At 33.6% G+C, this 52,188-nt stretch overlaps 4 protein-coding genes across 4 annotated transcripts; 2 read left to right on the top strand and 2 right to left on the bottom strand.

The window, feature by feature from the left end:
* Positions 1-4,502: 4,502 nt before the first annotated feature.
* On the top strand, positions 4,503-21,978 carry LOC134235859 (uncharacterized). Its single transcript, XM_062718024.1, has 3 exons — positions 4,503-4,588; positions 10,976-11,244; positions 20,446-21,978. Exons 2-3 carry the CDS (start codon positions 10,998-11,000, stop codon positions 20,871-20,873), a joined length of 675 nt encoding a protein of 224 aa, XP_062574008.1. The 5' UTR covers positions 4,503-4,588; positions 10,976-10,997; the 3' UTR covers positions 20,874-21,978.
* Positions 21,979-24,716: 2,738 nt separating this feature from the next.
* Positions 24,717-35,658, bottom strand: LOC134235858 (THUMP domain-containing protein 2-like). The gene is made up of 10 exons (XM_062718023.1): positions 35,564-35,658; positions 31,039-31,165; positions 29,942-30,189; positions 28,127-28,204; positions 27,917-27,969; positions 27,554-27,641; positions 27,319-27,390; positions 26,771-26,885; positions 26,386-26,506; positions 24,717-25,302 (listed from the first exon to the last, which is right to left on the bottom strand). Exons 1-10 carry the CDS (start codon positions 35,648-35,650, stop codon positions 24,717-24,719), a joined length of 1,575 nt encoding a protein of 524 aa, XP_062574007.1. The 5' UTR covers positions 35,651-35,658.
* Positions 35,659-36,398: 740 nt separating this feature from the next.
* LOC134235860 (uncharacterized) lies at positions 36,399-39,696 on the top strand. The gene is made up of 4 exons (XM_062718025.1): positions 36,399-36,505; positions 37,306-37,769; positions 38,156-38,355; positions 38,709-39,696. Exons 2-4 carry the CDS (start codon positions 37,316-37,318, stop codon positions 39,252-39,254), a joined length of 1,200 nt encoding a protein of 399 aa, XP_062574009.1. The 5' UTR covers positions 36,399-36,505; positions 37,306-37,315; the 3' UTR covers positions 39,255-39,696.
* Positions 39,697-42,184: 2,488 nt separating this feature from the next.
* Positions 42,185-49,070, bottom strand: LOC134235857 (actin maturation protease-like). Its single transcript, XM_062718022.1, has 7 exons — positions 49,014-49,070; positions 47,086-47,311; positions 45,837-45,920; positions 45,517-45,635; positions 44,430-44,556; positions 43,948-44,018; positions 42,185-43,672 (listed from the first exon to the last, which is right to left on the bottom strand). The coding sequence occupies exons 2-7, from the start codon at positions 47,247-47,249 to the stop codon at positions 43,329-43,331; spliced, it is 909 nt and encodes a 302-aa protein (XP_062574006.1). The 5' UTR covers positions 47,250-47,311; positions 49,014-49,070; the 3' UTR covers positions 42,185-43,328.
* Between the last annotated feature and the right edge of the window lie 3,118 nt (positions 49,071-52,188).

Here is a 52,188-nt window from a genome sequence, read left to right on the forward strand (position 1 = left end):
ATCAGTTTCCATGGAAAGGTGAGCATCCCCTGCCGACCGGTCACACCCGCCGTATGCTTCTTGTCATGATAGGGATATGATGGGGAAAAAATCCTTGTTTATATAATAGTTAAACAATAGTATGAAAAAGGTCAGTTAGCATTTGACATGATAAATTTTATTTGCTGTAGAGCATGCCCTTGCGTATCGAATCAACTGAGAGATATAAATAACGTATGTGGGTTATGAAGGAATATTACTGCATAAGTAAGGGAAGTTGACCATTGAAAAGTTCATAATGTTTATCATATCTGCCTGGTCCCTTATTTTTTGTTGCTGTAAGGCTTCGCACTGGCAAATTCCCGAATTTGGACAGTGAATAAGGTTCTTTTTTTTTTTTTTGCTTGTTCGATTTATTTTGGAACACCCCTTCCCCCGCCAAGGCCCAAAAGAAATGCAACTGAAAAGTTGATTGCTTGTTTAGTTTAAAAACAAGTATCAGCGTACCAGAAGCTTAAAATGTTATTGTTTCATTACATGTAGATCGATTTAAGCACTAAATTCATTTTTTGGATGTCTTCGGTTCTGTGACACACCTGGTCTTGTCAACAAATTAAATACCGGATGTTAGGACCGACGACATCCCAAAATATGAATTCAATGCTCATATTAACATTCTCTTATTTAAAGTCTTCATATTTGTTTATTTTGTTAATCTTTAATGTGAATTTAGCGACCTTAAAACGGTGTGCTTAAAAGCCGTTTGTGACGTTGCAAAGTTTAATAAAATGCAAACGAACATTGCGAGGAAAAAAATTGAAAAAATTAATTTCAAACGTATGTTTGTTAAATAAATTTCAAACGCATATTTGTTGTATTATTACGTTAATTCATCAGGGTTTTATTTTCCATAAAATTGAAATAAAGCATTCTACATTTAGGTGTTCCTAGAGTTTTGAAAATGCATTTAGTTCCTACTGTGTATTCTAACGCGATGTGACAAGGTTTGGCATGTGTTAAACTAGCCTGGTTCTCTGTCCCTCTTATGCTTCGTATACTCCGCGTCACTAGGCAAGGTTGAGACAGGGGACCAGGTTAGGCGTGTGTTAAAGAGATTTGAACGTCAGCTTTCTAATGGATTTCATTAGAAAATAACACTGAATGTAAATATATATTTTTAAGATGGCATGGTGATTTCTTTCTTTTTTTTTTAGAACAAAATGTGTTGCGAGTACTACCTTTGGCACACGAGTACCAGTCTCCTCTTGTAACTGATTGTGAGAAGTTTATGGCAAGCATGTGCAAACCGGGAACACGTCTGACAGTGACAACACTACTGGATTACATTATAGCAGCCGAAAAATATGACTTGAATACGTTCCTGGATACCGCAGTAGAATTTTGTGGCCATGTCGAATTTGATCTTCTCAATGGAAGGACATTCGAACGAAAAGAAGTAAAAATAGAGAGTCCTGCTTGGCCAATTTGTCCTATATCGGTATGGATTTATGATGTGCAGGAGATGAAAGATATTTCTTAAAAATTTTTAGAGATTGATTCAAAAACACAGCATGCAATATCTGTCAGAAGACTTCACGTTCTTGAAATGAATGAAAGAAAAAGAAAAATCTTGACGATATTGAAGAGGATTATGTTATTAAATTATCATAGTCTAATCAGATGAATGTTGATTGATTGATTGATTGATCGTATGTAGTTTAACGTCTCTTTCGAGAAATTTTCAATATGTGAAGTCGCCACCACCTGCCAATGGAGAGCTACAATTTTGTCCTTTAATCGGCACTCAGAGCCTATGAGAAATGGGGAATCTTTTTCGGGCCAGCACCTATTGCACAACGGGTTCTCGGTTTATAAATACGGTCTCATCCGAAGAACCGGTTTCCACTTCCCACTGTGGAATTCGAACCCGCGACGTAAGGATCGACTCCTTACTTCGCAACGCTAGATCAGACGCTCTGACCACTGCACCACGCGAGTATGGAATGTAAAACGTTGCTTTATTCGATAATGTTGTGATGTTTATTCTAAATCTTGTGATGTATGTACAAAATCTTGTGATGTATATCCAAAATCTTGTGATGTATATTCAAAATTTTGTGATGTATATTCAAAATTTTGTGTTGTATGTTCAATATCTTGTGATGTATATTCGAAATATTGTGATGTATGTTCTATAATCTGGTGATGTATGTTCAATATCTTGTTATGTATATTTAAAATTTAAAGGGACCGTCTCAAAATCTCAAAATTAAGGTAGATTTACTTTAGGATTACAGAAAAGTGCCAATATTTTGCTTTTTTAAACCAAATTTTACAAAAACTTTAATACGTTGTTTGTTAATTAATAAAAAATGATGGGCAATGTTAAATTGTACATACTCAAAATTACGTAAAATACTCAAAATTCTATCGTCTTGTCTCCAGAAGGGCATCTGAAAATGTCAAAATTTAACGAATTTTCCTGTTTTTATGGAGTATTACAAAACATGACGAGTGCAAAGGATTTAACCAAGAAAATACATATGTAATGAAATGACTGAATGCTTTTACATTCTTGAGAAATTTATCTAAACCTATCTAATATTGGATTCTTGGCACAATTAAGTAGTGAATTAACAGCGCGGGTAAGTAAAAACTTTCTCTACATTTATATAGCATTTTGCATTTGTATGTTTTTTGTGTTCCACTCGAAATAAATGAAAATTACATGGAAATATCTGAGAAACTTTCTTGTAAATCCTGATCTTTTTGTGGGGAATTCATTACATATGAATGTTCATTGTATAGTTTATCTTCATGTGTATATCTAGTTTTGAAAATTTTCATAAGATATTAAAAATAGTTCTCTATATTTCTTTTCTCTTCATTACATAGCATTTCTTGCATTGTTTTCGTTAGACGAGTTTTGATGAATTTGTTCAATACAATGTATTTTATAGATTTACTGGGTTGTACAATTTGAAAAATATGGTGCATTGAAAGAAAAATTTTAATTGGTAAAGAAAAGTTTCGATTTTATTTTAGTATATATTGAGCAATTTAAAATTGCAAAGAGAGTCCTGGAGAAAAATAAAATTAATACAGTAATCGATGATCACAGTTCGAAAACATGCCAAGGTAAACTGCAATACGAGGCTCGTTCATTAAATAATGCAAACTGTTATATACAAATAGGTTAAATACGAGATACATATTCTTACTACATGTAGTTTCAATCTCTCAAGGCATCCCCGGTTACTGTAATACCCTTTTCACATGTCATAGGTCTTTTTATCCATGAACAGAAAACTTCATCATTCTCATGTTAAAGAATGCCCCAAAGACACTGGTGAATATCATTTTGCATGACATATATGATATTGTAACATCCTTTGGTTGTTTTAATGTGTTCTGGGGAGTAAAAGGAAACAGTTTAAGAATAAAAGGGCTGAGATCTAGCAATTATGGATGATTGAAAAGTTTTGTATGCTTTCTTTTCCTCAAATTCTTCTTTATTTCTCTTAGCTTATTATATTCCGCGCTTGAAAATCGGGAGGGTATTATAGTAATCGGGATATCCGTCTGTTACGCTTTGGGTACCCATCTCTTATCCGCAACTCCTCTTTTACCACTGAATGAAATTATATGATGCTTTCACAAAATCTTTATTACATATTGCTATTTTGAAACCTGTTATTCATTTCTTCATAGAACACATATTTTGGGTTTTCAAGAGCAAAGTATGGATATGGTCATTCTTTCTATAATATTAAAAGGTACCCATCCCTTTCTATATCTGCAACTCCTCTCAAACCATTGAATAAAATTTAATGATACTTTCACAGATTCTTTATAAAATAATGCAGTTGTGTACCTCCTACTTTACTTTTTGATATGGTACTTATTTTGGGTCTCTCTGAGCATCATGGACTTCGTCATTATTATAACCATATGGGAGACGGGCCGGGTATCATTTTGCGACTCATTTTTCACAGTGCCTGTAGATATTTTTCTTATTAAACCCCTTTTCACTCAGTCAATTGTTTTTTAACACTCTTGGGCACATACATATATTTTCATGTCAGTGTAGGATATTCTTGATCTTTTGAGGGATTCATTGCGTTGAATCTATGATAAATTAAATTGACAACTATTCTATATACAATGGTAAATTGTAACAATTGTATATAAATAAAAAAATGAAGTAGAAAATTTGAAAAAAAAAAAATGATCCCGTGTCAGATGGGCCTTCGCACAATTAAAAAAAATCATTATGCTTCTAAATGGCCCTGAGTGCCACGTATAGATCTTAAATCCTTATGTTTATAGTATACTTGTGTGGTGTCACTTTTATAAGCGAAAGAATTATTTAATGAGATGTTCAACAAATATTCAATCGATATTTAAGACATTTTCATTTGTTCAAAGTTTCACTGTTTGCGCCCCGTTCTTGTTGAGCGATTTCAAATTGCAAATCACGTCTTTCAAAAAATAAAACTAATCGATAATCATTTTTTGAAAACGGGTATGATAGACTTTAAAATCGGTCAGAAGAAGTGACAGATCGATTATTATTTTCAAAAAATCCATCCAGGAAGCCAATCCAACGGTAAGTGATAAAATTTTGTTTTTCATATATCTGTACTACACTCCTTTACTTTTAAATTGAGTTTGGAAAAAATGTAATATAAAGGAAAATTTTTATTTATCTAATAACACACGACAAGTTGTATCATGTAAATTTTACCATGGTGTTTCGTAATTATTCGGAATTATTCCTTTAATTCAAGATCATGAATCAACATTTGGATTTTTTCTAAATCAAAAACAGTTGTATTGACCTGATGTTATTTCAATTGTTAGCTCACTTGAGCCTACGATCTAAAATTTGTCTGTTGTCTCTCGTCATCGTTGTTGTCGTTGTAAATTTTTCACATTTTAATCTTCTTCTCAAGAAGCAATTTCAACCAAACTTGTCACAAATTATCCTTGGGTAACTAAAGGGGATTCAAGTTTGTTCAAATGAAGGGCCATGCCCTCTTTCAAGGGGAGATAATTATGAATTAGCAAAAAATTAAAGGCATCTTTTAAAAATCTTCTCAAGAGTCACTTGGCCAGGAAAATTGAAACTCTAGTGGAAACATCCTCAGGTAGTGCAGATTAAAGTTTGTTCATATCATGACCCCTGGGGTAGGGCGGGGCCACAATGGCTGATCAAAGTTCCACATAGGAATATATAGGTAAAATCTAAAAAAAAATCTTCTTCTACCACCTTTCAGATGATAATTAAATTTTTGTATTCCTTTATCACAAAATTATCGAATATCTAAATACCCACAGACATAAATGGTTTCCCTCTTAGTTGTTTCTGTAATGGTCCACATTTTCACATTTTAAACACTTTTGAAGTAAATATGAAATATTGTGAAATCAAAAATTTTCGTGGGGTTTTAATTTTCGTTGTTTTTTTTTTTTTTTGGTGTATAATGAAAACCACGAATTAATGTCAACCATGAAATGTAAAATGTTACAATATATTTACTCAACAATTCTTCATTAATGAAAACAAACCCCAACGAACCAAGAGTTTTTCTGCAAACCACAAAAATTTGAATCCACGAAAGTATGTGGTTTAACAGTACACATACTGGGAAATACAACTGTAGGTTGTGAATAAAGATTATGTTATCGCGTAATTTAATCATGATAAAATACTTTTTGCATTTTTTTTTTTCAATTTGACTTTCAACGAGACTGCTGATATTCTTGTTTCTTGTCTCATCAACTTGTTGGTCAATAATTTATCTCGTTTTAAGAAATTGTTCATACGTGAAGCATGCTCTTACGTATCGAATCAACTGAGATATATAAACTCCGTATGAAGGTGATGAACATGCACTGCATAAGTAAGGGAAGTTGACGTTATAAAAGTCATCACGTTTATTATAGAGCTTGGTTGTTAGATTACCATTAATGTCTTTTTAAAGTATAATGTAAAATGAAACAGATGTGTCAGACTCTGTGGTATCTTTTATCTCAAGCTCCCCGGGATCGTATCGACATAGGAATAGAAATTATCATTGTTAATTGACAGTCCATCATCGATATATCTATATATTGAGTTGAAGACCACAACAAGTTTTTTCTTCTTTTCACATATAAAATTTTTTTGTACAAATTCTGCTTCATATGAATACTAAAATAGGTCTGCTAATAACAAAGCGAAATTTGTACCCATGGGGATTTTAATAGATTGTTGGAAGACCTGGTCTCTAAAAACAACATAGATATTGTTAATCAGAAATTCATCTTTTTGAAATCTATTTCAGAGTACTTATGTGTGCAATCAAAAAGTGTTTTAACAAAATAATTTTGCAAATGACCATTGACAAGGTAAGTAAATTTACGAGTTCCATTTTCATTGAAAAAGCAGCTGTCGATGATATCAAAAAGCCTGGACTTTAATTTATCAGGTGGATGGGTTGTATATAAAGTTGCAAAGTTGTAAGTTTTTAAGCTGTTGGTTTTGGTTAAGTCTTGTTATTTCAAATTGTCCAAAATCACTTTGGAATTTTTGAGTATCCACATCTGATTCACACCACTTCTTGAATATATTGTTACACAGCATTCTTGAAATTTTTCCTATACTACTGTCAATATCTTAGTGAGGAGTAAAGAAAGAGGCTTGGTTGAACATTTACTGGAACCCGGAATGTATCTTTGTTTGAAAGGATTCTTATGAAGTTTCGGACTCCATATATATATATATATATATATATATATATATATATATATATATATATATATATATATATATATATATATATATATATATATATGGTTTATGTAGTTCAAAATCATTTTGGTTCTTAGGGATATTAAAAATATTCAAAACTGACACATGATTTTGAAGAATTTCTTCCTTAGAAAAAGAAATATGAGTTTAAGTTGCATTACTACTTGTAGAATTAAATCCAAGTTCTCCTAATTATAAAATACAATTTTTAGTCGGGCTTATTGCTCAAAGAGCAATTGCCGCTTATGTCATCCTGCTCAAGGCAGGAAGTCAACCCTATAGTCGCCATTTTAAAGTTACGTGAAAAAATATAGTTCTTACTCTCAACCACTTTTGGGATAATACAAACACTAAATAAAGCAACAAAAATAAAAAGTTTTATCCATAAAAATAAACATTAGTAGTAATGACTTTGAAAACTTCAGTCCTAAGTCAAAGAACATAGTTCATTAGCGTAAGGGTTTTCGATAAATCAGTGTTATCGTAGTTTTCTACACATGCGAGGAAAAGCAGGAGAGGGAACCAGACTGGCCTGTTTGTTTACATTCAGCTGCGGTACCAGATTAATTCTGATTCTGACAAAATCAGACCATGGTATTAGGATTGAAAAACTCACTGTCAGTGTCTTATCATTTATATTGACAGTTTTAAACGAATTTTTTCATCAGAATATAAACGTGATTCATGTAAGAAATTCATTCTACTCTGTAAATGAGCCCGGTGTAAAGACGAATAATGACTCCCATCGAATAATGACCGGGGGTCATTTTTCAACAACAAAAAATGACCCCCAAACCGTAGGAAAAAATCATTTTTTGTAGAAAAAGAGTCCTAGGGGTCATTATTTTATATGTTAATCCTATAAAAAATTGACCCCCATTGAAAAATGACCCCCTTTAATTAATTAAAGTGATATAAAATTTATAACAGGTGAAAGGGAAAAATATGCTGTATATTATAATTTTTCTTCCTTCGAGTAATTCATGCATTTGTTCGAATATAGATTTGATCATTGTTTTTCTTAGGCTAGCAAGTAGGGGTAATAAAGTTCCTCATTTCTCTCTGCTGAAATATTGACAAATCAGTTTTATGCAATTAACAATCAATCAATTAATCTTCATTTCTCCGATAAAGGAGCAAACCTAGAAAATCAAAGATGGTACATGTAAGTGGATCAAACGCACGCTGGAGATGAAATTTATGAATATGATTTCTTTCTTTACTGACTCTGATACATTGTTTCAGAAAAAAAATATTTGTTGGGAAAAAGTAGAACTTTGTAGCAGACAATTTAATATCGGTGCGTACAAATAAGTACCGGTAATTTGTTCGAATTAATAAGGTTTCATTCAAACGAGTGAGTAAAAATAGAAATGGATGACAGGACGCCTCTATGCTGTATATTTTTTTACATATTCCATCCTATACATGCAGACTATCACTATATGATTAGAAATATTTTCAATCTTTGCAAATACATATTCTTTTCATACCCCCCTCGGTACAACAACCAGACTTGCAATGAACATTTTCAAGTGAGATATACTTGAAAGTATTGTGGCTAAGTAACAGTTGAAAATTAGTAGAATAGTAGATTTTTTTTAGTTCCTCCTTTTAGAAAAATAAAGGTAGGGTAGTTTTTTTTTGTCGCTTTTGTTGATAATCGGGTGGGTATAAAAATATGCTCTGTAAGGCTATGGGCTAGTGTAAAAAACACATTCTAATGCAAAAACTATACATGTAGACATAAACTTTTGATTTAGCACACAGTACTCATTACATTTCTTAATTTTTGTTTTACTCTACCCTTTTACTCAGTTCTGAGTATACTTTTCAGAGAATTTAATATGAAAATCAGAACAAACATTTTCATTTTTGTAACGTCTTCTTTATACTGTATCATAATATGAAAAGTTAATTGAAGACAGTTATTTTATTTTTATGTCCCCGTAATCGAAGATTCGGGGGTATATACTTTCATCGTGTCCGTCTGTATGTCTGTCTGTCTGGAGGTCTGTTTGTCCGCAAATCTTTAACCTTGAATATAACTTTTCATTTATTGGAGCTATGACATTCATATTTAATATGCGTATTCCTTGTGACAAGACTTTCCCTTGGGTACCACCAAATTTAACCTTTTGACCTTTACCTTGGAGTTTGTCCCATTTTACACAAAAATGCCAAATGTTTACTATGGCCATAACTTTTAAACGGTAGATAGTAGTACTCTCATACTTCACATATGTATTTTTTTTAGCATGACCTTTCATTGGATACTAAAATCTTTGACCTTGGAGATCTCCGTTCTAAGAAAAAACTTTTGAACGGTAAGGGCTAGGGTTTTCATACTTCATATACGTAATCCTTGTTACTTTAAACCTTTCTTAAGAAACCATCAGCTTTGACCCATTGACCTTTGAGTTTGACCTACCTTTCAAAAACTTATCCTTAGCCATTACGTTTGAACAAATGGTGCTAGGGCTTTCCTATTTTACAATTGTATTTCTTGTGAGAAGACCCTACTTTGGGTACCAATATATTTAAATTGCATTTAAGAAAAGTTTAATCTTCGCTATGTTGCCATACAGGGGCAAAGCTGTTTCACAAACAAATCTTTTTATATATAAGAGGAGTTGCGGATAAGAGATGGATACCCAAAAGCGTAACAGATGGACGGACGGACACCCAGATCACTATATACTGCTGATTTTTTCTGTCAGTGAGACCATCGAAAAACAATGTTTACCTAATCCTTTAGGCTCGATAAATCTTTTACTCCTTTAGATTCTGAATCATCGCATTGACCTTAAAATATAGCTATATTCCCAATTAGCTCAGGTGAGCATTTTGGCCAATATGCTTTTTTATCTATTTTTTTTTGCCCCCTAAAAATTTCAGCTTTAATCGACAGGGAGTTATTTTTCTACGGGGGTCATTTTTCGTCACGTGGGTTCTGCAAATTTTTAGGGTGGTGACACAATTTCTACGGGCAAACGGGTCATTTTTCGACGTCGAATAATGACCGGGGGTCATTTTTCGCCGTAGAATATTGACCGGGGGTCATTTTTCGCTGTCGAAAAATGACCCCCGGTCATTATTCGATGGGGGTCATTATTCGTCTTTACAACGGCTCTCTGTACTTCTGAGTACTTAGATTATAATGAGTCCTACAAACGAACACAATGTTATTACCTGCTTTGTCAGCAGGGACCAGTACATACTGATCTTGTGATCTATTTAGTTCTTTTTTCACTTCTGGATTATTGAACACAGAGGAAAGATGGTTTTCATATTGCACCTCAATCCTTTAATACGTGATTTCAACATGGATCGCACACATTTAATACATTCTGATAAAGTGAGAACGTCTTCTTTTTCATATCCGGTCCATCGCCTGGCGTAATCTTCAACGGAGTCCATAATTATGAGGGTGATGTTACAATATTGCCCATTGTGTCGGCAAGACCTTTTTGCGACGATTATGTTTAAACAACTTCACTTTCAAGTAATTATTGCCCTCCCAGGTCCAAACTTAAATGCATGGATTTCATATATGGATCCTCTATTCTATTTTATCCAGCTGCTTCAGCAGATTAAGTTTTTAAGCATGTTTCTTTCAATGGACTGACTCCTTATTTCGCGACTCTAGAACAGACCCTCTAACCACTGCGCCCAGCGTGCGGCGAGAATTTGAAATTCATGAGAAAGATGAGGTGTCATTCGTTAGTTTGTTTGTTTGTTTGTAACCCCTTTCGGTAATTTTTTTCACTAATATCGAGACGGCATCACTTGCCGGTTAAGGGCTGCAAAAGATCTATAATCGGGATTTAGAGCCATTGAATAGTGAGGGATCGTTTTGTGCCAACACCTATTGCGGCTAGGGACATTGGTTTATCTGTTCTCATCTGCAGGACCGGTCTCCTCGTCCCGCAGCGGGATTCGAACCAGCGAGGAATAGATCAACTCCTTACTTCGCGACGTTACCTAGCAAAACTCTAACGACTGCACCCCGACCGCGGGCTACTATAGCGATGTTAGCTTCAATGTAGGATGTCTTCCCATGATAAAGTGGAGCTCTTGACTTGTCGCTTGAGATCTAGGTGTGAAGAGGAAGACTCTCAAGAAGAACTACTGGAATCATATAAAAATAACAGCTTAACAGGGCTTTTATTGTCAGTTTATGATTTTTTTTTCTTTTAGATAGTAGACAGCAACATATAACATGGCAGAAGGAAAAAGCAAGGGTAACTTTGAATTTCCAGAAACAGATGTAACTTTGCTTGTAGAAGACCAGAAAATTCACGTAAACAAAGCTGTCCTGTCTCAACATTCGCCAGTATTTAATACCATGTTTTCTAGTAGCTTTAAAGAAAGCACTGCAAAAGAGATCACTCTTCACAACAAAAAGGCTAAAGATGTAATTGAGTTTCTTAGATGTTTTTATCCCAACATGGAGTATGCAATAACAGGTAGAGCTATTGTGAGCGTGAGTAAAGATGTGTGTGTTATTGTTTTGTGACTTTCTCTATAAAATATTTAATTTCATAGATAATACCCTTTATTGTTCCTTGTCATATTACATTGATTTTGAATCCTTGTCTATTAAATATTCAAACTTCCTAATATAGTGCAGATTTAATTTTTTTTCAAATCATGACCATTAGGGGTAGGGTGCTGTTCATATGGGTGATCAAAGTATATGGACGGATGATACAACCAAAAATGGATGTCTGGATTGGTACATGCATACATTTCTTGGCTTATTTTTGTTTCAAATGATGCAAATATTAAAGGTTTTAAATATTGAGAAATTGTAAACCTTCTACGATGTTCAAAATTTTAACTTTCTGCCACCATCTTCATTAATCTACACAAATATTTTTCACTTCAAATCCTTTTTTGTAAAATGTTGAACAAAATATTAAAATCTATACGATGAAACTTGTTTATTTTCTTTATTAAAACATGACACAAGTTGTTTCTTTCAATTCTAAGACAGAAGTTTGGTTGTATCATCTGTTCAATTTAGGAAAAATCTTTTAATTTATTTTCTTAAGAATAGGAAAATTATTAAGGTCTTCCGTTTCAGACGGAAGACCTTATAGTGATTCTACTGTTTCTTTTTATTATTATTATTAAGGTCTTCCGTCTTCAGCGGAAGACCTTCTTGTTATTCTTAGGTTTCTTTTCCACTATTTTTAAGGTCTTCCGTCTTCAGCGGAAGACCTTCTTGTTATTCTTAGGTTTCTTTTCCACTATTTTTAAGGTCTTCCGTCTTCAGCGGAAGACCTTCTTGTTATTCTTAGGTTTCTTTTCCACTATTTTTATTATTATTATTGTTTTTTTTTCTTACCGATTTTGTGCACGCGAGTTCTCGTAAACGGCTCGCTCGATTTTCATGAAACTTTCAGGACTGATAGAACATCAAACAAGCCTGATATATATTTTTTTGTTTTGATGACGTCACTTCCGGTTTTGAGATTTTCACGATTTAGTGATTTTCGGGGGGTCAGTTTGTCCGCGAGTTTTCTCAAAAACGGCTCAGGATAGAAACTTGAGTTTTTCAGCAATGATAGACCAGTGTTTGTAGATGTGACATATGCATTTCATTTTCACCGGAAGTTCTGCACGTCGACGCTCGCTATGGTCCGAAAAAGGGCATGTCGAGAATTTTAAAATTTCTAACATCTTTTCTTTTATATCTTTTTACCTACAAATATTTTGTTAAAACATATAGAACAAAAGTTGTTAAGAATGTCACGTTTTTTCAAAGCATATCAACAAAAAGGGGCTAGCCCCTATAATTAAGGGCCAAGAGGGGCCGAAAATTTTTCCTTAATATCTCAAAAAGTATTGAGAATTTGTAATACGTCAAAGAAGCAAAGTTGTTCAAAATTTCAAGCTAAATCTACTGGTGACGTCAAAATGTATCCACCGACGTCACTTCCGGTGAAACCGGAAGTAGTCAGAAAATGCATATTTTTGCCGTTCTTGATATGTTTTTGGATAACATATGTCACTGGAAGCATAAAATTTAATTTTTCGTCCGTCGACGTCACTTCCGGTCAAACCGGAAGTAGTAGAAAATAGCTTATTTTGAAGGTTTTGATGCAAAATTGAATTAATAAACTCACTGGAGACAACTTAGCTCATTGCTATCTTTTGTTGACGTCACTTCCGGCACTTCCGGTCAAAACCAGACGGAAGACCTACTCGTTGCTTTGCAACGAGCTTTGCTCTAGTTATTATTATTATTATTGTTTTTTTTCTTACCGATTTTGTGTACACGATTTCTCGGAAACGGCTCGCTCGATTTTCATGAAACTTTCAGGACTGATAGAACATCAAACAAACCTGATATATAATTTTTTGTTTTGATGACGTCACTTCCGGTTTTGAGATTTTCGCGATTTAGTGATATTCAAGGGGTCAGTTTGTCCGCGAGTTTTCTCAAAAACGGCTTTGGATAGAAACTTGAGTTTTTCAGCAAAGATAGAGCAATATATGTAGATGTGACACACGTATTTCATTTTCACCGGAAGTGCTGCACGCCGACGCTCGCTATGGTCCGAAAAAGGGCATATCGAGAATTTTAAAATTTCTAACACTTTTTCTTCGATATCTTTTTATCTACAAATATTTTGTTAAGATATATAGAACAAAAGTTGTAGAGAATGTGACGATCTTTCAAAAGATATCAACGATAAGGGGCTGGCCCCTATAATAAAGGGCCGATAGGGGCCGAAAGTTTTTTCTTAATATCTCAAAAAGTATTGAGAATTTGTTATACGACAAAGAAGCAAAGTTGTTCAAAATGTCAAGCTTCATCTACTAGAGTCGTCAAAATACGTCTGGCGTCGTCACTTCCGGTCAAACCGGAAGTAGTCGGAAAACGCGTATTTTTGCAGTTCTTGACAAGTTTTTGGATAACATATGTCTCTGGGAGCATAAAAATTAATTTTTCGTCCGTCGGCGTCACTTCCGGTCAAACCGGAAGTAGCCAAAAATAGCTTTTTTGAAGGTTTTTGACGCAAAATTGAAATTATAAAGTCAATGGAGATGACTTAGCTCATTGCTTTCTTTTTGGATGTCACTTCCGGCACTTCCGGTCAAAACCGGACGGAAGACCTACTCGTTGCTTTGCAACGAGCTTTGCTCTAGTTATTATTATTATTGTTTTTTTTTCTTACCAATTTTGTGCACACGATTTCTCGGAAACGGCTCGCTCGATTTTCATGAAACTTTCAGGACTGATAGAACATCAAACAAACCTGATATGTAATTTTTTGTTTTGATGACGTCACTTCCGGTTTTGAGATTTTCGCGATTTAGTGATTTTCAGAGGGTCAGTTTGTCCGCGAGTTTTCTCAAAAACGGCTTAGGATAGAAACTTGAGTTTTTCAGAAAAGATAAAGCAGTATATGTAGATGTGACATACGTATTTCATTTTCACCGGAAGTGCTGCACGCCGACGCTCGCTATGGTCCGAAAAAGGGCATGTCGAGAATTTTAAAATTTCTAACACTTTTTCTTCGATATCTTTTCACATACAAATATTTCGTTAAGATATATAGAACAAAAGAAGTGTAGAATCACTTGATCTTTCAAACGATATTTTTGAAAAAGGGCTGGCCCCTATAATTAAGGGCCGAGAGGGGCCAAAAGTTTTTCCTTTATATCTCAAAAAGTATTAAGAATTTGTAATACGTCAAAGAAGCAAAGTTGTTCAAAATGATAAGCTTAATCTATCTGGGTCGTCAAAATACATCCGGCGACGTCACTTCCGGTCAAACCGGAAGTAGTACGAAAATGCATATTTTTGTCGTTCTTGACATATTTTTGGGTAACACATGTCACTGGGAGCATTAAAACTTAATTTTCCGTCCGTCAACATCACTTCCGGTCAAACCGGAAGTAACCAAAAATAGCTTATTTTTTAAGTTTTTGACGCAAAATTGAAATTATAAAGTCAACGGAGACAACTTAGCTCATTGCTTTCTTTTGTTGACGTCACTTCTGGTCGAAACAGGACGGAAGACCTACTCGTTGCTTTGCAACGAGCTTTGCTCTAGTTATTATTATTATTATTATTTTATTTTCCCTTTTCTTTTTTGACGATTTCTCAGAGTTGACTGGACAGATTCTCATGAAATTTTCAGGGATGATAGAGAATCAAAATATCTTTCAAATGCAGTTTTCAGTTTTTCAAAATTCACTTCCGGTCGTCAAATATGTCCGATTTCCGTTTTTACAAAAGAGATCATGTCCGGACGATTTCTCAGGAACGGTAACAGATTACGACACGAAACTTTCAGGAATAATAGATCATGACAAGTAGATTTGTGCAATATGTTTAAGTCCGTCCTCCGTTACTTCCGGTCGTCACAGGAAGTGGTCAAAGAAATCGAAAATTTCAACTTTTTCTTTTTTGAAACTTTTTTGCATCACGTTATAGCATTTTATTTGTAGTTTTGAAATATATCAGTATCACCGGAAACAAAAACGACAACTTCCGGTTATGAGAGAAAAACTGCATATTTTCAGTATTTTTCTTTCCCATAAATATTTTTTATAGATAAAGTATTTATAATGATTTTTGGATATGTTATTCAGATTGCAAATGACTACAGTAACGTCAAATATCTTTGTAAAATTCACTTCCGGTCGCGTGATTTCCTGTCCTCAAAATGAGAAGTTATCATAGCGAGATCTCGTAAACGATAAGAGATTAAGACACCAAACTTATATAAGTGGTAGATCTTGATAAGTAAGCAAATTCAGTTGGGATAAGATCGTCAGCCGTCACTTCCGGTCTTCACAGGAAGTGATCCAAAAATCAAAATTTTTAACTTTTCTTGCATGAAACATTTTTTGCATCAAATTATAACATCTTATTTGTATTTTTGAAAAATATCAGTCCCACCGGAAACTAAAACGACAACTTCCGGTTATAAGAGAAAAACTATATAATTTGTGTATTTTTCTTTTCCATAAATATTTTTTATACATAAAGTATTTGTAGTGATTTTTAAATATGTTATATAGACTGCTTATGTCTACAGTAACCTCAAATATCTTTGTAAACTTCACTTCCGGTCGCGTGATTTTCTGTCCTCAATATGGGAAGTTATCACAAAGAGATCTCGGAAACGGTAAGAGATGGAGACGCCAAACTTGAATGAGTAATAGATCTTGATAAGTAGGCAAAACCATAAGGGCTAAGATCGTTCGCCGTCATTTCCGGTCGTCACAGGAAGTGATCAAACAAATCAGAAATTTCAGCTTTTCTTTTTGGAATACTTCTCGGCATCACATTATTGCATCTTATTGGTTGTTCTGATATATGTCCATCCCACCAGAAACAAAAACGGCAACTTCCGGTTATGAGAGAAAAACTGCATAATTTGAGTTTCATACTATCCCATAAATATCTTTTATAGAAAGAGTATTTGAAATGATTTTAGAACATCTAATTCAGACTGCAAATGTCTAGAGTAACTACAAATATCTGTTAAAAATTGATTTCCGGTCTCATGATTTCCTATCCTCAAACTGAGTTGTTAACATAGCTAGATCTTGGTTATGGTAAGACATCAAGACACTTAACTTATAAGAATAATAAACTTTGAAGAGTGAACAACAGATATAGGGATAAATGTCTCCGCCGTCACTTCCGGTCGTCACAGGATGTGATTTGAAAAATCGAAAATTCCAACTTTTTTCTTTCCATTTTTTTTTCCATTACTTTATTGCATCTAACTAGTAGTTTTGAAATATGTCAGCTCCACCAAAAATAAATAAAAAAAATAAAAACAACGAAAACTTCCAATTAAAAGAAATAAAACAACACCAAAGGTCAAAAGGTCAAGGTCATTGGAAAAGTATTTAAATTGCTTATATATGCCACATGACCTTGACCTTTGAGTTTGATGTTTGACCTTCATCTTTGATTTTGACCCTTACCCAAGAGTTATTTTTTTTTATATTTAGCTTGATATTTAGCTGGAGTTTAAAAGGTTTTTGAATGACCTTGACCTTTGACCTCGATAAATGACCTTGACCTTGCCCCATTGACCCAAAGGTCACAATCAAGCTTGAGTCCGTGGGGATGTTTACATCTCTCACTTTAACAAATGCTTATATACCCCCCCTTTTTTTTCTTTTTTTTCAAATCAATAGGAACCTAGAAAAATTTTCTACAGTTCAAACGACGACACAGATCGACATGAAATTTAAAGATTGCAGTAGAAGACACATCAAAGAAAGTGTCCTGAGTGTTTAACAGTGAGTCTCTGAAGTATATAATGAAATTCTAATGAGTATCGGCAACAACTACATTTTTTTCTGTCGGAAATGTAGGTGCTGATGAGCATGAAAACTAATCAAAGCTTGTATTGGGTATTTCTTCACTTTTTGTCAATAGCATTCGATTCTCCTGCTCAAATACGAAATTTTAATACCAAGTATTCTTGATCTCCTTTGTATGTAGAGTTTATTTCAATTTTATTTTACATTGAATATTAATTGAATTGATCTAAGAAATAGCGATTTTTCCCTACCAAATCAATTTCTACGCAATTTAGATAGCTTAGATAAATTGCAGTTACCTCCCTTTGAACGGCGTGGTGTAGAGAAAATGTCCATGATTCACAACTGCATCAGATGTTTTGACCTCTGACCTTGAAGAGTAGGTCAAGGTCATTGGAAAACTAGAGAAATTGTCGATTTATATTTGACCTTGACCTTTGACCTTGACCTTTGACCCCTTACTCAAAAAGTAATAAAGAAATATTCATTACCTTTATCTAGATTCAGCTTCAAGTGTTAATCTCAAGTTTATCTCTCTCTCTTTTTGGATAACCTTGACCTTGATAAATGACCCCCTATTGATCCAAAGGTAACAATCAAGTTTAATGTCGTTGAGGTATTTGCAACTCTTACTCTAACAAATGCTTATATCCTCCCCCCTCCTTTCTTGAAAAAAAAAATCAACAGCAGTATAGAGAAAATGTCTACAAGTCAAACGACAAGTATATCGACATAAGATTCAAAGTAAAAGCAAGAAAAGACCTTAAAGAAAGTGTCCTGAGAGTTTTAAGGTGAGTCTCTAAAATATAATGAAATTCTAGTGAAAATCGGCAAAATCTGCATTTTTTTTTCTGTCTGAAATTTTGTATTGCTGAGCATAAAAATTAATTAAAGCCCGTATTGGCTATTTCTCCAATTTTTGTTAATATCATTCGATTCTCCTGCTCTATTGCGACATTTTAATACCAAGTACTCTTGCTTTCTTTAGTGTATGGAATTTATTTCAATTTTATTTGGATTTGATATTAATAGAATGAATCTTGATTTCATTTGAAATTTGATTTTTTTTTCTAGAATAACACAATCCCAAGAAGTAGCGACTTTCAGCATATTAAAAAGAAATACACGTTTCTTCCCTGTGTTTCCCATCTAGAATTACATGTTTGGAAATTTATTTATGCTACTTACATTGAATTTCATGCAAATTTCGGTCAGGAATGTTAAAACCCGAACCCGATTCTCTGTTTTCCTTTTTCATAATTACAAACTGCCTTGCATCTCTCGCTCAGGTTTCTCACATGCTCTAAAATAATTTATCGCCATCCATTTCAAACATAAAACAACTCAAATAGGATATTTTCAAACATCTCTTTAATACATGTATAATGCACATATGATGCAGGTACACATGGGACATTTCACAACGTTTTCACTTACGCTTCCGTCTTGATGCGCAGATCAAATGCATGTTATTCATATTATTAGGTATATCGTAATTTTAATCAGACTCTACCCCTTACATCTTAACTCGAAAACAATCTCATTCAAGCTCATATATACACCTAGGAGCGTATTACAATGTTTTGAACGTGCTCTCTTTGCGTGATCAATGAATTCGTGGTTATCCCCGAGTCGACTCGTATAATCCAGGAAGTCTGTTTAGAGTATATTTATACCAACTGCGAGCCCGATCTAAAATCCTAGTTGAGAAATGAGAATTTTGCTGTTTGATTTATTTTCTTGCTTTTTTCTACTTCTTTCAGCCCAAATGAAATTGAAATGCTTAAAAAGGTAGAAAGGTCGATAATTGTTCACTGAACAATTAGTCTACTAGTTTATTATATGTCTGTCTTTTTTAAAATAGAAAAAAACATCCTGCATACAGATAAATAGAGGAGAACGGAAGACCTTCTTTGTTGCTGTAGCAACAAGAGTTTCTAGTTATTAATCTTATTTGTATGGAAGCACTCGTTGTGTGGATTCAAGTTTGTTCAAATCATGAATCCATAGAATACATGCAAGTTTTAAAAAAAAAAAAACATGATGATGAACAACAAAGTCATGATCAGTTATATTTACATTTAAGCATCCACAGGTAGTATATGATCAGATTTGTTCAAATCATGATTCTAGGGGGAAGTGAGGTACCACAATGGGCGAATTTTTTCATAAAACTGTACAGGAAAAAAAGTCTGTAAAAATCGTTTTCGGTATAATAGCCAAGCCATAATCAGTCATATTTAAATAGAAGCATCCACAGGTAGTGTAAATTCATCTTTATTCAAATCGTAAACCCTGCGGGAAGGATGTGTCCACAATCATTATGGATGATCAAAGATGTATGAGGAAAAAATCTTTAAAATTCATTTTACGATGAACAGCAAAGCCATAACTATAACATATAGTTAGGCCATTCCAAGTTTTTTCTCTGTTTAGCGTCCACCCATCTTTCAAATACCTACCTACCTATTCGCAAAAAGCACACAAGCCAAAACATAAAACACAGGCTTAAAGTCATAAAAATGACGCCCTTCAAATTATTTGATCTAACTAAACTGCTTTAATAGAAGATATATCTATTCTTCAGCAAATACAAGGGATTAAATGCTTAAAATACACCCAATTACTGTACTGTATTAACTTACTGTTCAGAATTATTTGGAGAAATAATTGACAAAAGTCAAAAATTTCGACTAAACTAATCAGTTTCAGGACTCCTGATGTTGTTTTTTTTTTTTCTTATATGGGGTGTCAAAAACCAAGGCGCACGCGGACGCTAAACATAGAAAAAACTTGGAATGGCCTTATAACTAGTATTTAACTCGCATTATCTGTAAGCACCAACAAATTTACTATATAGGGCTTGGAACAGCATGTTTTGAATTTTGATGAAATTTTCACCATATGTGTTATGAATATGATTCTTTGACTTTGTTTGAGTGTATTAGATACCGATAAATATGCATTGAAATTTCCCCAATTTTCATGTTTTCATTTAGTCAAAAAGGGTCAAAAATGGCCAAATTCAATGGATCTGTCTCCATGGCAACTGAGTGCACGTGTAGAATTACCGACATCATATGTACTAGTTTTGTACCAAGACACACCTATGGTAAAAATTTCATCAAAATACGAGACATGACGTTTCCAAGATTTTTCGGTGCTTACAGAGAATGCGTGTTTTAAAAAGTAGATAATGTAGATTATAGTTTGTTCAAATTGTAACATCCGAGAATAGGAATTCCCTGATACAAGAGCCACACTTACCCAAATGAGTGTTGTTACCCATGGGCCTCTTGTATTTGATTATTTTAACAGTTTACTAGTATTACAAAAAATAACGGTAGATAATTTTCTTTCAGGGCACAATGTTCTACAAGTACTACCATTGGCACATGAGTACCAGTCTCCTCTTGTTGCTGATTGTGAGAACTTTATGATAAGCAAATGTAATCCGGATACAGACATAACAGTTGAAACACTATTGGATTATATCCTAGCAGCCGAAAAATTTGACCTTCAGAAGTTTCTTGACACCGCAGTGGAATTTTGTTCTCGTGTAGATTTTGATCATCTCCAAGGGAAGACGATTGAAAGAAAACAGGTTTACAAAAAAGGTTGGGTCTATGAAGTGCGGGAGACGGAACACATTTCTTCAAAATTTGCAAAAATGAAAATTAAAACCCAGCTTGCAATTTCAGTCAAAAGACTTCAAGTTCTTGAAATAAATAAAAGAAAGGCAAAAAATAACGAAATAATTGAAGAAGACCATGTTTTAATGTTATCATAATTTACACAAATGTATATTGCATGTTGTGTTAAGGAATCACTGTCTAGTTAGTATAATATGTCAGGGCATAAACGATAGTGGGAAACATGAGATAATTTGCATAACGGGCGGAGCCCGTTATGCATGAATTATCCCATGTTTTCCACTATCGTTGATATCCCTGACATACTATACTAACTAGACAGTGATTCCTTATAACTCTATTTCATTGTGAAATAAATTGTAAATTTAGACTTTAAAAATGTAGACTTAGATTTAAATTACACGATGACTTCCAGATCAATTTCAATAGTCCTCGCTCAATGACGTCAAACACAAAGGCAGCTGCATGAGATTTGCATGCATATTTGGCCTCCTTAGCGTCAGAGACAGATGCGCACGAGATCGATTTACATGCATATCAGGCCTCCTTAGCTCCTGACCTATCAACCTGCTCAATTTACATTATGATAGAATTATCAAGGAATCAACTCCTCTAACTTTTAAAGAGTTATCACAGAGAAAAAAAAATAGAAATGGAACTACTTAAATGTATACCTGATTGAAACTTGGTAGTACATGAGGCTTTTTCTAATTAATACTTTCATATGTAAATGTGTACATCAACATTATATGAAATTATATAAATGACCTCTGGCAAATAAAAGCAGGGCTTTGCACCTTTTACGGTGACTGAAGAAAACTGCCAATTTTTAAGCACGTGAACAACATTACTTACCATTAAAATAAAAACAAGATGTGTTTGTGAAACACTCCTGCCTCAGAGGATTAAACTTTAATTTCTTAAATACAAATCAAATACGTTAGTACCCAATGTGTGGTCTTCTCACAAAAACTACAATTTTTGAACATGAAAGCCCAAGCAGCACCTGTTCAAAAGTTATTGCCAAGGTTAGTTTTTAAAAAGTTAAACTTCAGGGTCAAGGTCAAAGTTGTTGGATTCTTCAGAAAGGTCTTTCTCAAGGATAACATTTGTGAGGTATGAAAGCCCTAGCCCGTACAGTTAAAAAAGTTATGGTCAAGTTTTTAAGAAGTGGGTCAAACTCAAAGTTCAAGATCAAAGGTCAAAGTTGTTAGTATCCAATGAAAGTTCTTGTCACAAGGATTAAATTTGTGAAATATGAAAGTCCTAGTCCTAACTTTTCAAAAATTATGGTTAGTGTCTTTTAAAGTAGGTTAAACTCCAAGGTCAATGTCAAAAAGTAAAAAATGTTGGTATCAATGTTGGACTCCTCACAAGGATTACATCCATTGTACATATGTTAATTCCGAAATCCCTAGTCCTTATTGTTCAAACTTATGGCCAAGGTTAAAGTTTTTATGAAGAAAGTCAAACTCCAATGTAAAGGTCAAAGTTGTTTGTATCCAATGAAATGTCCTGTATTATGGAAGTTCTAGTAACTAAGTATAAAATGTTAGAGCCAGAGTAAAAGTTTGGATATATTTTTAGAAAAAATGTGTCAAACTCCAAGGGCAAAAATCTCTGATAATCATTAACAAGCATTACAGTTTATTTTCCAGTTGATTTTTATGTCCCTGTAATCGAAGATTCGTGGGGTATAGAGTTGCCAATTCCGTATGTCTGTTTGTCCGCAAAACCTTTAACCTAAAAGGCTTGCTTGTACCTTTTGATTTAGCGGAGCTATGACTTTCATAATTCACATGTGTATTTCTTGTGACAAAACCTTTCCTTGTGTACCACCAAATTTGACCTATTGACCTTGACCTTGGAGTTTGACACATTTTTACTTAAAAATTCCAAACTTTTTCTCTGGCTCTAACTTTTGCTCAGTAGATACTAGGATCTTCATACTTCACATATATATTCTTTGTGACAAGACCTTTCATTGGATACCGATATCTTTGACCTTTGACTTTGGAGATTTATTAACTTTCAAAAAAATCTTTATTAGCCATAACTTTTGACCAAAAAGGGCTAGGGCTTTCATACATGTACTTCACATATGTAATTCTTGTGAGAAGTTCTTTCATTGGATGCCAACATCTTTGACCTTGACGTTTGACCTACTTTTTAAAATCAAACGTTGACCATAACTTTCGAAGGGTTATGGTCAGGGCTTTCATACTTCACTTATTTAATCCTTGTGACAAGACCTTTCATTGGATACCAAGAACTTTGACCCATTGATCTTGACCTTGCAGTTTGACCCATGTTTTGAAAATTTAATCTAAGTCCTTGGCCATAACTTTTGAATTGTTAGGGCTATAGATTTGATACTACACATACATAATTCTTGAGACAAGACCTTTCTTTAGAAACCAACAACTTGGATCCTCTGACTCTTGAGTTTAACCTACCTTTCAAAAACTTATTAATAGTCATAACATTTGAACAGGTGGTACTAGGCTATCATATTCCATAATTGCATTTCTTGTTAGAAGACTTTACTTTGGTTACCAACATATTTAATTTGCATCTGAGAAAAGCTTTATCTTCGCCATGTTGCCATAAGGGGGCATCAGTGTTTCACATACACGCCTTTTTCACCACTAAATTTAACCCCACCCCCCTTCTTGTTGTCCATATATCACTGAGTCTGATCCTTGCAGCATGTTTCCTAGGTGATGGACTTTTAAAAAAAAAAAAAGATGTGTAAATGTATATTCAATTTATGACCAATGAAGCCCTCTTCGACCTTGGAAAAAGAATCAAAGGGTCTTGGATTTATATTTTGCATTATAAGATTTACTTTTAATTCACGATGTGGTTTTTCTTTGCAGAGAAAGTTTCACATGTTAATCATACCTTCCTTTGAAAGTACTGCAATGAAAATGGAAAAATGAAGATAGGCTTGAATGAAAGCCCTAGCACCAACTAAAAAGTTATAGTCAAGGTAAAAGTGGGGAATCTCCTCCATGGCACCTGATCCCACCTCTGATGTTTTGGAGGTCCATTTTTGCCCTGCTCCTATTTTGTATTGTTTTATGGACTTTTGATCTTGAATACTGTTCGTTATATCCAAATGATTCATTTGTAAAAGTGGCCAAACACCAATATCAAGATGTCAAGTTTGGTTGTACCCAAAGGAAAGTCTTGCTACAAGAGATACACCTGTGAAATATGAAAGCCACAGCCCCATCCACTTAAAAGTTATGGACAAAGTTGAAGTTTTTGTGGACAAACGTACAAACATAGACGGACAGAAAGAGCAAAAACTATATTACACCGAACTTTTGATTACAGGAGCATAAAATATATCTTTGAATATTACTGTTCGTTATCTCCATATCCTTCATCCTTGTTTACGTCTCTATACGAGTGAAAATTCTCAAATAGGACGTAAAACAACATACAATCAATCAAACATGGCCAGTTGGAATTATCACAAATAGTTTTTGTGCAATTTTATGTTTGGAACAAAGAGTAAGAAAACGTTTAATTAGCATGACATTGAAACCACAGGGTATCACAAAATGAAATAGTCATACATACAAGCACTGTTAAATTGAAACAAGATTAATCTGCATATTTAGTTTCAGTGATGTGGGGTTGTTAATGAAAATAGTTCTATTAATTTTCTATTTATGAATACCCAAAAAGTAATGCCATTATGATAATGGTTTTAAGGACCAGTCTTCACGTCCCACAGTTGGATTCAAACTGTGACATAAAGATCAACTCCTTACTTCACCATTCTAGAGCAAGCATTTTAACCACGGTTCAGGCAGGTGACTTATGGTAATGCATTAACTAAAGTACTAGTTATATAATGATAATTATACCCCCGCTTGAAAAGTGGGAGGGTATATAGTAATCGGTATGTCCGTCCGTCTAGCTGTACGTCCGTCCGTTCGTCTGTAACGCTTTGGGGTACCCATCTCTTATCCGCAACTCCTCAGTACAACAATATATGAGTTTGTTTCCCCCAATTTGATGTAGTGATCACTGACATGCTTGAATTGCTCTAGAGCAGAAGACAAATCTGTCACACCTCTCTCAAGGTCATCACACTTTACATCCTCACAATATCTGTTTACAGAGGAGGTTAACTCATCGCATTTATTCATCAATTTACTATCCTTTACTACTGAACTGCTTGTATCACTCTGTCTAGGTTTCTCAGTTGCATGAGCATGTAATTTCTTAGGTAATGGGGAACTTCTGTTTTGAGGTAGTAAGGGAAGTAAACTTTTTTCCCAGCTATTTTTAATATCACTCACAAGCGAGTCAGAGAAATTTATGTTTGTTGTATCTGTTTGTTTGCCTAAGGATTGTTTTGATTGGTCACTTGGATCTAAGCAATGTTTTTCTATATCTTTATTCAGCTGAATACAGTCCTCTTGACCCTGAATGATCTGATTTTGGCCGGACTGTACAAAAGGTTGATATATATTCCCTGCATTTTTGATAATGTGGTGCATTTCTTCACTAACTAGCAGAACAACTGTTCCATTCTTCTTAAGAACTCTAAAATAAGCATACAAAGAGAAATTAATGATAAATACAGTAAACCTTGTTTAGTACAAACACGGATATAGCGAATTCACGGATATAGTGAAGTTTTTCTTGGTCCCCGGCAAAATTCTTTACAAATCTACGGTTATTTATTTACGGTTATAACGAACTCTGATATAACTAATTTAAGGATATAGCAAACTGAATTTGAGTCCATGTTGAGGTTAGATATAATGAAATTTACATCTTTTATAATGAACTTTCAAAGATCTAAAACAAAATTGATAAATTGAACTGACTTGATTTCCTTTTTAAATTAGCATTTGTATATAAATTCAAGTCATAATAAAACCTAAGTTATCGAAGGTATGCTTTGTAATATTTGCTTTATTTGGAGGTAATACTTGAGGGAAAACATGCATATTGCAAATTCTTTATATATGGTTATACAAATTCGTTATACGGATATATTATACTTTCATGTAAATTAGTTGAATCTGATTGGTTGAAAAACATTTGCTAAAAACACTATTACCCGCTGAATAATGAAGCCACGCCTCCAGAGTAGCAACAGTCAACATTGCTTGACAACGGGTGATATTCCAAAAAATAGCGACTGTGCAGAATTTATGCACGCACGGTTCACTGTTATATGTATTTATATAAAACATTCAGTATAATATAATAAATATTGCATGTAGTTGAGTGTAACATTGAAATTTTCACCCCTCGAAAACCATTGTCAACCCCGGCTGCGCCTTAGTTGACAATTAATGGTTTTCTTGGGGGTGAAAATTTTCAATGTTACACTCAACTACATGCAATATTTATGTAATGAATTACAGATATAACAATTTAAATTCACAGGTCCCCAGGACTTCGCTATAACCGAGTTTTACTGTATGGATCTTGTAAGTTACATTAGATAATTTGTGAATATTTACTTTAAAATTATAAAATCTGCAGTCTGAGGAATTGCCATGTAAAATCTTTTATCTGGATCTGTTTGATATTAACATATATTTTTGGGGCAATATTTACATATACATGTATAATTATGTAATATATATTATATAATTATTTATGCTAGGATACCTGTACATTTCTTGGAGTAAAGATGCATGAAAGGTTGTCGATGACTCCTTTACACTGTACTTCTTTCCAAATGGGGTGTCACAGACTATACCATCTACACTCTCATTAGTCAAAGGCAATGCTGAAAAGTAGGATCTATCATATTAAATAATTTATTTTGGCTCACTTTCTTTTATATTTGGGGGTAGGTGTAGTGTTTGGAGACTGGTTCTTTTTTTTTTGGTAGTAGTAATGACAACCCCCCCCCCCCCTCCAAAAAATCACCTGGGTTCATTTTGAATATTTTTGAAGACTTTTGGATATCAAAACAAAGTCAAGTTTTTCCAAGACATATGAAAACCTTTGTCATAATGTAAAATTGCTGAAATAGAAATTCCTTTCGTACCTCTACAATCGGCCTTGATTAATTGTAGTCTGTCATGTACTTTTCCAAAGTAAATATTTTCCTGAGCCGATTTTAATTGATCATCACTGATGTCACAACCAATACAAAACACTCCCTGAAAATTACAGAAAATATACTATACAGAAAATTACAATTATGGTGAAATATACATTTTGAAATTAATTAATTAAGAGATATTGTAAGACACTTAGTTATGCCCCCCTCCCCCAAATTATTGGAATTTTTCAAATCCAAGGGGCATGACTTTATCCAAAATGGATCAATCGTACCCAAAACTAAAGATGACCTAGATATTCTTATGATAAATCTGTATACCAAATTTCATTACAGTATGTGCAACGTCTGTGAAGAAAATGAACGGAAACAGATGGTGGATTGACCGACCATTAACCAACAGACAGACAGCAGCAAAGCAATATGCCCTCCCTTTTTCAAAGGGGCTTAAAATGCACAATCACTCCATAAAAAGTTTGCTGTATGAATTTTTATAGGGGAAAAAATCAATAGAATAGTGGATTTTTGTTTACCTCAATGTGTTTTGCTGCCTCAAGAAGAATGGTGGCTTTTCCACACATGGGATCCAAAATTACACTTTGATTCTGAGGAGGGGAAAAACACTACAATTAATTACGCTGAATGAAGGTACAACTAAAGGAAAAACAAATGTGTCCTATATAAAGGAAAATTGTAACAACAAATGGGTATTCATTAAAATTAATGCATGTGAATCATTAATTAGGTTTTAAAATTTGTTAAAAATACCTTGGTCTCCAGTAAATTTGACATGATCCATGTGACAGGTCCCCTTAATCCATGACATTTCACATAATCTCTTTTGGACAATGGAACTCTAAACAACCAGAAGAAGAAGCTAGTCATACCGACATATTAATGCTTATATATTTGTGGATTTTTTTTAAAAATGTTAACTTTGCGTGAAAGTTATTGTATAGACATCATTCTTTATTTAAGGAGATTTTTTTGCAAAATCAGCATAACATTTTGTGAATGCTGAATGAAATTTATATAAAGGCATAGTGAAATTATTCCAATACATGAATTTTGATGCTATTCTTGCAAAATGGTGAAAATCATATGTAAATATGTAAAATATGTGATACATACCTGGTCAATGGAATGCCAACACTAACATGGACATCATTTACTTGTATGCAAATCTAGTAAAATACACAAATCAGTTTGAAAATTTTGAACAAATACCGGTATAATGAAATGAGAAAAAAATAAATTATCTTTCTGCATTACATTTTCTAGTGTGAATGTCAATTTCAATCCAATTTAACATGATTACTATGCAAACACTCTGTTACTCACTTCAATTTCAGGATCCTTGAAATTTACATTCCATCTCATCAGCTGACTAAGTTTGATTCCAATCTGTTTTGCCAGTAACTGAATGAAAACAATGTTTAAAGTAAATTATTTTGTTTTTGTATTTGTTTCCCTTAAACAATGACATTTCCACAGTATGTTATCCAAAGTTACGGAGTGTTATGGTATAATAATTTTAGCATCATTTATTCCAGTGGACACAGGGTTTCTATGGGCAGCGGAAAGGGCAAAAATTACCATAATGAGAATACAAACAGTTATTTTAATTTCAATGACCATAAAAACTTTACAAATGATATACAATGCATAATCAACAGACCTTTTCGCAGAACAAATATACATTAATGTAAAACCAACGACCACATACGTAACAAACATATATAAATGCAAAACCAATGATCATCTTTGCAGTACAAACGTACATAAAAACACGACAAACGAAAAAAAATTAACAAACGTGCACGCGGTAAAACTAGTCTTCCCGACTCCCGAGTGAGGGTGTTTGTGTGTGTGAGAGAGGTGGGGGGCGTGTGAGATTCAACTTCTTTCAGTACCAATTTTTTTCCTAATACATATGTATACATGTACTACATAACCCTTTTTTGACCTTACTCTTAGAATTTGGAAATGTTGCTACGTGCCTGTCATATATGTCACTGTAATGTGAAGTTATCATTATCATTTATAGATTCTTATAATATTTAAAGAATTGGGGAAAACCAATTTATGTAACAACAACAACAACAAAAACAAGAGGCCCAGGGGCCACAGCGCTCACCTGAGCACATCGGGCTTGAATTTACTCCCCCCCCCTCCAGGCATTCATCATTTGAACAAACTAGAATCTACACTACCTGAGGATGATTCCATATAAATATCACTAATCATAGCTTTGAAGTACATGAAAAGAAGATTTTAAAAGGTTTCCCTATATATCCCTATGTTAAACTTGGGTCGGACATTTTGGCCCCACCCTAGCCCCGGGGGTCATGATTTGAACAAACTTGAATCTACACTACCTGAGGATGATTCCACATGAGTTTCATCTTTCCTGGCCCAGCGGTTCTGGAGAAGAAGATTTTTTAAAAATGCCATTAATTTTTTAACAAATTCATGATTATCTCCCCTTGGAAAAGGGCGTGGCCCTTCATTTGTACAAACTTTAATCCCCTTCACCTAAGAATACTTTGTACCAAGTTTGGTTGAAATTGGCCCAGTGGTTCTTGAGAAGAAGATGAAAATGTGAAAAGTTTACGACGACAACAACGACAACGACAACAACGACGACAGACAACGGTCAAATTTTGATCAGAAAAGCTCACTTGAGCCTTCGGCTCAGGTGAGCTAAAAAGGGACCGTCGGGAGCCGGGTAGACTAGATTTACCGCGTGCACGTTTGTTAAGTTTTTTTCGTTTGTTGTGTTTTTATGTACGTTTGTACTGCAAAGATGATTGTTGGTTTTGCATTTATATATGTTTGTTACGTACGTGGTCGTTGGTTTTGCTTTAATGTATATTTGTTCTGCGAAAAGGTCTGTTGATTATGCTTTGTATATCATTTGTTAAGTTTTTATGGTCATTGAAATTCAAATAATTGTTTGTTTTCTCATAATGGTAATTTTTGCCCTTTCCGCTGCCCATAGGTTTCAACTCTTAGCAGAACACTAAGAAGAGTAATGAATATTTTAGTGATTAAAATTTTAGCAAGCTACTATCAAAATGCCAAAATAAGCCAAAATTATTACCCCTCTAAAATGACCCGCTATACGGTATGTTATCTCCAACTGCAAAGAAATACCTGAGCAGTGACTTTTCTTCCCAGTACACCAGAACATCTACAAGACACTCTGAAGCTGAGTTTCCTCTCCTGTTTGATTTTCTTGCAGGGAGGACCTTCCCCATTTACAGGAATTGCCTCCCTTTGTAAAGTGCTAGATTGTCTGGATTTCAGGTATTCTATTACACTTCTGAGGTCTCCATTCTTCCAGGAATCTTCATTTAGGATATCTGTCCTCAGATTGTTTAAAAATGTTGCTCTGTCTAATTCTGCTCATAATAAAATTTGAATAAATAGAGAAGAAAATGAAAAGCAATTCTTTGAATGTTGTCTTTCAATAAATTCCTGATTGTCCGTTTTTAGCCGGGCTTATTGCTCAAAGAGCAATTGCCGGCTTATGTGATCCTGTTCAAGACAGGATGTTAACCCCATAGTCGCCATTTAAAAGTTACGTGTAAAAATATAGTTCTTACTCTCAACCGGTTTTGAGATAATACAAACGCTAAATAAAGCAAAAAAAATAAAACGCAGTTTTATCTAAATAAATAAACATATTTAGTACCTTTGAAAACTTCAGTCTTAAGTCAAAGAACATAGTTCATTGGTGTAAGGAGTTTGGTTAATCAGTGTTACATGTATCTTAGTTCTCTACACATATGAAGAAAAGCAGGAGAGGGAACCAGACTGGCCTGTTTGTTTATTTTCAGTTGCGGTACCAGATTAATTCTGATTCTGACAAAATCGGACCGTGGTATTAGGATAAAAACTCACTGTTAGTGTCTTATCATTTATATTGATAGATTTAAAATGATTTTTTCATCAGAATTTTAAATCTGATATTCTTTTTTTTTTAAATCTGTTAATACAATATAAACGTATGATTCATGTAAGAAATTCATAATGATTCTACTCTGTAAATGAGCCCGGCTCTCTGTACTTCTGAGTACTTTGATTATTTCTTGCAAATCTTGAAATGTCTTTGTAATTTAACTTTAAAGGAAACAGTTGATAATGAAGTTAGTGCATATCAATCTTTAGTTTTGAAATAAAAGAAAATAGAAAACATTAAGGAGATTAATTTCTCAATCATACCTAGATTATCCTATAGAAAGATGTACCTTTGTATTTGTTTGAGTCTACATGCAAGACCAGTGCAAATGCCCTCTCAACAGTCTTCAATTGAAGAATTTTCTCTACTTGGTTCACATTGCCTTCAAAATACACTCTGCCTTCAGATTTGGGAACCTGCATATAAATGCATTTCTTACAATTAAAGCCTTAAAGGATGTTGCTAATAGTTGACGTAGTATATGGCCTTTATAACTGTATGATATACAGTGATCGACCATATGGATCATGTGGATTGGCCTTACTGAATTTTATCTCAATATGAGATGATCAGAGGGGCTTGTGTAGAGAAAATAAAGCAGTTAGAAAATAAGTATTTTTTCTCTGGGATACTTTTTTTCTAACTGCTTTATAATTTCTCTACAAAAGCCCCTGTGATGAGATCTTTAATTTTTCAACATATAAAGGATATCCAATCCTCAGCTAGGATGGATAACTCCAAAAATTAACATTTAATTTGATTCAGAAATACATCAAAATAAAGCTTGAAAATTAATTTTTTTCATGCAACAATTTTCATTTTATTCATCTTTATAAGATTCAAGGTTTTTGGAAGTCTTAGAAAAGGTCTTATAAAAGTTGACATTTGTACCCTACAAAAGGAAAAAAAATACATACAGTTTTAGAGAAATATGATTTTCTTAAATCCAGCCTTCGATATCAATGCTTATTAGCATGATATGAAATAATAAGTGATTTGTGGTGTCTTGCAATGATCGCAAAAGCTTTTTACACTATGTATTATAGAATATATAATGAAAATAGAAGACAAAATAAAAAATACAAAATATGTATTAAAATCATGAAAATTTCTCTGAATGCCTGGATACCTATCATTTTTTAACCTAAAAAAATTCATTGATCCATTTGCAATTAGAAAATGCATTGCTGATATTCCAATTTGCCTTTACTGCAAAAATATTGGAGATTTGATAATTTTCCCTATATGGTACACTTTAATCTTTAACTATAAAGCAAAGAAAAGCTGGAGACCAACTATAAAGAAATACTGTGGATAAATTTACATAACTTTGTGATTTCAGAGATACTTTTATGAGTATTTTTGGGCTATATCCTGTTATTTGCAACGCGTTGCATATAAGTTTTTACCACAGAAAATAATTGAAATAACATATACTGATCCTTATCAAATTAAATTCATTCAGGTATAATTGAGAAAATAAAGCAAATGATAAGGAAATGTTTTTAAGGCGTCTAAGAATAATTAAAATTACAAGTATGAAACAGATTTATCATATTAATTCTCTGATTCTGGAAAACGTTGCATGCAACGCTCCATAGTAAAATGATCGATTTCTCCATAGAGCATTGCAAATAACAGGAGTATATATAGGGCGACGAATTTTATTTTCCTGATATTGAAACTATATAAGAGTACATAAAGGGGAAGTTCCCCCGGGAAGAGGGTTTTCTTGGGGGGTTAATATCAGAAAAAATGGGGCTTGGCTTTTTTGGGGGGAATCAAGATAAAAATATAGACATTTTACGGAATAAAGCGCTATTTTATTTTGCATGCGTTGCACGCATCACTCCATAGTAAAATGATCGATTTCTCCATAGAGCGTTGCAATAACAGGAGTATATATAGGGCGATTAATTTTATTTACCTGCTATTGAAACTATATAAGAGTACATAAAGGGGAAGTTCCCCCGGGAAGAGGGTTTTCTTGGGGGGTTAATATCAGGAAAATGGGGCTTGGCTTATTGGGGGGGAATCAAGATAAAAATAATATAGACATTTCACGGAATAAAGCGCTATTTTATTTTGCATGTGTTGCATGCAACGCTCCATAGTAAAATGATCGATTTCTCCATAGAGCGTTGCAAATAACAGGAGTATATATAGGGCGACGAATTTTATTTACCTGATATTGAAACTATATTATGTACATAAAGGGGAAGTTCCCCCGGGAAGAGGGATTTCTTGGGGGGTTTATATCAGAAAAAATGGGGCTTGGCTTTTTGGGGGGGAATCAAGATAAAAATATAGACATTTTACGGAATAAAATGCTATTTTATTTTGCATGTGTTGCACGCAACGCTCCATAGTAAAATGACCGATTTTTCCATAGAGCGTTGCAAATAACAGGAGTATATATATATGGCAACAAATTTTTTTTCCTGCTATTGAAACTATATTAGTGTACATAAAGGGGAAGTTTCCCCGGGAAGAGGGTTTTCTTGGGGGGTTAATATCAGAAAAAATGGGGCTAGGTTATTTTGGGGGGATCAAGCTAAAATGAAAACATTTTACGGAATAAAGCGCTATATTTTATTTTGCATGCGTTGCACGCATCACTCCATAGTAAAATGATTGATTTCTCCATAGAGCGTTGCAAATAACAGGAGTATAAGGCGACGAATTTCATTGTTATGTTGTTTAAACTTCTGTTATAATTAACTATTTTACTGGAAGATGGTTTTGATACTCGAATATTTAAAAAAAATGTTTTATTCAATTCACGTGTTCATTATTTCAACTGAATAATTCAGTTGAAATAATGAACAAAAAAAAAATGTATTTTTCTTGCAAGAAATTTGGTTAAATCGTAAAAAGGATAATAAAGGATATTTATTGAAATAAAATGTGATAGCTATCGCAACGAATGCAGTCATATTTGTTTTTTTTTTTACAAATAGATGAAAGTGAAGAGAACAATTTCTATGAATGTTAACAAAATAGTCAAGGGAAATTACATGCGATATAGAAATAGTTATTTATCAAGTATATCATATGTCCTTCATGTGGCTTTTTCTGTAGAACCAAAAAAGATTATTTATACAAAATATAAAAATTAATATCGAAATAAACAACAGCCATATTGTGTTAAAAAAAATTAAAGTGATGAAAAAAAATTTATACGTGTTTCATCATGAATATTAACAAAATACTTAATTTTATTCAGTCGGGGTAATTCCTCTAGGAGTTTATCAACATTGATACCATACGATTTTCTCTGCTAACTTTCGTTTTGGTGTGAGTGTGTTATTTTGTGTTTTCCTGGTACTTTTTCTTTGCAAACTACATTTTAAGGTTTTGTTTTATTGAATTCGAGTTTGTGTGTGTTTGTTTTTTAGCTCTACTGGTCAGAGACCAGAAGAGCTTATGCGATAGTAAGGTGTCCGTCGTCCGTCTGTCTGTCTGTCTGTCCGTCTGTCTGTAAACAATTTTTCAAAACGCTACTCCTCCTACAGTTTTGGTCTGATTTCAATATAACTTGGCACACAAGTAGACTACACTAAGATACATAAAATAGTGCATCGGTTTTTGATTTCAATGAACGGTGTTGCCATGGTTACTAAAAATAGAATTTCTGTGAAATTCCTTTATAACGCTACTCGTTCTACAGTTTTGGTCTGATTTCAATATAACTTGGCACACAAGTAGACTACACTAAGATACATAAAATAGTGCATCGGTTTTTGATTTCGATGACCGATGTTGCCATGGTTACTAAAAATAGAATTTTCTGTGAAATTTCCTTAAAACGCTACTCCTTCTACAGTTTTGGTCTGATTTTAATATTACTTGGCACACAAGTAGACTACACTAAGATACATAGAATAGTGCATAGGTTTTTGATTTCGATGAACGGTGTTCCCATGGTTACTAAAAATAGAATTTTCTGTGAAATTCCTTTAAAACGCTATTCTTTCTACAGTTTTGGTCTGATTTCAACATTACTTGGCACAAAAGTAGACTACACTAACATACATAAAATAGTGCATCGGTTTTTGATTTTGATGAAAAGTGTTCCCATAGTTACTAAAAATATAAATGTCTAAGAAATTCCTTTAAAATGCTACTCCTTCTATAGTTTTGGTCTGATGGCAATGGCTTCTTTTCTCATCCTTTGTTTTAAGTACAAACCTGTAGAGCTACAGTCTCGACAGAGACTTCTGGTTTAAGGATGGTTTTATAAATCATGCGGCTTATTCCGTAAAAGCGTAAAGAACGATATAATTTGCGTTTTCGTGGTACTTTTTCTTTCATAAGTATAATTGCATTTAAGGGTTTTGATTTCTTTTGTGTGCGTTTGTATTTAAGGAGTTATAATATCATGCGGCTTGTTCCGTAAAAGTGTAAAATACGATAATATGCGACTTCCTGGTACTTTTTATTGGCTAACTACATTTCTTTTGCATTTGTTTTTGTGAGTGAGTGTGTTTGTTATTATGAAAGTTTAAAATCATGCGGCTTATTCCGTAAAAGCGTAAAGATCGATAATTTGCCATTTTCTGATAATGTTGCACTACCATTCATCTTTTCAAATACAGTTGAAATACCCCAAAACTTATAAGCAACGCGTTGCAGATAACAGGATATAGCCTATTTTTGAGTACTTAACTGCTAATTTTATAAACCTGAGGATCGGACTACCTTAAACGGTGAAACAAAAGTTTTAAACCCTTTTGATGCTTCTTCTATTACAAGATATCGATAGACATTCTTAAAAAAAAAAACAAATATGTCCAAATCATTACATATATTACCAAATCATTACACAGATTAAACTCTTTGCAGACTTCTTGACAAGCAAAAATCTCTGTTCCTCTACCAGCAGTACAAAAGAAGCGCATGATTCTAATTTCACTTTCAAAATAGCTCTTCAAGGGTGCGTCGATTTACCCAAAAGGACCCAAAAGGAACCCAAAAGGACCCAAAAGGACCCAAAAGGAACCCAAAAGGACCCAAAAGGAACCCAAAAGGACCCAAAAGGAAATCAAAAGGACTCGAATTAATATATTATAATACATTGAAAAATAATAATTTGAATTAAATTATGAATATTATATTATAAATTTACCTAAAAATTGGCAAAAACATACATTTATATTGTTGCAACTTTTCTTAAAGAAATAACATACGACTTTTATAACACATCAATCATTAAATCTGGTCAGATATGCTTTGATTTCTTTTAGCTGAATTTAACAAAGTGCACTGTATTATTCTATTTCTCCTTCTGTTTTATTATATCTTATTATATGATATTTGATAAATAAAGAAATAAGTTTATTTAATGACATGTTCTAGGCATATGGTATCGGGGATGGGTGGGGGGTGGGGCTCCCACCTCAACCCAAACACGCACTTTACCCTCAAAAAACTAGTTTTAGTTTTAATAAAATATGAAAGTATTCATTATATATCCATTTAATCTCTTTATTTCAAGTCCTTTTGGGTCGTTCTTAATTTCCTTTTGGGTCCTTTTGGGTTCCTTTTGGGTCCTTTTGGGTTCTTTTGGGTCCTTTTGGGTCCTTTTGGGTAAATCGACGCACCGGCTCTTCAATGTAGGAAACAACAAAAAGTCTAAATTGTATAAATAATGCAGCAAGGCACCGATTTGGCAATTTCTCTCCAAAATTGTAATTAAAAACCATTTTCTTGTACAGTTTGCTCTTATATTCATCAAAGTCAACGTTCCCAGAAAGGTAATAGTAAAATTATTATGAATATTTTCAATTTAAAGCTAAAAACTTTAATACAATTTTGTGTTTATATTAGCAACGGATATTTGATAAGGAAATTCTGTCCTAATTCTGCATTTAAGTTTGAAGGTAGTATATTACTTCAGTAAAAATATTAACAAACATATCTTTATGCTGAAGAATATAAACTGACAAAGTATCGTGGACGACAATGCCCTCAAAATGCATGCGTATATAAGATTTGATCTACATGTGACTTTGTGTTTTGATCTTTTTACACTAAAGATTGAGTTTGATTTGTTGTTGTATACAGGAATTGTTGTATGTCACATTCCTAAAGAATGATATCGGATTTGTTTTTAAATTTTTATCACCTGGTAAGCGGTTAGCAGTTGTGTGAAATCTACCAATTAATACACTGTTTAAATGAGTTCTCAAAAGCTCAATGGTACATACACTAACCCAAAGACTCTGGGTTTGAATCCCAGTAGGCCTACAGAAGTTGTTATTTCACCACCTATGGAATCGTCAATGTTTGTCAGGAACCAATGTTTGTGGATTTCTTGGGTTATCCATGAATTTACATCCCTATGAACAATTGATTATTTTGTCAACATACATGTGTATTTATTCATTAATCTTTTGTATATGCTAGCAATTCGCACAAAATAACATCCCCATGAACTAACAGAATTTTGCATCCCTGTGAATTAAAATAATTACTTGAACAGTATGTAGAATTTTTTCCAGAAGTTTTCCAAAAATTTATTCCTCTGTCTCATTCTTTTTTTTTTTTTTAATAGATAAACTGTAATGGGTGGTAAAGCAGCCATGGAAACCAGATTACAGGACTTTGTGAAGTCAAAAACTGCAGAATCTGTGTATTTAGATTTATCAAGTCCATCAATAATCGTGGTCAAGAGGAGGGGAAAACAGGGTTCGATTCTTCTGGGAACATTTTGGATGAACGTTCTTCAGCATCCTAACAACTATCCAGTCCAAAGATACCCATACAAAAAACTGTACGATAAAAACGGACATTACAAGGTCATGTTACGAGTGGACGATGTCTCCATTACTGTCTATATGACTACTGGTACTTTGACCATTCAAGGCAGTTTTGTCTTGGACTGGTTTCTGAAGAGATTTTCCAAAGTTATGGATGCCTATGACATGCCCCATTTGGAACCCCAGCCAGTATCTGATGGATACCTGGAGCATGAAAAGAAGTGGACAGAACTCATGAAGAAAGATGCTGAAGAAAAAGGTAGAGTTGTAAAAAAGGTTTCAAGTATCTCTTCTTGATATCGTAATTCAGAATAGTTCATCCAATACAAATTTCCTCTTTGCACTTTGCAATGCAAGTCTTTCCACAGAGGCAGACATATTCTCTTTAGAGAAGTGGACAGGCTACATCCATGGTGGATGTAGGTGAAAGCCTGTCAGAATAAGGCAGAGAGAGCCTGGATAATCCAGAAATTTATGTTCCTGAGTAAATTGTCCAAATTAATGAAATGTTCCCTGCCATTTTGTCTGGAAGTTGATGCCTCCAGACAACTGGCATCCAGATTAAGCAGGTCCCACTGTATTTCTAACCAGAGAATTTTTATTAAAGAAGACTATAGTAACAATTATTACTTTTGTATTTTGTAGAAAAAATGCTTCAAAAACAGAGAGATCTGGAAGAAAAGACCTTGACCTTGGATGACATGCCACCTCTAGAAATAGCTTATGTTAAGGAAGAGACCAACCTCACAAGAGAGGAGGCGCCAGAGGAAAAGAAGAGCGCTGAAAAAGGGGAGACAACTGTGGAGGACCTCACTGATGATCTGGAACTTCTATCACTTGACCTTGTGAGAATTTTACCAAAGTCCTTATCCAGTCATATACAATACCATGCCAGTGAATGTGAAACATCGTTTATAATAAGACACAGAATAATGCATTAATAATAACCATTTAAGTTCATATATAACTTCATCGATAGTCATTTCAGAATTATCAGTAAAAATTTCAGTTTTATGAATGCAGATCTACATGTATATACTATGCATTCTTTCTTTCATAATTGACTGTCAAGTCTGAGTTAAAATATTACCTTTTTTCCTTAGCATTAAGACTTCAATAAACATCAACAAATATGAAGTACACTGTATTTGATTTTTAATGCAGAAATGTTCAGATGCATGTATTTTTTTCATTATAGTGGACTGGAGATGTGCTAAATAGACAACTGACACAGCTAGGAACACCAATAATCAAAGATGGCCCCAACTACATTTACAAACTCTGGAAATCTCTGCTTTCTCATTGGCTGTCCAACCCAGACTCCCATGTTTACTTAGCCACGCCCTTCCTAGACACTGACAGAATGATTGACATCTGTGACCTTGTCCTCAAAAACTTTACTACAGCAAACATTGAAGCTTTCTTTGTACGCATCAAATGTAACTATACAGAAAAAATCTCCGATGTCAAGAGAAATGCGCAAAATCATTTCCCAGGTAAAATGCAGCCTGTCATTGAATACAAAGTATACAACAGTATCGTGTATCCTCTATCTACATTCCATGCCAAGTTTATTGGTTGTACGGATGGAAAAGGAGGGGCAGAGGTTATGGTTACTAGTGCGAACTTCACGGCCGATCACTTCAAACATCACAATACGGAGTCAGTCGCATACCATACCATGTCAGAAGCTGATTTTATACACAGATTCATCAAACCTCTAACAAACTCAAGGCAAACCTGAAATTAGTCTCCCATTTCTTGTAATTTTAGAATAATATACACTTATGTAACTTATGCTAAGACTTTTTATAGAGGCAAGAGGACTGTGTATCTATATTGTCAATGCAAACTGACATGACAGGGTATTTTCTCTCAATTTTCATCTTGGAACTTTTACGATTTATACAGAGAATTAAAAATAATATAAGACATCTTGTATTCTTTGAATTACAGATATACATGTACTTTAAAAAAGGTTAATAGATTATCCTTTTAAGCCAGTATGTGATACATGTAGGTGCAATAATGTAGCCCCCTCCTCTTTTTTTTGGGGGGGGGGGAATCCAGAAAATATCAGATGAAAAAAATCGTAAAGGGCTACATAATTGCGGCTAGTATATGTAACAATACTAGTTTTGTATTACAACAAAAAAATACATATTGTCACTGCTAGTTATATCATTGTTCAATCTCAAAAGAAAATACATGTACATGTATTTTCAACTTACAGGAATTACATATTACATGTACCAGGTACAAGGATGTTAAGAGATATTAAATGATTGTTGTCGTTGTTTTGATTTCATAAAGACTAATGGTTGCTGTAATCTCATTATATGAGATTTTTAAGAATTCATTGCCAGTTAAAAGTGCTATTTAGCCAAATTTTAGAGTATATTTATTGTTATTTCTTAGTTTCACCTCAGTGAAAAAAATATTTACAGAGTTTGTTATTGTGTCTTTTAACACTTTTTTATCAAATAAATATCTATGCACAAATGTTTATTGTCAATCTTCTGTAAGTGTATATATACAGTAAAACTCGGTTATAGCGAACTCCTGGGGACCTGTGAATTTAATTCGATATATCCGTATAACGAATTTGTATAACCATATATTGCGAATTCGCAATATGCATGTTTTCCTTCAAGTGTACGTTATTACAAAATATGTTAGGGAAGCAAATATTACAAAACATACTTTCGATAACTAAGGTTATATTATGAATTTAATTTTATATACAGATGCTAAAAGAGAATAAAATCGGGTCAATTTATCAAATTTTGAGATCTTTGAAAGTTCGTTATAAGAGATGTAATTTTCATTAGATTTAATCTCAACGGGACTCAAAATCAGTTCGCTATATCCGTAAATTCGTTATATCAGAGTTCGTTACAACCGTAAAATTTTACAAAGACTTGTTAAGAATTTTGTCGGGGACCCAGAAAAACTTCGCTATATCCGTGAATTCGCTATATCCGTGTTCGTACTAAACGAGTTTTACTGTAGTTTAACTTGAATATCTCGAATTTCAGTTTCAAAACTCCATGGGAAAGTAGGTTAAAAGTCCTAACCACTTTTTCTTTATGTACTTTTTTTTTTACATCATCAGTAGTTGAAATCTTAGGATATGTCAAAAAAAAATTGTGACTCCATTTGAATTCCAGATAACAAGATTTTATTGTCTATCTTCTTATTTATGTTGTAAATAATGCAAGTTTCCTTGAACTCTCTCATGAAATCCAGCTAAAATTGTTGACCAGCTACTATTTGAAATCCATTCACATTTACAAATTCTATTTCCTATTCATTCTGCTATTTATAACTTCGTTTCCCTGATTTGAACAAAGAACTATGAACTCTATAACTCTTGATTCCCGCCTACATTTTGCACCCATTAAATTCAATATTAATGGCAATTTGGCCATGAAATCTTTGTTTAATACAAAGAACAGTTCTATGGTAATTGATTAATCATTTTAATTCCAACGCTAGATAGTAAATTATTAATTCCAGCTCTTGAAAAAAGGGGGGTAGACGATATTTTCTAGTGAAATCGAACTTTCAAGAATCACCATATTATTTTGATATAGTCTTATGATAAAATGTTTCTCATATCTTTTCTTATGTTTTACGCAAATAAATAAAACATATATAAATCAATAAAATACAATTATTTAGTTGTAAATAGCTTTAAAATTGGTGAAAATTCAGCATTTTTTTTTTGTTTTTTGTCTTTAAACATTTGTCCCCCCCCCCCCCCCCCGTGAAACACAAAAAGCTTTGGCATAAATTTGTAAAATGACAGTTCATATTACCTGTAAAAAGGAATTTTTGTTTCACAGGGGGGAACGATGTTTTTAAAAATATTTTCCGTTGATTTCTATAGTGAAAAACCAAGTTTTACCAAAATTATAGAGTTATCTCTCTTTGGTATCCCAAATACGTAACATTTTATGAAAATTCATATAAATATCCATAAAATTTTTGAAAATCATTCGAATATATTAACTTTTGAGAATTGACTTAGGGGTAGGCAGGAGAACAATACTACCGTTCGTAATTCTTTGAAGTTATAATTACACTAATGAAGCTTTCACATCAGTTTCATATTTTCTGGCCAAGTTGTAACTAAAGATAAATTCACACCAATTCTGAATTATTTCCCCTTGAAAGAGGATGTGGCCATTCATGTGAACAAACTTCAATTCCCTTTACCCAAGGATACTTTGTGGTAAGTTAGTTGAAACTGACCCAGTGGGAGAAAATGATTGATGGTTTAATTATGATTAAACAATTCAGATTCTTCACCCTCAGGATGAAATTTGAGGGGAACAAATCCTATATAAATTTAATAAGTGTGTTTCAGTTATCCAGATGCTTCATATCTTGTCACTCAGGGCAGTTGAGCATTGAGGGGTCTTTTTGTGCCATCACTTAATTAGTCACCTACTGCAACACAGAACCTACATTTATACAGTCTCATCCAAAAAAAAAAAATCCATGTTCCATAATGGGATGCGATGTAAGGATCAACTCCTTACTTCATGACTCTAGAGCACACTCTTTACATGTACCACTGTGCCATGAGGGCGATTCACAACTGTATTAATGTTAAAGTGGCTGATTATAAAATGAGCTAAATTTGAGAATTCAAATACAAACAAAAAGTTTTGAAAGCAAAAAAATGTCAACTTTATTAATTTATAAACAATCCAAAAAATTATTGTCACAGATCATTGTTGAATGATTGTCAAAGCAGGACTGTAGGAAGCATTTTCATTTTTTATTGGATTAATGGGGGAGGGGCTAAAAACATCACCTTTAATTGCTTTCTATTGTAAATACTGATCATGAAAATTATTGAGGTAGCTATATGTAATTAAATGTAAGTAGCTTTGGTAATACTTTTATATACTAGCAAAATTACTGCCCCTAACCCCTGTCTCCCTGGTACCTATACAGGCCTGCAAGAATTGTAAATGCATTTATTTGTATACCAATCACATTCAAAACAAAAATATTGACTTGAATAAGCATACTGTAAATCACTTTTTATTCGCGAGAACTTACTTTCGCATATCTATGCGAGACAGTGTGCTCGGGCAAAATTTTAATTCTCGCGCATAATTGTATTCCTTAAAATTATATTGAGCAATAACCACAATTCTTGAAAATTTTATCTCATTTATCAGAAATCAATGCCTATCTCGCAAAAATAAGGTGTCGCAAAATTTAAGTGATTTACAGTTCATTTTTTTTTTTTTAAAGAATCGTTCAAACTTCATCACAAACTCACACACAACAATCACGTGTAAATTACTTAGACATGAACAAAACAATTAACTTAAATTTAAATGCATTCAAATGACAAATGTGCCAAAATAGAAAAGAAGTACATTCATTTAAGAAAGATTTAAACTTCATCACAACCACACACAATTCGATCATGTGGAAAAATCATTATCACATGTAGACATTACTTTTTTTCAGGAAGGCACAACCATAAAGCTTTAGTTTCTATTGCTAATACTGAAAAATTACTGAGGTATCCAGCTGTAATATTTTGCATTGGTTTATATTTTTAACACTTATATACAAGCAAAACTACTGGCAAAATACTGGCAAAACTACAGACTATCAAAGGATTGTAAATGCATGTACATGTTTAACTCTCATAAAAAAAAATAATCAAACTTGAAAAAAAAATCAAATACATGTATCTAAATATGATTTGTAAAACAAAAATAAGTACATTTTTTTGGCATATGTACATAATAGGATTTGTAATACAAAAAAAAATAAGTACTCTCTTTTAAGGACTATTTGAACATTGATTGCATAAAATCACAACTTTATTGCACAACACCCTTTGGATCCCTTCCCGGGGTATAATGTACTGATCCACCTCCGCTTCTCGGTCTGGATCCACCTCCCGTAAATTCGCATTACTCTCCAGCACTTTGTCTAGTGACCACACGCCGATGTTCTGACTCTTGCCCTGCATGCCAAACACGAAAACATCTGGCGATGAAACAAGGAGATTCTGGAGTGCAAAGGCTTTCCCTAGCTGAATTTCATATAAGGGAGATAACTCAGGGTCTTCTGTCATTCCTACATTGTCAGGCAGCAAAGTTCTTTCCAGTGAAAAAAGGAACCCTATTAATACACAATGAATAAAATAATTTCAGAATATATACATCTGTGGTATCTCTCTTTTATGTTATAATGCTGTAAGCAATCACAAGTTACTTCAAATCAGTCTAGCAAAGTGCCTTTATTTATGCAGAAATTAATGCAAATGCAATATTGCAAGGGCAATAATTCAGGAGTGAAGTTGAATGTGACGTATTAGCATTGCCCTGACTATTTATTTTAGTTGATGAATACAATGTCATAGAATAAACATGTACCATCTTTAAAAAATAAGATACCTGAGAGTACAGCCCAGTGAGCTTTATTGCCGTTCTTCAAACAAGGTCCATTATTTTTGTCTCCATCATATCTAATGCCCAGTTAATACAAAATAATTCTGATCATTTTGCTTGTTCTATCATACATGTATATCTAATACCCCATAAGTACAAAATAATACACAACTGGCTAACTGAAGGTAAATATTCTTTCTGACTTAAATGAAAAGATACATGTACATATTTACATAAAAGGTATACCAGTACCATATAACAGGACTATTTCATGTATAGCTATTTAACTTTGCAGAAATATTTTCTAAATTTAATAATCATATTTTTACAGTGATTTCTTTGTAATCTAATCTGAGCAGCAATTTTACAGATCTTTTTCTAACAATTAACCTAAAAAGACTCAATCAGTGAGAAAGTGATAATTGGATTATCCCCCCAAAAAATTTAGATACAATTTTAAAAAGATAAGCATCCTCCATTAAGGATACGGCACTAGGACAGGGTGACTGTTGGCTAGATGTCCCAGTAGACTTTCCCTGGATCCTGAGTCCCTCATATCTAAAACAGTGGCTGTACAATCCAGAATTTCCTCTGCTAACGTGGCCATATCATAAGCTGCAATGATTAAATTTAGTTAGTATGTGTATAGGACATGTTATGGTAACACATAAACTTGTATAAGAGAAATGAACTGATTAGGCACTATGTCCCTAAAGATTAGAAAGGAAAACTGAAGAGCATGAGTTAAAAATATGCCCTCATAATACATGTATCCCATGAATTTGGATTTAAAGCAAAAAATTGAATAAACTTAATACCAGCCCTTCTGTAAGTGAGCAATTAAATAATTCTTCAAAGTTTCAACTATTTTTTTTTTTAATAATCAAGTCATAAAAACATATAAAATCAAAGATTATATATTAAATTTGCATGGCAGCAGATCCAAAGGGAAGGAAGAAAAAAGAAAAACAACTTAATTAATATTTTGAACAAGAAGTCTGTGAGCCAATGCTCACTAGTAATACCCCCGTTCTGATTTGAATAAACACTATCATGTTAGTATATACAAGTTCAATTACATGCTGATGCACAGACAAATAGAAAATTGACATCAGATTCATATCAAAATTAATCCCACCATATGGCATGTCTCAACTTTAGAGTACTTGTACTAAAATTTCAAGCATCTGCTACCAGTAATTGATGACAAAACTGTGATGAAAATTTGTTATGTATGAAACGGACAGATGCACAGACAAACAGGAAGTTGACATCGGATTTATACAAAAAAGTATCCCACCATATGGCATGCCTCAGAGAAGATTATGTTAAAATTTCAAGCATCTACGATGACTAGTTGCTGAGAAACTGCGACGAAAATTTGTTACGGACCGACACACAGTAAAACAGTATAACCCCTCCCCTTCGGAGCGGGGGTATAAAAATATAATATTCAAATATAAACCAAGGGAGATCATATTAATTACATATTTTTGGCGGGTGGCTGTAAGCAAATCAAAGATAATAGCACAGATCTGTTTTTTAAATTCAAAAATAAATCTATAAGAGCTATACCTGAGAAGAGTTCTCCCTGCAACGATAAGCCTCTCCTCTGACTTGTCTCTAAGATATGTGTGGCTGCCATCTCTTTCTTCAACATTTGAGCAGCCATGGCAAGGGCAACAACTCCGCAACTATAAAAAAGCCCTGTACATTGCACTAGTAGTATATACATGTACGTGTATGTATTACATGCATGCTACGAAGAAATACGTCTGATAGCACTTATTTACCTGCCAATTTAAGTTCTAGTTTACTGACAAATTCTAATGATCGACAACTAATTTTTTTTTTTTTACACAAAATCTCAGTAAAACATGCAATTTAATTATTACCATGGCCCATCTTGAAGTATTGGGTGGACAGTGCTATTGGAAGATACAATGACTTTGGAAGACAGATTCGGAATATCCTTCTCTCTGGAAAAAAAAAAAAAACATATGTCAAGAGGTGACATAACTTTAGTCATAATATACTGTCTTATCATGCTTATTTTTCACTTGCCATTACATCTTAAATCTCTTGATGATAAATATGAGGACATATAAAAAACAAGTGGTTTACAGTTAGATTTTCATTCCTACAATCTCCACTTAAATGCCCAGCAATGTTATCTTCCAAGATAAGTGATAAAAGGAAATGTTGTACAAGTACTTTCAATTTTTTTTATCATTGCAAATAGATTATTTTTTACAATATCATAAAAAAAGTATTATAAAAACTTCCTCATACATGTACTATTTATTTTTTTTGAAGATAATAATTTCTTAATATTGACATCCATGTGAATCAGGGCCATTTATGGTACATTGTAACTTTTCCCTGAAAGTAATACCCTGGGAAACATGGTACATATGTGTACCTTCAATCAACTTTTTTTTTAAATACTAAAATAAGAAAATTCTAAACATATGGTATATGTTTAGTTTATAACTAACCAGAAGTCTCTGTCGAGACTGTAGCTCTACTGGTTTACACTTAAAACAAAGGAAGAGAAAAGTAGCAGTTGGGACTTGAAATAGCAATAAATAGAAAAATGATCCTTGCCGCTCTTCAAAAAAAAAACCGATGCACAGAATTATGTATCTTAGTGTAGTCTACTTGTGTGCCAAGTTATTTTGAAATCGAACCAAAACTGTAGGAGGAGTAGCATTTTGAAAGCATTTCACAGAAATTTCTATTTTTGGTAACCATGGCAACACCATTCATTGAAATCAAAAACCGATGCACAGAATTATGTTATTTTAGTGTAGTCTAATTGTGTGCCAAGTTTTATTGAAATCAAACCAAAACTGTAGGAGGAGTAGCATTTTGAAAGAATTTCACAGAAATTATTATTTTTAGTAACCACGACAACGCCGTTCATTGAAATCAAAAACCGATGCACAGAATTATGTATCTTAGTGTAATCTACTTGAGTGCCAAGGTATATTGAAATCGGACCAAAACCGTAGGAGGAGGAGCATTTTGAAAAATTGTTTACAGGCAGACGGATGGACGACGGACGCATTACTATCGCATAAGCTCTTCTGGTCTCTGACCAGTAGAGCTAAAAATTAATAGTAAAAACAACAAAACACATACATGGTTGTTTTGATGTTCTTCCTGAGGTGTTCTTTGCTGTGATTAGTTGGCTCCTGTGGCACCATTAATACTGTCCCAGAAATATTCTTTAGACTGATGCGGGTTACTGGACCGACGTCTACAGGGGGAGGGGGAGGGGGTGGGGCCCCAAAGGGAGTACACATTCCTGTGGGTCCAAATGGCCACTGACTCTGCTAGAGTTGTGTCATGGCAGGAAGATAGCGCGCTGGATTGAAAAAAAGAGAAATAGAGATTGAATATGAACAGAAAATTCATCAAGCAAAGGAGAGGTTTCAGATAATAACTGGTCATTAATACCTTAATAAAGTACTACATGCACTGTAATGCAATCTCCTGAATGTCATATTTAAGTTTTATTTGGCAATGACTAAGAACTGAAGACTGAGTGATTGATATAAAATGAACTAAATGTATGCATTCACTATCATAATTTATGCACAAATCTATCTCCATTGATTCTCTGAGTCAACTGGGGGAAAGGAATATCTTTATGATATAAAGCATTTTTTAAAATAATTATTTAATACAACTTTTACTAGCAGTCAACCCTGCATGTCTAGCTTATTTTACAGTAACTTTAAACACTAGTCTGAATCAATACAGGTGAGGCATGGATACGGGAATTGAAGTTTGGGTGCAGAAATCATAAGTAGGCAGGGGGTCTACGGGCTGCCTTGAGGCCCCTAGTTTGTCCACAGTGGAAGCCCAGGGGCCAATGCCCTTGGAATTAAGCTCCGATTTTAGATATTTTGTAGTGTAAAAATGAGGTCTACCAAGTGGACTTTGTTTTACATTTACTAGATGAAATTATGATAAATGTTAACTGACAGATGATTTTTTAGGGAATTTTGAAAATTACATAAAACGTTTGCATGATTACATTTGTCACATCCCTAACTTCCCAGGTGGGGATGGGGAGGGGGTGGGGTCAGGAAGCTCCTCCTTTTTAACATCTATATAATTATATATCTGAGCCCATCCATTCCCACTACACACATAGCTGCAGGTGTAGTGGTGGTCAGGTACATGTATAAATTAAAAGGGTCACCTGAATGGCTCAGGTGACATAAATATGCTGACTTAATTGAGGTGTAACCCTTATGTTTCATCACTGAAGAAAAGTGTATAGAACTTAAACAAACTCTGTTGAATCAAATGAGATAGTATGACTAAAGGAATTATATCTCTAGATCTACCTCAAAAGCGCTGCATTGTGATAAATAAAAAAAACGATAAGTAGTCATATTATGACACTTCATCATATATTCAGGAAGCTAATTTTTTTAATTAATTTTTTTTTCTGAATCTAATTTTCCTGTCTGCAGCTGAGTCTTTTGTATTATATAATTCGGAGGAAAGTTATCAAAAGTCTGGTAGATCTACTAATTTATAAATGATTCAAAAATGCAGAATATATTGTTATAAATATACACCTCGATTTAAGTGTGGACTTTGCGGCATACTTACGCATAGCTAGCTCATGACTTGGTCAATCGAGTTTATTGATAAAATTGCGAACTCTTGTGGTTCTATCAATGCCATGTTCACACACTGCATGTGCCCGATAAAACACTGCGGATTTATAGAGTTATTTATAGCCCTAGTTGTCAGCTGTTTATTCTTACAACAGAACAAACATGTTTCATGTGATTTTGATTAAATCTAAGCAATAATCTTTTTAGTTCTGTCCTAATTAAACCCTTTTTGATCCTAGAAACATTTAAAAACACAATTCAATTCTGTGCATGTCTTCAAGAACTAATCTCGCAGAGCATTGCAGAGCTCTACTTATAGTCTATAGCTACGTTCTCATGCAGTGGTCATGTGAACTTGTGTTGGCTTGCAATTTGCAAATCAAAATAATTTTAAAGGGTTTCCCTCAAATCCTGAAATATTCTTAAACTTACCTTTAACCTTTCGAAGTTCTAAACACATCTGGGCCATTTATAGCAGGATAATACGTACCGCTTAATCCACTGTTATCTTGCTTGTAGGTCGGCAAGTGCTAGCATAACTTCAGAGTTGTCTGCCCCTAGTGAATGCAATCGGCGCTCTCTCTCTCTCTCTCTCTCTCTCTCTCTCACTCACACACACACACAAAGCTGAATAACTGAAAGTGACAATAAATCTCAATTTGAACGTTTTTTCATTCAAATTTTTAACTGATATTAATGATATGCACGAAGCGTTAGAGTCTAGTCTTCTTTTCAAAAAAAAAAAATTTCTTACGCATGATAAATTTTGCATCAGAAATATCAATTTGTAGTAATTTAAGCATATTGAGGACAGGCCTTTCTCTATTATCTTTAGAGAAGTGGACAGGCTTTCGCCTACGCCTGGAAAAAATATAAACTAAAAAATGTCAACCCATGTACCTTCAGAATCAAATGCATGTGCATGACTATGCATCCCATAAACGCACTAGCTGCAGATCTGTAGCGTTATGGTTTTATATAGTAGTCTTGACCATAACGTTATGGTCACTCAAGACTTCTATATAAAACCATAACGCTATGTACAGATCTGCAGCTATCACGATTCCTTCCAACGCTTTCATTATACCATCCAACCCCCTTAGGGTTCCATCCGACCCTCACATATTATCCAAACCTCACATACAATCCAACACGCTAATGATACAACCCAACGCTCCTATGATTAACCAGAAGTCTCTGTCAAGACTGTAGCTCTACTGTTTTGTACTTATAAAGTAGCAGTTGGGACATAAAACTTTACAAAAGCAATAAGTAGAATAATGATTCCAGATTAAGTCTCTTTTTGTGGCAAGATTGCAATAAGACTACAACTGTAGGAGTGGCTTTAAATAAAATTTTACAGAATTTTCAATTTTAGTTACCATGGCAATATCAAATCGAAACACAAAACTGATAATTATGTATCTCAGTTTAGTCTACTTGAATGCCAGATTACATGTATATTATAATTAGATTAAAACTGTAGGAGGTGTAGCATTTTAAAAGTATTTCACAGAAAGAATCTCTCTATGTTTAGTAACAATATGGCAGCACCGTTCATCGAATCCAAAAAACGATACACAGAATTACATGTATGTATCTTAGTGTAGTCTACTTGTGTGCCAAGTTATATTGAAATCAGACCTAAACTGTAGGAGATGTGGCATTTTGAAAGTATTTCACAGACATTTTTATTTTTAGGAACCACGGCAACACCGTTTATCTAAATTAAAAACCGATACAAGAATTATGTAACTTAGTGTAGTCTACTTTTGTGCCAAGTTATATTGAAATCAAACCAAAACTGTAGGAGGAGTGGCATTTCAAAAGTATTTCACAGAAATTTCTATTTTAAGTAAACACGGTAACACCGTTTATCGAAATCAAAAACCGATATTTATCGAAATCAAAAACGATATGCATAATTATGTATCGTAGTGTAGACTACTTGTGTGCCAAGTTATATTGAAATCACACATAAACTGTAGGAGGAGTAGCATTTTGAAAGTCTTTCACAGAAAATTCTATTTTTAGGAACCACGGCAACACCGTTCATCGAAATCAAAAACCGATTAAAAGAATTTTGTATCTTAGTGCAGTCTGCTTGTGTTCTAAGTTATATTGAAATCAGACCAAAACTGCAGGAGAACTAGCATTTTGAAAAATTGTTTACAGACAGACAGACCGACACACCGACATCTTACTATCGCATAAAAATGAAACAAAATTACCTTTAGTTACCTGTTCCTGAAATGCCAAAATAGACCAAATTGAAATAAATGGGATGCATTTTACTACTCGTTTTCGAATATTTCTGCCTAGTTTAACGTGGTAACAGGATAAGTGTAAGCAATAAATTTAGTATAAGATTTGTTTGCGACCACAAAACAAATTATTATTTTTTGTTCTCCGATGACCCGTTTCTCTTCCTTTTGGCGACGTAGCTTCAATTTATATCAGTAGATAAAATGTTTTCAAAATGTTAAATAAATTTGTAAATAAAATGTCTCTATTTCTTAATATCTCAAGAACCCCTGAGGTATTTTCTTTAGAGAAGTGAACAGGAATTCGAAATGGATGTAGACGAATGCCTGTCCACTTCTCTAAAGAGAATACCCCTGAGCAAATTTTTGCCGATGGTATCCTCGACCCATGGGCTCTCATTTTCTGTAGAATCATCAATGTTCGTGGTGGACCAATGTTCGTGGATTTCGTGAGTCACCCTTACCCACGAATTAACATCCCCACGAACGTTTGGCGCAGACCATCTGACTTTGGGGAGATCATCGCATTTTTGCGTCACCATCGCACTTTAGAGTCTTAGATATATATGTATATAAACGCCTTTTAGAGGGTTAGGTTCACTGATACTCAGAACATCTACAGTTGTAACTTAATATGCATCTTTTATAAGAAATGAATAGTAGGGAATGTTTATGATACCATTTAAGTGTTTTATGCACATATAAAATATACTTAATGTGGCATAATCTCAATTGTGGAACTGTTTTAATGCAGGAATCGTGAATAAGGTCTAATGACATGCAGTTTCCAATACCTCTTCATCTTCACGCCTTGAAGACACTCACCTTTAAGTTTGTCATTTTTGTTTGTTTAACTTGAATGTTTTTAATTCATTCTAAATATACCTCTTATCTATATTTATTTAATAATATCTGTCCATCTTTTCATTTGGGATTCTCTCTTACTTTTTTCTTTCTCGCCGTATATTTTGTGTTCCCATGAATAAGTCAATCTTCTGGTATGTCATTCCTGGTTTATCACCTTCGCGAAGCTAAGACAAGAGTGAGGACTGCGATTCCTTCTGATCATCGTAAAATAATGAAGACATGGATTATGCAATTCTTTTTTACTATTGTGAAATGACAATAAAATGGAAATAAATGTAGTTTTCAAGAAATACAGTCAATCCAGGATATTGAGGACAAATTCAAGGATGTTTAGAGTAGAAAACGTTAATATACGAGGGAGAGAGCGAGCAATGTTCAAAGAAAAAAATATTAGGCGTGTTGTAAATTAAATGAATCATTCATTATATCCCCTTAAAGAAAGAAATGAATAGAAAAACGACATGGAGGTGAAAGAG

This window comes from Saccostrea cucullata, unplaced genomic scaffold (genome assembly GCF_032062105.1).
Source record: "Saccostrea cucullata isolate Sc308-1 unplaced genomic scaffold, CSIRO_AGI_Scuc_v1 ctg16253, whole genome shotgun sequence".
Classification (NCBI taxonomy): Eukaryota; Metazoa; Mollusca; class Bivalvia; order Ostreida; family Ostreidae; genus Saccostrea; species Saccostrea cuccullata.

Bases quoted from the DNA above. Each gene is read 5' to 3' on its own strand.
- LOC134235859 (XM_062718024.1), top strand. From the start codon at position 10,998: ATGGCAGAAGGAAAAAGCAAGGGTAACTTTGAATTTCCAGAAACAGAT. The intron at 11,245-20,445 runs GTAGAGCTATTG...ATTTTCTTTCAG, and splicing joins CATGGAGTATGCAATAACAG to GGCACAATGTTCTACAAGTA.
- LOC134235858 (XM_062718023.1), bottom strand. From the start codon at position 35,650: ATGCGCTTCTTTTGTACTGCTGGTAGAGGAACAGAGATTTTTGCTTGT. The intron at 27,642-27,916 runs GTATGTATCACA...CTGGTTGTTTAG, and splicing joins GTTGGCATTCCATTGACCAG to AGTTCCATTGTCCAAAAGAG. The intron at 25,303-26,385 runs GTATCCTAGCAT...TGCTTATTTTAG, and splicing joins TTACTCCAAGAAATGTACAG to AGTTCTTAAGAAGAATGGAA.
- LOC134235860 (XM_062718025.1), top strand. From the start codon at position 37,316: ATGGGTGGTAAAGCAGCCATGGAAACCAGATTACAGGACTTTGTGAAG. The intron at 37,770-38,155 runs GTAGAGTTGTAA...TGTATTTTGTAG, and splicing joins GAAAGATGCTGAAGAAAAAG to AAAAAATGCTTCAAAAACAG. The intron at 38,356-38,708 runs GTGAGAATTTTA...TTTTCATTATAG, and splicing joins AACTTCTATCACTTGACCTT to TGGACTGGAGATGTGCTAAA.
- LOC134235857 (XM_062718022.1), bottom strand. From the start codon at position 47,249: ATGTGTACTCCCTTTGGGGCCCCACCCCCTCCCCCTCCCCCTGTAGAC. The intron at 45,921-47,085 runs GTATGTGTTTTG...TTTTTTTTCCAG, and splicing joins AAGAACATCAAAACAACCAT to AGAGAAGGATATTCCGAATC. The intron at 45,636-45,836 runs GTAATAATTAAA...GCTTTTTTATAG, and splicing joins ATACTTCAAGATGGGCCATG to TTGCGGAGTTGTTGCCCTTG.